Genomic DNA, 72,089 nt, shown 5'->3' with positions numbered 1-72,089 from the left:
CATCTTGTACACCTCTATCAAGTCACCCCTAAACCTTCTTTTCTCGAATGAAAACAACCCCAGGTGCCTCAGCCTTTCCTCATACGATCTTCCTACCACACCAGGCAACATCCTGGTAAACCTCCTCTGCACCCGTTCCAGTGCCTCCACATCCTTCCTATAGTATGGCGACCAAAACTGCACACAATACTCCAGGTGCGGCCGCACCAGAGTCTTATACAACTGCAACATGATCTCAGGACTCCGGAACTCAATTCCTCTACCAATAAAAGCCAGTACGCCATATGCCTTCTTCACCGCACTATTTACCTGGGTGGCAACTTTCAAAGATCTGTGTACATGGACACCAAGATCCCTCTGCTCATCCACACTACCAAGTATCCGACCATTAGCCCAGTACCCCATCTTTTTGTTACTCTTACCAAAGTGAATCACCTCACACTTAGCTACACTGAACTTCATTTGCCACCATTCTGCCCAGTTCTGCAGCTTATCTATATCCCGCTGTAACCTGCCACATCCTTCCTCACTGTCAACAACTCCTCCAACTTTCGCATCATCCGCACACTTGCTCACCCAACCTTCTAGCCCCTCCTCCAGGTTATTTATAAAAATGACAAACAGCAATGGTCCCAAAACAGATCCTTGCGGAACACCGCTAGTAACGGCACTCCAAGATGAACCTTTACCATCAACTACTACCCTCTGTCTTCTTCCAGCCAGCCAATTCCTAATCCAAACCTCCAACTCACCCTCAATGCCATACCTCTGTATTTTTTGAAGTAGCCTACTATGGGGAACTTTATCAAACGCCTTACTAAAATCCATATACACCACATCTACCACTTTCCCCTCGTCCACCTCCTTAGTCACCTTCTCAAAGAATTCAGTAAGGTTTGTGAGGCACGACCTGCCCTTCACAAAACCATGCTGACTATCCTTGATCACATTATTCCTATCCAGATGTTCATAAATCCTATCCCTTACAATTCTCTCTAAGACTTTGCCCACAACAGAAGTGAGACTCACCGGCATATAGTTACTAGGGTTATCCCTACTCCCCTTCTTGAACAAGGGAACCACATTTGCTAGCCTCCAGTCTTCTGGCATTAGGTGGATTGGCCATGCTAAATTGCCCATAGTGTCCGGGGATGTGCAGTCTCGGTGGATTAGCCATGGGAAATGCGGAGTTGTGAGGGTGGGTCTGGGTGGGATGCTCTCTGGAGGGTCGGTGTGGACCCAGTGGGCTTTGGCTCTATGAAATTAACTGAGGCCATGAAATAATTCTAAGCATTATTGCCACTGGGGTTCCTGCAGTAACTGCTGAATGTGTGGCACAACTTAGCATATATTGGAAGTCAGTCTTTCTGCATTCAATACCATATAAACCCAATAGGTCAAGCAGCATCTGTGGAGAGAAACAGATGTATCCACTCAATACCCTTTCCTCAGAACTGAAAAAAAGAAATAAAGAGATTTTAGACTAATGGAAGTGGGGAGGCACCTGGAACAACAAAAGAGGTGACCTGCGACAGAATGGAAATTGGGGGATTAAATAGCAAAACATTTTTAATGATGCAACATCTAAACAGAGTGAAATGAAAACTGCGAGTGCTGGAGAAACAGCACTCTCTAGTTTTAATTCTGGTCTCCAACAATTTTATTTAAAATATAACACATTAAACCAGGCTATAAATATATAGAAACAAAAGAGAAAATGCTGGAAAATCTCAGCAGGTCTGGCAGCATCTGTAAGGAGAGAAAAGAGCTGACGTTTTGAGTGTAACTGACCCTTTGTCAAAACTGCCAGCTTTGACAAAGGGTCAGTTACACTCAAAACGTCAGCTCTTTTCTCTCCTTACAGATGCTGCTAGACCTGCTGAGATTTTCCAGCATTTTCTGTTTTGGTTTCAGATTCCAGCATCCGCAGTAATTTTCTTTTATCCATAAATATATAGCATTGTTTGAAAGATATTAAAATACATGCAAAACAAAATCTAAACCCCACAACATCCTGTTACAGTTAAACAAAATTCAGAGAAATGTTCCTTCTCTGTCCGACCTAGAGACTTGACTTAACTGCTTCTTTTCAGTTCCTGTCCTGCAAGATATGAAGTCTTTTCCCTGGGCTATACGCACAACTGAGAGCTTAAACTTTCTCAGCTTTGAATAATCAATGCAAGTTTCCAACCGAACACTCCTGATCTGGAAGCTTTCACAAACTGAAAGTTTTACATTGAAGTGATTTATTGTCTTAAGTGTTCTGAACAATCACCTTTTCTAGAGAGACTATACTTGCACCTGACTTCAGTCAAGTCTTCCTTGAACTGAATCTAAAAGCTATTAAACTACATTTAAAAGAAATTTGCCATCTTAGATTTTTCTATAATTAATGGCTTAATCTTTTCTCTCACTTGTTGTAAACATCATGATATAAAATAATTTCCATTAAACTCCACGGGTCCTTGCAATCAACTGCTGTCTAACACATACAGGTTTTAAAATCGTGATTCCTGAAAGACAGTTGAATTAATTTTTAAATCTCTTCACAAAAATGGACTGACAGCTTACACTAATAGCTTGAAATACAGACTCTTAAAAAATGATATTAATATGTATAAATCGCACACCTTTCAGTACAATTGGATGATTGTAATTGTATTCTTTCAAATATGCCATTCTTGAAAATTAAGTTCAGAACTTTTCCATCCTCAGTGTCAACAATATAATGAAATATTCCATTTGCTATTGAATATTCCTTGTTGACTCGTAGGTCTCAAGCTCCTGAATTCTCTTCCTATACTTCTCTGCCTGTCTACTTCGATCACCTCCTTTAAGATGCTCATCAAAACCTGCCTCTTTAATCAAGCTTTTGGTCACCATCTTTTGTGCTCAGTGTCACATTTTATAATGCTCCTCTGTAGCACCTTGGGATATTATATGACGTTAAACAGGCTATATAAATCTAATGTGCTAATGTTGTTCTTCTCCCTCCTGCCTGCGCTTAGCCCATATCCCTCTAAACATTTCTTATTCATGAACTTATCCAAATGTCCTTTACATGTTGTAACTGTACCCACATTACACCACTTCCTCTGGAAGCTCCTTCCACTCTGTTCTCTGTGTAAAGAAGTTACCGCTCATGTTTTTTTTAATCTTTCCCCTCTCACCTTAAAAAAAAACCCGTAGTGTTGAAATCCCTGGGTGTAGGGAAAGGGCACCTGCCATCACCTTATCCATGCCCCTCATGATTTTATAAACCTCTGTAAGGTCACCCCTCAACTTCCTACCCTCCAGTGAAAAACTGTTCCAGCCTATCCAACCTCTCCTTATAAGTATAACTTATTAGTGATTATTTTGTCTCTATGAGCTTATTTCATAGATTCTCTCCTGTTTCAAGTATAGTTTTCTGCTTTTGTCAGCCAACAAAATCAATAATTCCCCACAATTGTATCATACAGAGCGATTATATTTAATCGTGTGTGCAGTGATGAATATGTATCCATTTCATGTTTTTGGATTTTTTTTTGCTGAGTCAGTGATTCTCAAATCTATCTGGTCTGAAAGACCCCTTTTCAAATTGATTAGTAATCATGAACCTCCATCTCCTAACATAAAATTAATACCACACAATACTCGTAAAATGAAAATGCTCCATTTATAAAATATTTAATAATGCTTTTAAGCAAGGAGATCTTTACTTGCAGATATTAAATATGTAGATATACCCCCAGTATTGCTTTTGTGTTACTGATTGTCATGGAATCATCATTACTCAAGAAAGCGGTAAACAGCATAAATATTTATTGTCAGATAATGCAAACGATTTGATAGGCCCAGTAACTGCTACATTTAATAATTTTATCATGCACACTGACACTTTAAACAGCTTCAGGGAATTCTGTTCCAGGCTTCAGTGGAATGCAGATGACAGTTAGACTGTTGCCTACATCGTGAATTAGACAATGCTGCTCTCAGCTCTCCTCCAGGGGCATTCCTCCCAGATACGGTGCTCACACTCCATTCCCTGATCACACTGAGCTCGCCCAGGCTGCCATTCTGTCGTGTAACCTGGACCACTCCCTATTTTCATTCATTGGAAGTCAAAAGCAGATAAGATGATTTCCTTGGTGCACCCCAGTTATTATTGAAAAGCCCTGTCCACCCGTAAATCTCCAAACATTCGGCTTCAAGGCACATCATGGATCTGCTGCAAAGTCTCTTAGAACCCAGAGGGTCCTTGGACGGCTGACACAGGAGAGAAAAAATGGCAAGCAGTATATCCCTGCTCTGTTGACTTTTCTAGCTAAGACTGCCTGCAGCCTCTTCACAGACTTTCAAGCCTCTTGCCATGTTTGTATGGCTACATTTTTAATTAAATGGTGAAGATCCAAAAGCTACAAATAGATCTGTTTCTGTGTTAACACAGTGCAATGTTGCTTGTGTGGATCGCAGTTGGACTCATCTCTCTGACCGCCCAGTGTGTCTTTTACGGAATTAAAAAATCATCAGATAATTTATGTGTCAATATTTTTCATCAGCCTGTTCAGATGTGTTATGAAATACGTTTAAAGTGCTCCTCTGAAGCACCTTGGGACATTTATATGACGTTAAACAGGCTATATAAATGTAATGTGCTAATGTTGTTCTTGTCCCTCCTGCCTGCGCTTAGCCCATATCCCTCTAAACGTTTCTTGTTCATAAACTTATCCAAATGTCTTTTACAAGTTGTAACTGTACCCACATCCACCATTTCCTCCAGAAGCTCATTCCACACACAAACTGTTCTCTGTGTAGTTACCCCTCATGTTATTTTAAGATTTTTCTCCTCTTACCTTAAAAATAAAAATTCCTGAAGAAGGGCTTATGCCCGAAACGTCGATTCTCCTGTTCCTTGGATGCTGCCTGACCTGCTGTGCTTTTCCAGCAACACATTTTCAGCTCTGATCTCCAGCATCTGCAGCCCTCACTTTCTCCCCTTAAAAATACGCCCCCTAGTCTTGAAATCCCTTAGCATAGGTAAGTCTTGAATCCAGATCTCCTGGCTCAGAAGTAGGGAAACTGAGGCACAGCACCTAAGCTTTCCAGTTGAAGTAAGCCTGTTCTGAAAGGTAGCTGGATACAAGCTGCCAACAGCCAGTTAATTCTCATTTTCCTGTTTGTCTTAGGTCATGCTTTACACCTTACGAATGCTGCATTCAGAAAGTAATGTTTACCACCATTGTATGGTTTAAACAGGCTCTCTGAGATCATTAAAACCGAAAGAACTGCAGATGCTGTATATCAGAAACAAAGACCGAAGTTGCTGGAAAGGCTCAGCAGGACAGGCAGCATCTGTGAAGAGAAATCAGCGTTAACATCAGGGGTCTCGAGACCCTCCCTCAGGATCCTGCTGAAGAAGGGTCACGGGACCTGAAAGTTAACTCTGATTTCTCTTCACAAATGCTGCCAGATCTGCTGAGCTTTTCCAGCAATTTCTGTGTTTGTCTCCTAGATAATTAAACCATTATCTCTTATTGTCATGTCTGAGCTAACAAACTAATTTGACTCTCATAAGAGCTGAAGTGCTAATTGCCTGAGCCCACATAATTTCATTAAATCAAATGAACAGTGGGATTCAAGCTCCTCAGTCCCAGATCTTCGTATCAGATTGACGTACATTTTCAACCTCTCCTAGTAACAGATTGAATAAGGAATTCACGACAAGGTAGACATTCAACTGCAATGGCTGCACAAGAACATTCTGGAATTGGCTCCCATTGTTACTAAATAGGTTCACTGAGGAAAGTCAAGCTATTGTAATTTTCATGGAATCCCCACAGTGTGGAAGCAGATCATTCGGCCTATCGAGTCCACACAGCCTCTCCGAACAGCATCCCACCCAGATCCAACCTCCCCCGACCCTGTTGCTGTAATCCTGCATTTCCTACAGTTAATCCACCCAGCCTGCACTTCCCTGGACACCACGGGCAATTTAGCATGGCCAATCCACCTAAACTGCACATCTTTGGAATGTGGGAGGAAACCGGAGCACCCAGAGGAAAGCCACGCAGGCACAGGGAGAACGTGCAAACTCCACACAAATAGTAGCCCAAGCGTAGGATCGAACCTGTGTCCTGTGGCACTTTGAGACAGCAGTGCCAACCACTGAGCCACCATGCCACCATCTTGTGCCAATTATCTATCTGTACACTGTGGTGGTCTTAATGCTTGACTTTGAAACTCAGAGGAACATTGTAAATAAATTATTGAGCTTTCCATTATGATATAATGGAAGTCAGAATTTTAAAAGTTCCCTTGTATGCCAAAGTTGTGGTTTTCCACCTTCCCCATCACTTTTTTGCTGAAGTTCTTGTCATATTGATTCTTCTCAAATTAGCCTCAAACCTCGAATGCACCCATTTTTACATTGATTCAGATAAATTATATACACAGGAGCCTGTGACTAGGCATTAGTGGTGCATTGGTTGAGCAAAGTCCCTGCAGCACAAGACTGAAAATATTATTTGTTTGCACTTCCTCAGCATATAAGTATAGATATCATGGATTCTCACCACACAGTTCACTTTGTAAAAGTCACTGCTTAGGTATTTATGGTGCTCTGAACTTATAAATTTAGTTTAAAATGGCCATGCTCCAATCATACCATAACAATGTTAAATTGAAAATGTTAACCAAGCATTTAAAATCATTCTGAACCAAAGTTACTGCATTTCGACCCAATCGAGGGTCACTAAGCCTGACTGGAGTCTTCTGAAAGACAGAGACTAAATTGCCAATCATTGATTTTTGTACGCAGCAGTGATAAATTCCTGCTGCTTCATTACATAAACAAAAAAGATCAGCAATTTTCGCTCTTGATTAAATTACAGAACTAATTTCAGAATTCCTTCGACATGCATGTTTTTATTTTGGGAAGTTTAGTTACACTATGGCAACATGAATACTTGATGTGTTTGTATGATATTCCTTTTTAAAATAGAAAGACTGGGTCTTTTGTATGCAGTATCTTCCATGACCCCCAACCATAGTTCTCAGCCGATTGATCATGCTGTTGGTAATTAGGGTTTTGAAGATGTCTCGCAGAGTCAGAGAATAAGTCAGTTCTGTGGGGTAGGCCCAGATGAATCAAATGTCCTTCAGGCACATGAGTGGTCACCTTTGGGCCTTGCCTGCCACTGGAAGTCACACCAGTGAAAGTCATGCCTGCTGCTCACAGCTCACCAACTCATGATCCCAGCCCCAGCTGAATGGTGTCTGCTGGTGGCATGTCATCCCCCAGAGGCTGAGGATGGTCATGGGAACCCGGAGGGTGAGAGAGGGACGGAATGGGAGACCCAGGGTGGAGGTGTTGGTGGGAAGGGTTTGCCAAGACAGGAGAAGGCAGCGGGGCATCAAGAGCAAAGATGGAGTGGGCTTCCAGAGGCTCTGCCTCCTACAAGTCAGGTCCCTTGATTAGGCTCTAAGTGCACAATGACGAGGGACAAGGACCAAATGGCCTTTCTCCGCACTGTAGGGATTCTCTGACTCAATGACCCACTTCCACCCAACTCCTAAGCAGATGTGAACAAACAAATAGGAAGGATATTATTAAACTGGAGAGGGTTCAATTAAGTTTTACCAAGATGTTGCCTAGTGTGGAGGGTTTGAGTTATAAGGAGTGGCTGGATAGGCTGGGATTTTTTTTCACTGGAGTGTAGAAGGTTGAGGGGTGACCTTATAGAGGTTTATAACGTCACGAGGGCCATGCATAATGTGAATGACAAGGGTCTTTTCCCAAGGGTGGGGGAATTCAAAACTAGAGGGCATATTTTGAAGGAGAGCGGAGAAAGATTTATAAAGGACTTGAGGGGCAACTTTTTTACAAGGAGAATGCTTTGTGTGTGGAATGAACTGCCAGAGAAAGTGGTAGATGCAGGTACAGTCACAACCTTTAAAAGACATTTGGATAAATAGGAAAGGTTTGGTGGGATATGGGCCAAGTGCAGGCAGGTCGGCCTAGTTTAGTTTGGGAACGTGGCCTGTGTAGACTGGTTGGACCGAAGGATCTGTTTCTGTGCCGTATGACTCTGTGACAACTGGGGTTGCTGGACAGGCTTGTGGAGGAATAGGAAAGCTATCTGGCCCCCAGTAAACCTTTGTGGGCTCAGTGATTGTGTGTCTCCATTATTTCATTCCTCACACTGCCAGCAGAGATTCAAACTCCCACATCAGCTCCTTCCAGCCTCTGAGCTAATCTGGGGAGGTTTTGCCTCTCCACGCTGGGAAAACCGACACTGAGATTCCTCCTGCGCCTGGTCACCATGGTTCCCACATGAATGGGCTGCATTTCATTCAGGTAAAAACAGCTACATCACAGAGGGAGTCCATTCTGCCTGTTGTCTCTGCACTAGCCATTTGCAAACGTAAATCACCTCTGTCAAGTACTTCTTGCCTTTATCCTGGAGACCTGCAAAATGTTCTGATTTGAATAATGATCCAATCCTTTTGTTGACTGAATCTGCCCACTCCTCAGACTCAGGCAGACAAACCCAGGCACCCACTGCACTGAAAAACAAAGATTTTCCTAGTGACTCCATTGCTTTTTTTTTGCCTGTCCCCTTCCTCTGGTTTCTGTTCCTTCCACCAACAGGAACACATTCAGGCAGAAGACCCCTCTTGATCTGGGATAGTTAACTACTTTTTGACATGAGAATGGAATTGTAATGTCGATGATGTGGCATCCAGTTAGCACACGGGAGACCCTGTAGAGTAATAGTTTAAAGGTTATGGTAATGAGATAGTCATGTGTCTCATGGTCTAACAAGGACATCAGCAAGTCAAGTTCAGATTTGAAAAAGTGAGATGGAAGACTCTGTGAGAGTGAGAGAGAAATGCACATCCACCGAAAACTGTAGGATGCCCCCATAAAAAAAAACAATTATTAAAGTATAGAGTGCAGAAAAGATTTACAAGGATGCTACCCAGACTGGAAGGTATGAGTTATAAGGAGAAGTTGGAAAGGCTGGGACTTTCTCCCATGGAGCATAGGAGACTGAGAGATAACCTTATAGAGGTCTACAAGATCATGAGGTGCATAGATACGGGAGACAGCCAACAGCATTTCTCATGGTAGGGAGTCTAAAACTAGAGGGCATAGGTTTGAGAAAAGAGGGGAGGGATACAAAAGGGACATTTTTTTCATATAGAGAGTAGCGAGTGTCCAGAGCAGGCCTCCAGAGGTGGTGAAGGAAGCAAGTACAATTTCAGCATTTAAGAAACATTTAGACAGGTACGTGGTTGGGATAGGTAGGAGGGATGTGAACCAAACATAGACAAATAGGACTAGTTTAAATTGTAAAACCAGGCAACATGGGGCAAGTTGGGCTAATGAGCCTGTAACCATGCTGCAGACTGCTATGATTCCATGCTGATGGGCCTGTACCCATACTGTAAACCACTATGATTCTATGCTAATAAGCCTGTAACCATGCTGTAGACGTCTGTGATTCTATGCTGATCCGCCTGTAGCCAGGCTGCCAACCACCATGATTCTATGCTGATGGGTCTGTAACCTTGTTGTAGACCTCTACGATTCAATGCTGATTGGCCTGTAACCATACAGTCGATCTCCATGATTTAATGCTGATTGGCCTGTAACCATGCTACATACCTTTATAATCCTATGCTGTTGGGCCTGTAACTACACTGTAGACCTCTATGAGTCCATGCTAATGGGCATGTACCTATGCTGTAGACCGCGATGATTCTAAACTGATGTGTCTGTAACCATGCTGTACACTTCTGTGATTCTATGCTAATGGGCCTGCAACCATGCTGTAGACCTCTATGATTCTATGCTGATCGGTCTGTAACGATGATGTAGATGTCTATGATTCTATGCTGACCGGCCTGTAACCATGCTGTAGACGTCTATGATTCTATGCTGATGGGTCTGTACCCGTGCTGTAGACCTCTGTGATTCTATGCTGATGGGCCTGTAACCATGCTGTAGACCACTATGATTCTATGCTGATGGGCCTGTAACCATGCTGTAGACCTCGATGATTCCATGCTGATCGGCCTGTAACTATGCTGTAGACCACTGTGATTCTATGCGGCTAGGTCTGTAATCATGCTATAGACCTCTATGATTCTATGCTGATGGGTCTGTAACCATGCTGTAGACCTCTGCAATTCTATGCTGTTCGGCCTGTAACCATACTATAGACCTCTATGATTCTATGCTGACGGGTCTGTAACAATGCTGTAGACCTCGATGATTCTATGCTGACGGGTCTGTAACCATGCTGTAGACCTCGATGATTCTATGCTGATGGGCCTGTAACAATACTGTAGTCCCCTATGATTTTATGCTGAATAGTCTGTAAACATGCTGTAGATCTCTATGATTCTGTGCTGATCAGCCTGTAGCCATGCTGTAGACCTCTTGGACCTTATGCTAATGTGTCTGTAACTATGCTGTTGGTCTCTCTGATTCTATGCTGATCAGTCTGTAACCATGCTGTGGACCTCTATGATACAATGCTGATCGGCCTGTAATCATGCTGTAGACCTCTTGGACTTTCTGCTAATGGGTCTGTAACTATGCTGTTGATCTCTATGATTCTATGCTGATGGGTCTGTAACCATGCTGTAGACCTCTATGATTCTATGCTGATGGGTCTGTAACCACCTTGTAGACCTCTATGATTCTATGCTGATGGTCTGTAACCATGCTGTAGACCTCTATGATTCTATGCTGATGGGTCTGTAACCACATTGTAGACCTCTATGATTCTATGCTGATGGGTCTGTAACCACATTGTAGACCTCTATGATTCTATGCTGATGGGTCTGTAACCACATTTAGATCTCTATGATTCTATGCTGATGGGTCTGTAACCATGCTGTAGACCTCGATGATTCCATGCTGATCGGCCTGTAACTATGCTGTAGACCTCTTTGATTCTATGCTGATGGGTCTGTCACCATGCTGTAGACCTCTATGATTCTACGCTGATCGGTCTGTAACCATGCTTTAGACCTCTATGATTCTCTGCTAATGGATCTGTAGTCATGCTGTCGTCCTCTATGATTCTATGCTGATGGGCCTGTAATCATGCTGTAGGCCTCTATGATTCTATGCTGATGGGCCTGTAACCATGCTGTAGATGTCTATGATTCTATGCTGATGGGCCTGTAACCATGCTTTAGACCTCTATGATCCTATGCTGATCAGTCTGTAACCATGATGTAGACCACTGCGATTCTGTGCTGATCGGCATGTAACCATGTTGTAGACGTCTATGATTCTATGCCAATGGGTCTGTACCCATGCTGTAGACCTCTGTGATTCTATGCTGATGGGCCTGTAACCATGCTGTAGACCTCGATGATTCTGTGCTGATGAGCCTGTAACCATGCTGTAGACCTCGATGATTCCATGCTGATCGGCCTGTAACCATGCTGTAGACCTCTGTGATCCTGTGCTGATCAGCCTGTAACCATGCTGTAGACCACTATGATTCTTTGCTGATGGGTCTGTCACCATGCTGTAGACCTCTGTGATTCTATGCTGATGGGTCTGTAATCATGCTGTAGACCACTGTGATTCTATGCTGATGGGCCTATAAACATGCTGTAGACCTCTTCGGTTTTATGCTAATGGGCCTGTAACCATGCTGTAGACTTCTATGATTCTATGCTGATGGGCCTGTAACCATGCTGTAGACCTCTACGATTCTATGCTGATGGGCCTGTAACCATGCTGTAGACCGCTATGATTCTATGCTGATGGGTCTGTCACCATGCTGTAGACCACTATGATTCTATGCTGATGGGCCTGTAACCATGCTGTAGACATCTGTGATTCTATGCTGATGGGCCTGTAACCATGCTGTAGACCACTATGATTCTATGCTGATGGGCCTGTAACCATGCTGTAGACCTCTGTGATTCTATGCTGATGGGCCTGTAACCATGCTGTAGACCACTATGATTCTATGCTGATGGGCCTGTAACCATGCTGTAGACCTCTGTGATTCTATGCTGATGGGCCTGTAACCATGCTGTAGATCTCTATGATTCTATGCTGATGGGCCTGTAACCATGCTGTAGACCTCTGTGATTCTATGCTGATGGGCCTGTCACCATGCTGTAGACCTCGTTGATTCTATGCTGATGGGCCTGTAACCATGCTGTAGACCTCTATGATTCTATGCTGATTGGCCTGTAACCATGCTGTAGACCACTGTGATTCTATGCGGCTCGGTCTGTAATCATGCTGTAGACCTCTATGATTCTATGCTGATGGGTCTGTAACCATGCTGTAGACCTCTGCGATTCTATGCTGTTTGGCCTGTCACCATACTATAGACCTCTATGATTCTATGCTGATGGGTCTGTAACCATACTATAGACCTCGATGATTCTATGCTGATGGGCCTGTAACAATGCTGTAGTCCCCTATGAGTTTATGCTGAATAGTCTGTAAACATGCTGTAGACCTCGATGATTCTATGCTGACGGGTCTGTAACCATGCTGTAGACCTCGATGATTCTATGCTGATGAGCCTGTAACAATGCTGTAGTCCCCTATGATTTTATGCTGAATAGTCTGTAAACATGCTGTAGATCTCTATGATTCTGTGCTGATCAGCCTGTAGCCATGCTGTAGACCTCTTGGACCTTATGCTAATGTGTCTGTAACCATGCTGTTGGTCTCTATGATTCTATGCTGATCAGTCTGTAACCATGCTGTGGACCTCTATAATACAATGCTGATAGGCCTGTAATCATGCTGTAGACCTCTTGGACTTTCTGCTAATGGGTCTGTAACTATGCTGTTGATCTCTATGATTCTATGTTGAAACTTTATTGCTGGAACAGCACAGCAGGTCAGGCAGCATCCAGGGAACAGGAGATTCGATGTTTCGGGCACAGGCCCTTCTTCAGGCACAGGCCCTTCTTCATTCCTGAAGAAGGGCCTGTGCCCGAAACGTCGAATCTCCTGTTCCCTGGATGCTGCCTGACCTGCTGTGCTGTTCCAGCAATAAAGTTTCAACTTTGATCTCCAGCATCTGCAGACCTCACTTCTCCTCTATGATTCTATGCCGATGGGTCTGTAACCATGCTGTAGACCTCTATGATTCTATGCTGATGGGTCTGTAACCACCTTGTAGACCTCTATGATTCTATGCTGATGGGTCTGTAACCACATTGTAGACCTCTATGATTCTATGCTGATGGGTCTGTAACCACATTGTAGACCTCTATGATTCTATGCTGATGGGTCTGTAACCACATTTAGACCTCTATGATTCTATGCTGACGGGTCTGTAACCACATTGTAGACCTCTATGATTCTATGCTGATGGGTCTGTAACCATGCTGTAGACCTCTATGATTCTATGCTGATGGGTCTGTCACCATGCTGTAGACCTCTATGATTCTATGCTGATGGGCCTGTAACCATGCTGTAGACCACTATGATTCTATGCTGATGGGTCTGTAACTATGCTGTAGACCTCTATGATTCTATGCTGATTGGCCTGTAACCATGCTGTAGACCTCTATGATTCTATGCTGATTGGCCTGTAACCATGCTGTAGACCACTGTGATTCTATGCGGCTAGGTCTGTAATCATGCTGTAGACCTCTATGATTCTATGCTAACGGGTCTGTAACCATGCTGTAGACCTCGATGATTCTATGCTGATGGGCCTGTAACAATGCTGTGGTCCCCTATGATTTTATGCTGAATAGTCTGTAAACATGCTGTAGACCTCTGTGATTCTATGCTGATGGGCCTGTCACCATGCTGTAGATCTCGTTGATTCTATGCTGATGGGCCTGTAACCATGCTGTAGACCTCTATGATTCTATGCTGATTGGCCTGTAACCATGCTGTAGACCAGTGTGATTCTATGTAGCTAGGTCTGTAACCATGCTGTAGACCTCTATGATTCTATGCTGATGGGTCTGTAACCATGCTGTAGACCTCTGCGATTCTATGCTGTTCGGCCTGTAACCATACTATAGACCTCTATGATTCTATGCTGACGGGTCTGTAACCGTACTATAGACCTCTATGATTCTATGCTGACGGGTCTGTATCATGCTGTAGACCTCGATGATTCTATGCTGACGGGTCTGTAGCCATGCTGTAGACCTCGATGATTCTATGCTGATGGGCCTGTAACAATGCTGTAGTCCCCTATGATTTTATGCTGAATAGTCTGTAAACATGCTGTAGATCTCTATGATTCTGTGCTGATCAGCCTGTAGCCATGCTGTGGACCTCTTGGACTTTATGCTCATGTGTCTGTAACCATGCTGTTGGTCTCTATGATTCTATGCTGATCAGTCTGTAACCATGCTGTAGACCTCTATGATTCTATGCTGATGGGCCTGTAACCATGCTGTAGACCTCTATGATTCTATGCTGATCAGCCTGTAACTATGCTGTAGATCGCTTGGATTTTCCGCTAATGTGTCTGTAATCATGCTGTTGAACTCTATGATTCTATGCTGATGGGTCTGTAACCATGCTCTAGACCTCTATGATTCAATGCTGATGGGCCTGTACCCATGCTGTAGACCTGTATGATTCTTTGCTGATGGGTCTGTAACCATGCTGTATACCTCTTGGACTTTCTGCTAATGGTTCTGTGATGGGTTGATCTCTATGATTCTATGCTGATGGGTCTGTAACCACATTCCTGAAGAAGGGCTTATGCCCGAAACGTTGATTCTCCTGTTCCCTGGATGCTGCCTGACCTGCTGCGCTTTTCCAGCAACACATTTCCAGCTCTGATCTCCAGCATCTGCAGACCTCACTTTCTCCTGTAACCACATTGTAGACCTCTATGATTCTATGCCGATGGGTCTGTAACCATGCTGTAGACCTCTATGATTCTATGCTGATGGGTCTGTAACCACATTGTAGACCTCTATGATTCTATGCTGATGGGTCTGTAACCATGCTGTAGACCTCTATGATTCTATGCTGATGGGTCTGTAACCATGCTGTAGACCTCTATGATTCTATGCTGATGGGTCTGTAACCATGCTGTAGACCTCTATGATTCTATGCTGATGGGCCAGTTACCATGCTGTAGACCTCTTGGATTTTATGCTAATGGGTCTGTAACCATGCTGTTGACCTTTTGGACTTTACGCTAATGGGTCTGTAATCATGCTGTAGGCCTCTATTATTCTATGCTGATGGGCCTGTAACCATGCTGTAGACCTCTTCGGTTTTATGCTAATGGGCCTGTAACCATGCTGTAGACCTCTATGATTCTATTCTGATGGGTCTGTAACCACATTGTAGACCTCTATGATTCTATGCTGATGGGTCTGTAACCATGCTGTAGACCTCTATGATTCTCTGCTAATGGGCCTGTAGCCATGCTGTCGTCCTCTATGATTCAATGCGGATGGGCCTGTAATCATGCTGTAGGCCTCTATGATTCTATGCTGATGGGCCTGTAACCATGCTGTAGACCTCTTCGGTTTTATGCTAATGGGCCTGTAGCCATGCTGTCGTCCTGTATGATTCAATGCTGATGGGCCTGTAACCATGCTGTAGACCTCTTCGGTTTTTTGCTAATGGGCCTGTAACCATGCTGTCGTCCTCTATGATTCAATGCTGATGGGTCTGTAACCATGCTGTAGACCTCTGCGATTCTATGCTGTTCGGCCTGTAACCATACTATAGACCTCTATGATTCTATGTTGACGGGTCTGTATCATGCTGTAGACCTCGATGATTCTATGCTGATGGGTCTGTAGCCATTCTGTAGACCTCGATGATTCTATGCTGATGGGCCTGTAACAATGCTGTAGTCCCCTATGATTTTATGCTGAATAGTCTGTAAACATGCTGTAGATCTCTATGATTCTGTGCTGATCAGCCTGTAGCCATGCTGTGGACCTCTTGGACTTTATGCTCATGTGTCTGTAACCATGCTGTTGGTCTCTATGATTCTATGCTGATCAGTCTGTAACCATGCTGTAGACCTCTATGATTCTATGCTGATGGGCCTGTAACCATGCTATAGACCTCTATGATTCTATGCTGATGGGCCTGTAACTATGCTGTGGACCTCTTGGATTTTATGCTAATGGGTCTGTAACCATGCTGTTGATCTCTACGATTTTATGCTGATGGGCCTGTAACCATGCTGTAAACCTCTATGATTCTATGCTGATGGGCCTGTAACCATGCTGTAGACCTCTATGATTCTATGCTGATGGGCCTGTAACCATGCTGTGGACCTCTTGGATTTTATGCTAATGGGTCTGTAACCATGCTGTTGATCTCTATGATTTTATGCTGATGGGCCTGTAACCATGCTGTAGACCTCTATGATTCTATGCTGATGGGTCTGTAGCCATGCTGTCATCCTTTATGATTCTATGCTGATGGATCTGTTACCATGCTGTAGACCTCTTGGATTTTATGCTAATGGGTCTGTAACCATGCTGTTGACCTCTTGGACTTTATGCTAATGGGTCTGTAATCATGCTGTTGATCTCTATGATTCTATGCTGATGGGTCTGTAGCCACATTGTAAACCTCTATGATTCTATTCTGATGGGTCTGTCACCATGCTGTAGACCTCTATGATTCTATTCTGATGGGTCTGTAACCATGCTGTAGACCTCTATGATTCTATGCTGATGGGTCTGTAACCATGCTGTAGACCTCTATGATTCTCTGCTAATGGGCCTGTAGCCATGCTGTCGTCCTCTATGATTCAATGCGGATGGGCCTGTAATCATGCTGTAGGCCTCTATGATTCTATGCTGATGGGCCTGTAACCATGCTGTAGACCTCTTCGGTTTTATGCTAATGGGCCTGTAGCCATGCTGTCGTCCTGTATGATTCAATGCTGATGGGCCTGTAACCATGCTGTAGACCTCTTCGGTTTTTTGCTAATGGGCCTGTAACCCTGCTGTCGTCCTCTATGATTCAATGCTGATGGGTCTGTAACCATGCTGTAGACCTCTGCGATTCTATGCTGTTCGGCCTGTAACCATACTATAAACCTCTATTATTCTATGCTGACGGGTCTGTAACCGTACTATAGACCTCTATGATTCTATGCTGACGGGTCTGTATCATGCTGTAGACCTCGATGATTCTATGCTGACGGGTCTGTAGCCATGCTGTAGACCTCGATGATTCTATGCTGATGGGCCTGTAACAATGCTGTAGTCCCCTATGATTTTATGCTGAATAGTCTGTAAACATGCTGTAGATCTCTATGATTCTGTGCTGATCAGCCTGTAGCCATGCTGTGGACCTCTTGGACGTTATGCTCATGTGTCTGTAACCATGCTGTTGGTCTCTATGATTCTATGCTGATCAGTCTGTAACCATGCTGTAGACCTCTATGATTCTATGCTGATGGGCCTGTAACCATGCTATAGACCTCTATGATTCTATGCTGATGGGCCTGTAACTATGCTGTGGACCTCTTGGATTTTATGCTAATGGGTCTGTAACCATGCTGTTGATCTCTATGATTTTATGCTGATGGGCCTGTAACCATGCTGTAAACCTCTATGATTCTATGCTGATGGGCCTGTAACCATGCTGTAGACCTCTATGATTCTATGCTGATGGGCCTGTAACCATGCTGTAGACCTCTATGATTCTATGCTGATGGGCCTGTAACCATGCTGTGGACCTCTTGGATTTTATGCTAATGGGTCTGTAACCATGCTGTTGACCTCTTGGACTTTATGCTAATGGGTCTGTAACTATGCTGTTGATCTCTATGATTCTATGCTGATGGGTCTGTAGCCACATTGTAAACCTCTATGATTCTATTCTGATGGGTCTGTAACCATGCTGTAGACCTCTATGATTCTATGCTGATGGGTCTGTAGCCACATTGTAAACCTCTATGATTCTATGCTGATGGGCCTGTAACCATGCTGTAGGCCTCTATGATTCTAGGCTGATGGACCTGTAACCATGCTGTAGATGTCTATGAGTCTATGCTGATGGGCCTGTAACCATGCTGTAGACCACTATGATTCTATGCTGATGGGCCTGTAACCATGCTGTAGACCTCTATGATTCTATGCTGATGGGTCTGTAACCATGCTGTAGGCCTCTATGATTCTATGCTGATGGGCCTGTAACCATGCTGTAGACCTCTATGATTCTATGCTGATGGGCCTGTAACCATGCTATAGACCTCTATGATTCTATGCTGATGGGCCTGTAACTATGCTGTGGACCTCTTGGATTTTATGCTAATGGGTCTGTAACCATACTGTTGATCTCTATGATTTTATACTGATGGGCCTTTAACCATGCTGTTGATCTCTATGATTCTATGCTGATGGGTCTATAGCCATGCTGCAGACCTCTATGATTCAATGCTAATGGGCCTGTAAACATGCTGTAGACCTCTATGATTCTATGCGGCTAGGTCTGTAACCATGCTATAGACCTCTATGATTCTATGCTGATGGGTCTGTAACTATGCTGTAGACCTCTATGATTTTATGCTGATGGGTCTGTAACCATGCTGTAGACCTCTATGATTCTATGCTGATGAGTCTGTAACCATGCTGTAGACCTCTATGATTTTATGCTGATGGTCTGTAACCATGCTATAGACCTCTATGATTCTATGCTGATGGGTCTGTAACCATGCTGTAGGCCTCTATGATTCTATGCTGATGGGCCAGTTACCATGCTGTAGACCTCTTGGATTGTATGCTAATGGGTCTGTAACTATGCTGTTGACCTTTTGGACTTTATGCTAATGGATCTGTAACTATGCTGTTGATCTCTATGATTCTGTGCTGATGGGCCTGTAACCATGCTGTAGACCTCTATGATTCTATGCTGATGGGTCTGTAACCGTGCTGTAGATCTCTATGATTCTTTACTGATCGTTCTGTAACTATGCTGTAGACCTCTTTGATTTTGATCCAAGTCTCTCACGTGTGGCGAGCAATCTGCTCAATCTGGATCGGGCCACAAGTTACCCAAAGAGAGGTGCCAAGTGCAACCAAACACAAACTAGGTCCTAAAGGCAGAAGTGAGATACCAATTTGTTAAACAGTTTCATCGATAAGTGTTAAGGGACAAATAATAAACCTCCTGATCTTCTTAGTTCCACAAGAACTTTATTGTCTGCCAGTGAGAATAGATGGAGTCTCAGTTTAGCTTATTTCCTGAAACATAGCTCCTCTGACAGTGCAACACTCCCTCAGTACTACGCTGAAATGTCAGCCAAGATCAAGTCACCGGGATAGGATTTGAACCCACAGCATTCCAACTTAGAAGCACGTGTGCTAATAATACTGCTGAAATGTCTCATAAAGGAATTGCATATAAACCTTTCAAAGTATTTAACGTTTTTAAGCAAAATTCCATGTTGTAGTTGCAAGGCCTTCGAATTTACCAATCATTCCATGAAGCAGGAGCCTGGATGCTGAAGAAACAGACTCTAAATATGGTGCAACATTAGGTTGAGTATTATACAATCATTTTCAAAGTGACAGCATCAAAGACATGCAGAGTCATGTGCTGTCGTTTCTAATTGATTTCACATTTCATGTTGAAGTTATATTCACAACACTAATGAAGCAGAGAGCAGTATTCGTCTGGAACTGATTATAAACCAATGATTTCACTGAAAGGTTCAAGTGACAATATAAATCCCAGATGTGAACTTGAACATTGTATGATCATTAAACTCTCTCAGTAATATTCTCGTTTTGTGGTCTGAACTTTATCTTGGGAAGTATATTCCTGTTTTTTTTTCTTTTTGTATCCTTTGATTATTTAATCCATCTGGCATGGTTCTGTGTTGCTTAGAATGTCGACGTAAAGAAGGTTCATGAGAGGTAATTAGTATTAATCGGGTAATTAGTCATGTTCTAGTTTCTTTTTGAGAAAAGTAATACAATTTCTCCAAGCTAAACCCTGACATTGACACATTAAGCACAACAAACAATCCAATATTTAATTGCATAAACTACTTAAACATGAAAGCATGCACATTTCTTTTAAAAGAAATAAAACTGCTGATGCTGGAGATCAGAAACAAGCAAGGACAGAAATTGCTAGAGGAACTCAACAGGTCGGGCAGCATCTGCAGGCAGAAAACAGAGTTAATGTTTCAAGTCTAGTGACCCTTCTTCAGAGGCTCAAGTTAACTCCAAGCACTAATGCAGGTTTCTTTCAGGATGCTGCCAGATCTGCTGAATTCCTTCAATAATTTCTGTATTTGCTTGTTGCCCTCTGATATTAATCTCTTGCCTCCTCCGAAGTCTCGACAATCTTCCTACTTTGTGGAACTCAGCTGAGGCTATCATTAAGATTTCACATGGACTCTCCAGAAGCACTTGCTTTTTATATTCCATGCTCCTTTTGAGGAAACCTAGAGTTCCATTAGCTGTTGTTTATTGGTTGAGCAACCTGAAGTGTTGTCTTTAATGTGCTGTGAACCTGCATCCCCATGTTTCTTTGCTTTACCACACACCAAACCTATTTCCATTTATAACTACTGCTGGTTCTTATATGGAATACTTCACATATGTTGAGTTTTATCTGCCACTTTTAACATGGCTCATCTTTTCAAAATTCCGTTGCAGGTTCCTTTGGTCTGCTATAAGATTAACTTTTTCTCCTTTTTTATATCTTTTACACACATTATGTGGAGGTTTATATCTAAGCTATTGATGCTCACAATGAGCAACAGTGACTATAGAATTGGACTCTGAGTAAAAGCCACACTCACTTCCAACCGCACAGTGCACCCAAATACTATTCTCTGCTTTTCTCTTATTTTTACATTTGTTTGCTGTCTTCCTCACTAATTCCATAGCCTTTAGTCATCCTTAGTAATTTCTCATGTAATACCTTGTCAAATACTTTCAAAAGGTCCATGAATTCCACATCAAAGCTCTAACACTGAAGGTCTGAGTTCCAGAACTAGCTGGGTCCCAACCAAGTTGTTCCAGTTTAGCTACAACTCTGGCAGTCACATGACAATGTAGAAAATTGCCCAGATATTTCCCGTTCGCATTTAAAGCAGCACATACCCAATCAAAACAATGTTCCCCATTAGTCTATGCTTAATCATCAGCAAGGTAATGGAAGGTGTCGTTGACAGTGCTGTCATTTGGCACTTACACAGCAATAACTTGTTCATCAATGCTCAGTTTGGGTGCTGCCAGGGCACAACTCTGCTTCTCCTGACAGCCTTGCTCCAAACTTGGTCAGAAAAGCTAAATTCTAGAGGTGATTCGAGAGTGACTGCTCTTGTGGTCAAAGCCACGTTTATCAAGTGGACAAAATTATATTATGGCAGGGATTCCAGGCCAGGCGGGCCTCTACCGTGAACATGTTACATGACGATGTGTGACGGTCCAGTCTGGAAACATTATCTCGCCTTCAGTCACTCTCCCTGTACAATGAACTCTGTCGTCAGTCAGCACCACGTGTAACAGTAACGTCTGTGAACACAGACCCCAAACTGTGTGAGCAAGTTTGTGATATTGTGGCCTTGAAAATAGTTCTTGCTGTTAATACATTTGAAGATATCTATCTCACAAAAACTTGACACTTTTAAGTAAATGTTGCACGAACTAACATCCAGAAACCTCAAATGGCAGTTCGTTAGTGTCAGTAAATGGATGCACTGACTGAAAATGTGATAGCAGTGTGACTGTTGTGAAAAACGTTTTTTTCCTAACAGCCATCCATCAATCTGTCTGTGCTCAGAGCTGTTGTTAACAAAACCAACCAAGATCAGCAGACGTTCTTTTTCAATGCCTACAATCGTAAGTAACTGAATATCAGGCTTCTCCAATCTCTCTGGTGTGTTTTTCTGCAATGCTTCCCCTCGCCAGTATATTCACAGTTGGATTCCTCCCTAGACTGTCAGGACCCCTATATCGAAGCAAAGTGACATCTCTTCGTCAACATTCACAGTTGCAGAAAACAATTCTCTTTTAGTTGCAGATATCCTCTTCTGTCCCAAAAATTTGATCCAGCCACACTGGAGGAAGGGTGATGTATTTCCAAGTCAGAATGGTGTGTGATTTCGATGGGATGTTGACGGTGGTTGTGTTCCCTGCTGCATTTGTCCTTCAAGATCATACAGGGGTTTGAAGTTGAATGAGACTTGATGAATTGATGCTGTCAATGTTACACTCTAGTGTTGGTAGTGAAGGAGGGTGAGTGTTGAAGATGGTGGATTGTGGGCAACTCAAGTGGGCTGCTTTATCCTGGAAGGTGTCAAGCTTCTTGAGTGTTGTTGGATCTTTATCTATCCAGCCAAATGTTGAGTATTTCATCACACATCTGTCTTTGCCTTTTAGGCATTTGGAAAACAGGGCATGGTTTACTTGACAGAGTTCCTTGCCTCTTGTATCCAAAGTATGTATATATTTTGTCCAGTTTAGTTTGAATCATAGAATCCCTATAGTGCGGAAACAGGCCTTTAGCTCAAGTCCACACTGACCCTCTGAAGAGTAACCCACCCAGACCCATTCTCCCTACCCTATATTTGCCTCTGACTAATGCACTTGTGCACCCTGAACATTATGGGCAATGGCCAACTCATCTAACCTGCACATCAATGGACTGTTGAAGGGAACTGGAACACCTGGAGGAAACCTACGCAGACACGGGGAGAATGTGCAAACTCCACACAGACAGTCACCCGAGGTTGGAATTGAACGCAGGTCCCTGGCACTGTGAGGCAGGGGTGCCAATCACTGAGTCATCATGCCTCCCCACCATTTGTGGCAATGGTAACCCCCAGGATGTTAACAACGTGGGATTCACCAATGGTAACCCCATTATTCATCAAGGGGCATTGGTTAGGTTCTCCCTAGTTGGAGATTGACATTGCCTGGTGAGAAAAAGTGTGAAAAATCCAAAAACAAGAGCAAAACATTGTAAAAAGGAAGATGTGACTTCACAGAGATCTCTAATTTGGCACCAAAAACTGTAAAAATGCTCCAGCTAGCTGGTTTTAAAGAGCAACAACAGGGAACAATAAAAGGAAATGAGGGAAAATGAAAAAAAGGAGAGAAGCAAAACCATTAGAAAAAAAAACAAATACTCCACTTCTGGAAAACAAAATAAAGATCTGCAAAGAGAAATGGAAAACAAACGCTTAAGGATAGATTGGCATTCCATTCACATTCTGTCCAAATTTCAGTTCTTTAAAGAAAGAACCAGTCTTTACCTTATGGATCGGCAGATAACTGATACAATAGGCAATCAAATTTCTCGCTCTGGGCACTGAAGTGTTAAGAAAAATTAAATCCTCTGGTATGTCTGACTATGAGTGCAAAGTTTCTGATAATGCTTTTCAGGTTTTGGAAGGTCAACTTAAAGCTTGAATCATAGAGTCATAGGGATCTACAACATAGAAAGAGGCCCATTGGCCCTTCAAATCTGTCCTGGTCAAAACAACAAACTAACTATTTTAATTCAATTTTCCATCACTTGGCTCATAGCCTTGTATGCCTTGACATCACACCTGCATATCTAAATTCTTCTTAAATGTTATCAGGGTTTCTGTCTTTGCCACTCTCAGTTCCAGATTCACATCGTTCTTAGGGTGTAAAAGATTTTTTTCTCACACCTCTTCTATACCTTCTGCTTCTTATCTTAAATCTATGTTCCACTGGCCATTGATCCTTCCATCAAGGGGAACACTTCATCCTATCCATGTCCTCCATACATATCAATCAATCCCTCTCAACCTTATCTACTCTAAGAAAATAACCCCAGTCTGTCCAATATCTCTTCAAAGCCGAAACTCTCCAGCCCAGGCAACATGCTGGTAAATCCCTTCTGTACCCTCTCTGGTGCTATCACATCCCTCCTATAATGTGGGTCCCAGAACTGTGCACAATACTTTAGCTGTGGCCTAACCAGTCATCACTTCCATGCTCTTAAACTCTATGCCTCAGCTAATATAGGCATGTGTCCCATTTGCCTTCTTAGTTACTTTGTCTACCTATCCTGATACCTAAAGTTAGTGGTGTACATGTACACCAAGATCCTGCTGATCCTTGATGCTTCCCATCATGTATTTACTTGTGTCTACTTCAGGATACACAGGCTTGAGCTCATGTCATACAGAAAAGAGTCAGGTGAAGCAATTGCCTCATTGGTTCAGAATCTAACTTCACTGGAACGAGCTTCATTGAAAGGCTTGTGGAACTTGTCATTGCCTCCACACCCATCAAAGGACATGGAGCTGATTTCCTCACACATTGAATTGTTAAGTGTTCACCAGTCTTTTCTTTTATACAATGCTGCCTTTCTGGAGTGAGGTGAGGGTGGGAGGAATTGATGAAGGGCTAGCGTTGCATTCATTGGAATAAGGTCCTCGTGTCAAAGGTCAACATAGAGGCATCCCATGGTCCTCCTTGTCAGAGTCGCCCACATCCTACTGTCTGGACGACTATGTTAAACTGTCAAGAGCTAGCTATCCTTACAAGGATAGTTCCTGGGAGACAAGGGCTACTGTCTGCAGTCAAATTGATCACTCTGTTACAAACGTTCCTGACTGAGGCTGAGTGTAGGTACAATAATGCCTATTCTTCCACCAGAGCTATCGTGGAGCAGGGAATAAGGCTGATGAAGTTGAGATTCTGATGACTGGATTGGTCTGTGGTACTGAGTGTGCACAACTTGAGAAGTCATTGGGAGGATGTGCTGGATGCTGATGAGCTGGGAGAGTGGGAGCAGTCCTCCAACCAGGAAGGTGAGGAGATTGAGCAGAAAGACATCCCTTCCTGCCACCATTTAATAGGACACTACAGCATCAAGTACAACAAGTAAGAGAGGACTCAATTGGTAGCCAGTTTAGGTAGATGAGAGTTGGGTGCAGTGATCACTCATTGACTGTAACATTATTAGTCAAATAGAGGCAAATATGGCTTCTATCTGTTTGTTTATTGTTCCTTTGGCTGATGCTGAATAAAACATGATGTTTTCAACCATTTGAAGACTTTCCAGTATGTGATGGTCCCACACTGAGCACTGAGAGGATGTACGGCTACGTTGAACATTGGGGAAAGAGTAGCACTCCCTTAGACAGGCTTCTAAAGTGGAATGAGGCAAAGGATAAGTAACCTGTGTAATTGCATTCTTTGCTGGCAATAGAGGCACAAATATGCACCTGGATTTGCAATGGATGTGTCGGTGTGCCTCTCATGTACCTACCTTTTTGGTTACCTTCCCATCTCATTCATAGAAAAGAGCAAGTGCTGGTTGGCAGTACCTGACTGGAGGCAAGTCAGAGTAATTGTGTAAGGACCAGAACTGATTGTGACTTATTTCCATCAAGGATCTATTTGAACATGTTATTTCCTTGTGCCTGTTGATCACAAAGGGATTGTCATTCTTTAAAAGGAAAGGAGGTGATGTTTTATAATGACATAGATACCAGGACAGACAGAGCTTTCACTTTAAGATATATACATTATATCAAGACCTGTGATGTTCCAGTATAAAGGAGCTCGCTTCACCCTCTGTAACTCTCTCACTGTAAATGCAGTCAGTGTAGTTAGTCAGCTGTGTGCTGTATAAAGTTAAGTAACATCCATAAGCACTGAAGCCAGACCATGTGTGTAAGTCTGTGAATTGTAACCTTGTAAATAGTCTTTTTTTGTAAATAAACGTTAGATTCTTGATCAATTGGGGAAATCAAAGGAAAAATGCAGGGGAGTGGATGTGAGGAATGTTGGATCCTATTGAAGGGCCGAGCAAACTAAAGGGGCCAAATGGCTTACTCCTGTTCCTATTCTTAAAGGTCTTATGAATATGTTGCATGAACCTGAATCTTCATGGTATTATGTCACGTTGGCTAACATGCAGAAATAAACAAACAGCATTATGGATTGCGGAACTCTAGCAAGCTGGAGTTGATAGATATCAAACTCACCATTAATCAAAATCATGTCTAGCATTAAGGAAGATGGTTGTGGTTATTGGCAGGTAAACCAAAGGACCTTCATCCAAGCCCCAGGACATCAGAATTCTAGTTGCAACCTTCTTCAGCTGCTTCATCAATGACCTTCCCTCCACTATCAGGTCAGAAATGGAATCAAATAACTGATGATTACATTTAGATTTTATCATCATGTGCACTCAAGTACAGAAATACAGGAGTACAGTGAAAGGTCACCACACACGGCACTGTATTAGGTACAAAGGTACAAAAAACTTCAGTATATAGTAAAAGAAACAAAGTTTAAAAAGTTAAGCAAAATTGGAGTTAATGGTTTTGGGTTAAGTGACCCTTCCTCTGATTTCTCTCCACAGATGCTGCCTGACTTGCTGAGCTTTGCCACCAATTTCTGACTTACAGCACTTGCAATTTTTTTCGGTTTTTAAAAAACATTAAGCGTTATCTTCATAGGATAAGTAGAAAAATAAAGAAATAAGTTAATAGTTAACGTTAAAGTCCTCCTCTTTAATACAAACCAGAAAAATAAAGGAATATAGTTAAAAGTTCAACAGTCTTTGATGAGTCCTCTGCTTAGCACCCTCTCTGGGAGACTTCAGCTGCCTGCTCTCACCACCGCAGATTCAGGGGAGTTCCCTCACCGCTCACTCATCCCGCATTGAGCCACGATGCCATCAATGCGGCTGCTGAAGTTGCCGCCTACCTCATCCCCTCCTGCTGCCTCTGGAACATCCCCCAAGGTTGGAACGACTGACATGCTGAGATACCCCGCCACACTGAGCCAAGAGACTGATCCAAGACACTGCCACCATGCCGGGCCGAGATACCGCCACCATTCCAGGCTGAGATACTGCCACGCTGAGCCAAGAGATCGACCCAAGACACCGCTGCCATCCAGGGCTGAGATACCGCCATGCTGGGCAGAGATATGGGGCCAAAATACCACCACACCGGGCCAAGGAACTGTCACTGGCTGGGTCAACCTGAGAGGAAACCTCGCTGGGTCCATGCTGAGGTCAGGAGTGAAGAGAAGAAGAGAAGAAATGCCAAGAGAGAGAAAAAGAGAAAGAAATGGATGGACGGATGAGCTCCTGCTGAAGCCTCCTCGTCCACCGCCACGATTACAGTGTTCAGTACCTCATCCATGTATCTGTACCCACACAGAGCAAGACCTGGACAATGTTCAGACTTTGGCTATTAAATGGAAATTAACATTCATGCTGCACACAAGTCAGGCAGTGTCCATTTCCAACAAAAGAGAATCTAACCATCTCACCTTGACATTCACTGGTATTACCATCATGAATGTCCCACTATCAATATCCTGGGGGTCACCATTGGCCAGAAAGTGTACTGGACTAACTAAATAAATACTGTGACGGCAAGAGCAGATGAGATCCTGGGAGTTTTGCAACAGGTAACTTATTTCCTGACTCCTGAAATTCTGACCAGCAACTCCAAGGCACAGTCAGGAGTGTGACGGAATACTCCATTTGCCTCAATGAGTACAGCTCCATCAAACTCAAGAAGTTCAATACCATCCAGGACAAAGCAGCTTATTTGATTTACACCCCAACTATCACCCACAACACTGACTCCCTTCAACACCAATGTAGAATGGAAGCAGTGTGTACCATTTACAAGATGCATTGCTGTCACTCACTCGAGCTCCTTCAACCTGCCATCTTTATCACCTCCAAGCACAAAGGCATCAAATGCAAGGGAATACTGCTGTCTGCAAGTGCTCCTCTAACCCTCCAAGTCTGACACCATCTGACTTGGAACAATATCACTGTTGCTTCACTGTCACTACATCAAAATGTCCCACGTGAACAATACTTTGGGCTGAAGAGGAGATAGCAGATTACAAAAACAGACATGACAGCAGAGGAGAGAGCAAAGCTGTGATCAGAGGAGATAGGAAGAAAGTGGAGTTGATAGCAGAGAAAACTAAAGAGGAAATATTGGAGCAAAAACCTAGAGGAACAGGTGAGGGAGTAAAATGGAAAGATGCACAAGGTCTGGGATGTGACAAACATTCAACAAGGGGGAAAGAGGTCAAGCAGGAAATCTATTGGGCAGTTAGGCCAAATTCTAGGGTCCATGATAAGGAAAGAAATGTCTGCACACAGAGAAGGTTGGCTGGTTTGGAGGAGATTATACTGGGTGAACATCACTGAACTCTTTGAGAAAATCTAATGCATGTATATGGTATAATAAAAGTTGTAGATATGAATTTTTAGAAGGTGCCTGATGAAATGCCAAGTTAAAAAGATGTAATAAAAAGAAATATATCTGACAGAAGAAGAATGTGCTTGGATAAGCAGAGAGATGGCTTGGGCTGAAAAAAGCCAATGAACTTTTTTCATATTGATAGGAAGTGGGTGGTATGGTCCTGGAAACAGTGCTATCCTGTTTTCTATTCATTTAAACGATATGGATACAGACACAAGGGACACTGTAATCAAAGCTTACTAAAGTAAAATAAAGGCATATGATAATCACAAACAAAATATCAGAGGATTACAGGGGTGATGATCTCAATCAAGCAGTAAAGTTTTAATGATTTCTTTTTTGAAATACGATAATCCAACTGTTTATTAAAATAATGAAGCCACAGTGATTACTGTTAAAACCCAAAGAATTTTAACTGCTCAGAGAACATGAGCATTAACAGCCAGATTCTACTTTAACTAGCTCCATTGAAGATAGTCAAAACGAAGTGAAGACAATTACTTCTACTCTAATTCAAACTTCTTAATTCATATTTCCTTTCGCATCTATTTGACTTGTATCCCAAACGTGACTCTGTCAGATCCCTAAATAAATTGGGAGGTTAACCACTTAGTTGAATATTGTTCCAAAGATTTGGATAAGGCTTGATATTTCTTGGGCCTTCAGCTTACTTGCAGTGAGATTGTCCCTTCAAGTCAACCATTCCATGGTTATGGATTCACCATTTAAATCGGTGTTGCTAACATATTAAGCATAGCCAGCTGCGTCAGAACTCAGCTGTGAAGAAGGGTGACTGGACCTGAAACCTTAACTCTGTTTCTCTCTCCACCGATGCTGTTAGACCAGCTGAATTTCTCTGTTTTTGTTTGGGTCAGTTCTAATGGTCTTTAACTCTAGAGTGTCGCCAAGGAGTATTCTCAGCCTCTCCCTTTCTTCTCAGCTTTACTGTCCCAGAAATTTAACTCATTGTTACTGGAATCCTTTATTTTTCAAGGGTTTTAAACCTGTTTAGCTAGCGCAAAGTATCTCTGTTAAATTCTGCTGAATTCCTCGAGTCAACTTAAAAGTGATGTTCCATGCAGTAAACTTCTTGTCTACCCCTTGATTTTCTGTTATTAATGACCCAGGCAGCTTCATCACATGAGAAATTCTTGGAGCAAGTTGCTTTTCATAAGAAACCATCTTCCAAAGAAATCTAGTCTTCCCGTTAATATGAAAAACTTCCTCTTCTTTTACGTTGACTGAAATACAAAAGGATAACAGGCTTGGCATCTAATAGACAGTCAATCTCTCATTGTAGGTTGTTTTACATCTGGTAGTAAATGTGTAAATTCATCAGGTTGCCTGTGGTTCTAACCATCCAAGTATAGAAGGATAATTGAGTCAATCAGCAATGGTTGAATAAATTCCAAGGAACAAGAGGTCACAGTTATGAAGCAGAGTTCAGAAAAATTGTTTTCTTTTCTCAGTAATTAACAGAGTTTTGAGAGAGTAATTATAAAGGTACAGTGACTTGAAATAATTCTTCCTCGTTAGATAGGACAATAAGTAAGCCAAGGTATCACATGCCAAGCAGTCAATGTGATCACACAGCTCTGGTTAAACATAAATAGGTAGAGCAGCACACACTGTATCAAGTATGATAATCAGACAAATGTGGTGCTTTGGAATGTTGTTCGAATTACGGTTGAAGTCCATGAACTCTGAGAATTTTATAATAGCACATTAGAGACCTATTTGTAAAGTAAAAGGCCAAAGTGCAGACTGCTTAAAGATTAGCTGCTCCAGAATCTGAATAGAAAGTCATTTCATTTTCACTTGGAGTAAGTTCTAACTATCAATGAAGAAGCCTTTTTTTAATTAGGAGGTAAATTGAACATTTTTTTTGCCTGTTTGTTTGTATGTTTGTCGAAAGTCAATTTCTAGTCAACTGAGGAGACACCCTTGTGCCTGGTTATTGTGTGATTTAGAATGAGACATTTTCTTCTGGGTTTCCTTAAGCTGCTACTCAGTAATATCATAAAGAAATCTTCCTGGTGAAACATCAAATTAATACAGCACAGAAGGCAACCATTTGTCCCTGTCTTATCAGTGCTGGCTTTCAGGTAGAGCTATTCAATTGGCTGCAACACTCTGCTCTCTCCCCATGGCTTTGTAAACATACTCCCCTTAAGTATTAATTCAATTTCCTTTTGAATATTATTATTGACTGTTTCTACTATGCTTTTGGGCAATTACAGATCATTGTGTAAAATAATGTTTCCTCATTTTGGTTTTAGTATCTCAGTATTTTACCATGTTAGAGATGTTGTGTAAGTGAATGTTGTTGTTGCTGTTAGTTGGGTAAACAGTGGATAAACTTGGATTACTGCCTGTGGCTTTTCACATGGGAAGTCCCAGTCACTACCTCCAAGCAGCCTATTAATTCAGACAAGAGGAAGGAACTCTTCCATCTGCCTCTCTTGGCAGAAACATGAAATGAGCTTGTCCATCTGCTCCCTCGACAGAGACCAGGAACAAAGTTGCCCGTCTGCTCTCTGTTGTGAGGAGATCCAAAGATGAGGGAACAAAATTATTTTTAAATTGGGCAAAACTGAATCTTTATTGCCACCTCCTGGGTCAATGTTAACATTAGCGATAGACAAGGCTGCTGACCTCCCTTCTACATGGAACCGAGCATAGACATCATTGGGAAAACTGGGCGATCATCAGAAACAAATTTATAATTTTGGCGGTAGTTCACAGGTCTGAGTTGTAAATGTCAGCATTGAGCAAACTTCCGACTCCTCAAGGTTTGAACTGGTTCATCTGTTATAAATATCACATTGCAGAATGGTGTAAAATATCCCTTCAGATAGGCACAAGACTGTTTTCTTAACACCTCAACAATCTGTCTGTAGGGGTGAGTGACTGTGAGAAGTTAGAATTTCATCAGTTCTGCAGATAGTTTGAGACCTAGGTGTGAGGCACCAGAAAATGTAAGAGTACATTCCCTTGATAGAAAATTGATGGTTATGCGACACTTCAAATTATTACATTTCTTCTTTAAATGATGTTTACTCTATGGCTAAAGCTATGCTCAAAAGTAACGAGACAATACAATGATGGCTAGCGTTAGAATGAGTATTACAGTATAAAGTTACATTATCATTAGCAGAGGAATAATTGTTTTAGTACTACTGATTTTACTTGTTTAAAGTTGCCTGATTGTGTGATCTGTGTGTGATCTACATTCTTTGTGAAAATTGATGTGGGTAACTTAACTCAGAACAGCTGCCAAAAATGTACAGGTGGGAATCTACTTTTGGTTAGTATGTTGGTGCACTTTCCCAGTCACAAAGCAGGACAGTATGAGATGAAGATTAACTAAGACTGAATCTGGCTTGCATTGTTTTACCCATTTGTGGATTGGCTGGTCTTGGGTAGCACTCTGTTAGAATATGGGAAGCAAATCGTAATTTTTTTGTCTTATAACATACTGTTGGATGTGGGGGAAGTCAGTATGAGAAAGAAAGGCTTGCTGAAGTACGTAGTATCACAAAGAAATCTTTCTTGTGAAACATCAAAATAATACAGTACAGAAGGCAACCATTTGGCCTCATTATACCTAGGTAGGCGTTCAGTAGGGCTATCCAATTGATCCCAACACTGCTGTTTCCCCATAACCTTGTAAATATGTCCCCCATATGTATTTATCCAATTCCCTTTTGAATGTTGCTATCAACTCTCTGTTTCTATTACACTTTTGGACAGTGCATTGAGCATCATTGTAACACACTGCATAAAATAATGTTTCCTCATTTTGTCTTTAGTTCTTTGGTATCTCAAATAAAGTCATAGAGTCACACAGCACGGAAGCAGCCTCTTTGGTGCAACTCATCCATGCTGACCAGATATCCGAAATTAATCTAGTTCCATTTGCCAGCCATTGGCCCATGCTCCTCTAAACCCTTCCTATTCATATACTCATCCTGATGCCTTTTAAATGCTGTTATTGTACCTGCCTCCACCATCATCCTCAACATGAAAACTTTGACCCTGAGGTGCCTTTTGGACTTGCCCAGCCTGGGAAGAAGACCTTAGCTATTCACTCTATCCATGCCCCTCATGATTTTATAAACCTTAATAAGATCACCCCTCAGCTGTGAAAATAGCCCCAGCCTATTCAGTCTGTCCCTCTAGCTCAAACCCTCCAATCCCAGCAACATCCTTGTAAATCATTTCTGCACCCTTTCAAGTTTTGCAACATCCTTCCTATAGCAGGAAGATGAGAATTGATCGCATTATTTCCAGAACCAATGTCTTGTGCAGCGGCAACATGACCTCCTAAATCCAATAATCAATGCACTGGCTGACTTTCACAAACTGCAGGATATCTAAAAGCTGTTTAGAAACAATAAAGTACTTTTGAAGTTTAGTCATTGCTACATCACAGAAACACAGCGGGGAGTTAGTTCAAAGGAAGATTTCACCAACAGCAATGTTATAATGACCAGATGTGATAGTGGATTAGTGGTGCTGGAAGAGCACAGCAGTTCAGGCAGCATCCGAGGAGCAGTAAAATCGACGTTTCAGGCAAAAGCCCTTCATCAGGATGTGATAGTGGTTGAGGGATAAATATTTTCTGGAACCAAAAAGAATGTTTTCTGAAACAGTGTCATGAAATCTCATGTCCACCGCTGTGGGCTTCACTTTAACATTAGATCTGACAGAAAGACTGGGTGTCAGCTCATAGAGAGATGCTCACATTTGGAGTGGGACTTGAACACACAACCTTTGGAGTCAAGGACAAAAATGTTGCTAATTCGAAAGAGTTGTGGTAAAAAAAACTCAATAAATGTAACTCATGGGATGCTATCAAATGTTACCTCAAAACACCAGCAATTGTGAAATTGCACAGGTCAGTCAACACCCCTTGTCCTCACCAAATAACATTAACTCAAAATGGGATTGATTTTCAACTTACCACCAGATGAAAGTCCATCATTGTGGATCAGGCACCCACTACAGAAACCGAGTGAAGGAGATTGAAATTTAAATGAGGAGGGTATTAATGAAGGCAGATGATCCACTCACTGATTCCAGGAGGGGAGGTTTATGACAGAAACGTGGTATCACAGAAAGAGTTACAGCACAGAAGGAGGCCATTCAGCCCATCATGTCTGTGAGAGTTTGAAAAAAAGCTAGCTGGTCTAATCCCATATTGATCTTGGTCTGTAGCTCTGTACGTTGGATGCATATTAACTGCTTTTTAAAATTGTGATGAGGGCTTTTGCCTCTGTAACCCTGTCAGGAAATGGGTTCCAGACCTCCACCAACCTCTGTGTCAAAAAAATACTCAGGTTCTCTCTAATTCTTCCACTGTTTACTTCACGTCTTTATCCACCTCTCTGCTGAGGGAACTATCTCAGGCCCTGATAACATTCTTAGGTACCGTCCCTTTGTATAATGCACAGACCAGAACCAGACATTGCATTAGTTGTATTCAAACTGGTGTTTTAATAACATTAGAGCATAAGCTTCCTCATATTTTCGACTTTGGCCGGTAAAGTAACATTATCTGTAGATTGTTATGATCATGGAACACCTTGCATTTAGCCAAATTAAACTCCGTCTGCCACTCCTTAGCCCATTAGCCCAATTGATCAAAATTCCTTTGTAGTCTTCAACAACCTTCTCCACTGTCCACTATGCCACTAATTTTGATGTCATCTGCAAACTTACTAACAATACTTCCTAAATTCTCATCAAAATCTTTTATATGAATAACAAACGAAAGTGGACCCAGCACCCATTGTTGCAGAACACCACTGCCCAGAGGCCTCCAGTCCGGAAAGAAACCCTATTGCCCAAGGCTAAGACAAATGCTGAGTTTATTTTGTCTTCACTGTCTGGGTCTCCGACTCCTGCTGTTGCCCTTTGAAGGGCCCCACCCAGCTATAATGTGGATGCCTCTCCCTCACAGATGGCAGCATTTACCCACCCACTCTGGGTGTGGTTGCATGCATTATCATTTCCATTGTGCACTTGTGATTTAGTGGATGTTGGAAGGCACTAGCAGCCGTTCCTCAGACAATGCATTCAGGCTCTGTCTCATCATTTTGGTGAACCCTTGAAACATTAGCCCACCCCGTCAACTCCACAGGCTTCATACATCCTCACGTTCCCAGCCAAGTCTGAAGTTGTCCATCTTTACCCCCTCAGCCTGAGGCATATGTCAACTCTAGCAGTCCTCCAGCACCATGCCTGTAGTCAGACAGCATTAGAAATTGATGGTCAGAGATTCCACCATTTTTCCCCTTGTTCTGCCTCAACAGGCTGGAATATATTTCATCCTACTTTGAGGATGCATCCATTCTCAAGGATGCTTCACTCTTTGATATCCTCTCTTTTTGGATTTATCCCAGTCAAATATTTCAAATATTTTGCCTGCTTAATTACAACGTCTGCTTCATCTGTCTTTAGGTAAACAGTATTTAGTAAAAAACCATGCCCACAATTTCCACCTTTTAACTTTTTGATGTTGAATAAATCCTACCCTTTCCTCAGTGTTCTTTATGTGTTTCAAACATGTCTTTGGGTTTGCCTTGGTTTTACTTGCCAAGACTTTTCACGCCTTCTCTGACTTTCCGAACTTGCTTTGTAATATCATCTCTACATTTGCTACTCTCCTCCAGCCTTTTTTTTTGCACTATTGAGCTTTTGATATTTGACATAATCTTCCTCTTATTTTTGGCTTCTCCTAATATGCATGTTCTGCATCATCCAGGAAGACCTAGCTCTGTGAGTCCCAACCTTCTCCTTTGTGGGAATTCACTTTTGCTTTTGCCGTTGCTCTGACATTCATTACCTTGAGTAGTTTTTCTTTCAACATTCCCCTTTTGTCCAAATCAAATCTCCCCATTCAGTAAATCTAACATTTCCCAAATATAAAACGTTTACTCTTAGTCTGTGTCTATCATTTTCCACATAAGTGCTAAATCTAGTTGAATTATGATCACTGTTCTCTACTGCTACCCCTTCCAACTGCTCATATTCTATAAAACCAAGAAATCCTTACACGAGTATAAAGGAAGTAGGAGTATATCTAAGAGGGAAATCAGGAGGGCAAAAAGGGGACATGAGATAGCTTTGGCAAAGAGAGTTAAGGAGAATCAAAGGGTTTTTATAAATACATTAAGGACAAAAGGGTAACTAGGAGAAAATAGGGCCCCTCAAAGATCAGCAAGGCGGCCTTTGTGTGGAATGGCAGGAGATGGGGGAAATACAAAACAAGTATTTTGCATCAGTATTTACTGTGGAAAAGGACATGAAGATATAGAACGTAGGGAAGTAGATGTTCATATTACAGAGGAGGAAGTGCTGGATGCCTTGAAACGCATAAAAGTGGATAAATCCCCAGGACCAATCAGGTGTACCCTAGAATTCTGTGGGAAGCTAGAGAAGTGATTGATGGGCCTCTTACTGAGATATTTGTATGATCAATAGTCACAGGTGAGGTGCCGGAAGACTGGAGGTTGGCTAATGTGATGTTTAAGAAGGGTGGTAAGGACAAGCCAGGGAACTATAGACCAGTGAGCCTGATGTTGCGGGTGGGCAAGTTGTTGGAGGGAATCCTGAGGGACAGGTTGTACATGTATTTGGAAAGGCAAGAACTGATTAGGGATGGTCATCATGGCTTTGTGTGTGGGAAATTATATCTCACAAACTTGATTGAGTTTTTTGAAGAAGTAACAAAGAGAATTGATGAGGGCAGAGTGGTGGACGTGATCTATATGGACTTCAGTAAGGCATTTGACAAGGTTTGCCATGGGAGACTGGTTAGCAAGGTTAGATCTCATGGAATACAGGGAGAACTAGCCACTTGGATACAGAACTAGCTTGGAGGCCTGTGACCAGTGGAATGCCACAAGGATCAGTGCTGAGTCCACTACTTTTCGTCATTTATATAAATGATTTGGATGTGAGCATAAGAGGTATAGTTAGTAAGTTTGCAGATGACACCAAAATTGGCGGTATAGTTTACACAGAAGAAGGCTACCTCAGATTACAATGGGATCTTGATCAGATGGGCCAATGGGCTGAGAAGTGGCAGATGGAGTTTAATTCAGATAAATATGTGGTGCTGCATTTTGGGAAAGTAAATCTTAGCAGGACTTATACAGTTAATAGTAAGGTCCTAGGGAGTGTTGCTGAACAAAAAGACCTTGGAGTGCAGGTTCATAGCTCCTTGAAAGCGGAGTCGCAGGTAGATAGGATAGTGAAGAAGGTGCTTGGTATGCTTTCGTTTATTGGTCAGAGTATTGAGTACAGGTGTTGGGAGGTCATGTTGCGGCTGTACAGGACATTGTTAGACTACTTTTGAAATTTTGTGCGCAATGCTGATCTCCTTCATATTGGAAGGATGTTGTGAACCCTGAAAGGGTTCAGAAAAGATATACAAGGATTTTGCCAGGGTTGGAGGATTTGTGCTATAGGGAGAGGTTGAATAGGCTAGGGCTGTTTTCCCTGGAGTGTCGGAGATTGATAGATGATCTTATCGAGGTTTATAAAATCATGAGGGCCGTGGATATGATAAATAGACAAAATCTGTTCCCTCGGGTGGGGGAGTCCAGAGCCAGAGAGCATAAGTTTGGGATGAGAGGGGAATGATATAAAAGGGACCTATGAGGCAACATTTTCACACAGAGGGTGGTCCTTGTATGGAATGAGCTGTCAGAGGAAGTGATGGAGGTGAGTACGATTGCAACATTTTAAAGGCAGCTGGATGGGAATAGGAATAGGAAGGGTTTGGAGGGATATGGGTTAGGTGCTGGCAGGTGGGACTAGATTGGGTTGAGATATCTGGTCAGCATGGACGAGTTGGACTGAAGGGTCTGTTTCTGTGCTGTATATCTCTGTGACTCTATGACTCTAAGTCCTGAACTGCCCCTTCTGGTGCTTATTACTTCTTAGCTAAGTGTGCTCTGTGTTGAATTTTATTCCTTCTCAGCCACTTATACTTTATAAAATGAATATATTACAGTGAATCATCAATCTACTGTTATTGTTGCTTTTTCCCTATATTTCTCAGGCCTTCTCAAAATGAGTCATCAATAGTGACACTTTCAGTAAATAATTTCACTTCCCTCTCAGAGATATGGTGCTCCTTATGAACGTTGTTAATCTGACAGCCCTTTGGAATATATAACATGCTGTTAATCCCTCCCAGTGTTTCTCCATTATAGCCTCAAGTTCAAACATGTTGTTTTCTTCTAATGAATCCGTGCAGTTGGACAGTGTTCAAATGTATAAAAAGTAAGTACACCACTCCTTTCTTCCCATCCCTTGAAACCGCCTCAGTTGCAGGGGTTTTCACATACTTTGCAAGGCACACCACACTTCCTGAAGAAATGGAATGATGCATGGTAGAAACATGATTACGTGACTCATTACTGGACATTTCAAGCTCAGCAGTAGAGAGATGACAACCAGAGTTCATTACTCTCAGCAGACAGAGTGTAAACTCACTGTGGAAGCAAGAATACGGAGCTCAATCTAAAAGGCTGACGAAAAACTAACCCATCATATTTTTTGCAGGTGAGATAAATTTCCCTCTTGCTTTAGTTTTGAATGTTTGGAGTGATGATTGGTATCAGTGGTCCCACCAGGAGTGTTATCATGATGGGGCTACATGTTATTTTAGAAGGTGATGATTTTTATTTCAAATGCATGAGACAGACCCCCACTTTGGATCTGAATAATACAATGTAGCTTCTGAAGCCAGTTCTCACTGCAAGTAAATGCAGGAAGATTGCAGTTTCAAACAAATGCGTCATAGACAGATCTAGTTTGCATTTGAAACTGTAGCCGACTAATGGTTGCATGATATTTGCACTTAGCACAGAATTATTCTATCTCTCATTTCATTGAAATGAGCAGCTAAGAGACCTGGAAAATAGTGCATACAGCATATTGATATTAATACCATGCAGCAGCATATCAAGATAGCTCTTGTAGCATACTGGTAATGTCCTACCTTTCGGCTAGGAGCCCAGATGCAAGTTCCACATGCTCCAGACAATATCCCATCGCATGTTGGAACAAGTTTATTAAAATTATCCACAGGTCACACCAACACAAAATACCATGAAAGAGTACACATTACAGCAATAAAGTTAAACCTGTAGACTAATCTCACTGCTATATTGTATGTAACACAATCAAACTGCATATACATCAAAGAAAAATGAAATGTCATGCAACGTTGTAGAGTCACACTGCCTTAAAATACCATAAACAACAAACACATGTTAATTTTACAAAATATCATAAAACACCGTGCAATAATATAAACAAAGCAGCCTGTAAATCACACTGATATAAAATGCCATAAAGCACTATATACATCACATTGGTATAAAAGCTGCATAAAATTGACATAAAATACCAGAAAAACAATGAATATTTCAAAGAGATATAACATTCCATTAAACGATTATATATCGCACTGATGTGAAAAAAAATCATATGGCAATATATAAATCACACAGGTATAGAATTTCATGAAACCATGTCTATATCACACTGATACAGAAGGGGATGGGATGGTATAGTGGTATTATTGCCACACAAGAAATAAAGAGTCCCATGGTTGGTTCCATGGATCTGGGTTTAAATACAACCATGGCAGATAATGGAATTTGAATTCAATAATTTTTAAAATTCCAGAATTAAATCCACCAGGATTAGCAGGAACAATCTATCTGGTTCACCAATTCCTTTTACAAAAGAAAATCTGTCATCTTTACCCATATCTGGCCTATATATGTGACTTTGGACCCACAGCAATGTGGTGGACTCTTAGCTGCCCTCTGAAATGTCCTAGCCATGCTAGGAATTCTAAAAAAAAGAAATGAAATTGGATTGACCACCTGAACTGGAAATAAAATAATGCAGCCCTGCTGACCCTACAAAGTTCCCCTTACTATTATCTGGTATCAAAATCAGGAGAGGTGACTCACAGCATAGTCAGACAACAACCTAACATAGCCATGCTTATGAAATCATTCCTTTATTTCATGTCTTACGTTCAGTGAAGAGAGATGCATGGTGGATTGTTTAACCTGTGGGTCACTACACATCAGGTGAAGGGGTAAGATAGAGAACGCAGGAACCTTCATTGTAACCTCAGTCAGTGTGGGAATTGAATACACTGCGATGGTGCCACTCTGTATTACAAAACAGCTGTCCAACCAACCAACTCCCCCATGTATATATCAGTGTAATTAGAATACCATGGAACCATTTCCATCATGCCATCAAAGTAGTCAAAATACCACCTAGTGGTGTATGCATTACAACGGCATAGAATATTGTAGAACTTTGTACAGATCTCACTGATACAAAAATGTCATAAAAGCGTATTTGTCGCATTAATATAAAATACTGTCACATACACACTGGTAGAAAGAGTAGAGCAGATACATGAAGTAAAATTAAGGGAGCATCTAGTTAATTATGACCATAACAAGTACACTTGAAGATGATAGAGAAGGACATAAGCATAATGATAAAAAAGCCCAATTTGAGGGGCAGAGACTTATATTGAGAAAATAAAATGGGGAACTGTATTTGTAAACAGCAATGTAAAGCTATGTCAAATCACATTTCACACAGTTATTAGCAGAGTGAGGGAAAATATACTGCACTGAAAGATAAGACAAATTTCGGGGGAAAAAGCATAAGCAGACCATGTGATACAAGAGCCAGATTAGGCTGTTCAGTCCATTGAGTCTGCTCCACCATTTGATCAGTCTATATGTTTCTCAACCCAATATGAGAGAAATAAAATAAGATTAGGAGAGAAGTCAAAAATTAATTATGAAGGTCAAGACGAACTATGAAATTAAACCATGCAGAAACTTAAAACAAAAGAATCAAATATATTACGGGTACAGCAACAAAAAATGTGAAAATGTGGACTCGAATTAAAAGATAGACAGGATAAAACTTCAGATGACAATAGTATAATGGCAGAAATATTAACTAATTAGTTTACTTCTGTATTTGCTGGAACATGTAGGCATGACATTGGATCACCAGATGAGTTTTGAGATAGATGCATTGAGGATAATGACAAGAAGTATGCCAAATAAACCAAATTCAAATAGAGATTTGAGTTAAGAAGTTATTTTCAGGATTGCAACCTGCAACTACTAGAATTACTAGAGGATTAGTGCGGAGGCAACAATTATTAATGTCTTGGATGGGGAAAGTGAATGTGCTATATCGAAGTTTGCAGATAACACTATAAACTATGTTGAAAGGCAAGTCATGAAGATGGCATAAATACTCTACAAAGGGATATAGGGTAAATGAAAGTCACCATACTCTTACTGGGCTGCTCTGTCATTAGACAGAGATAACTGATAGTGGTTTAACTTGAGGGTCACACACCTCAGTCAAGGGAGGGGGTTGAGAAAGAGAATCTAAAATCTTATCAATGAGTGAGATAAGGCTGATCATCCTATAATTTCCTATCTTCTTCCTCCCTCACTTCTTAAACAGAAGGGGGTTACATTAACCATTTGCAGTCCTCTGGAACTCTTCCTGACTCCAGTGATTTTGGAAAGATCACCCACCAGTGTTTCCACAATCTCTTCAGATAGCTCCTTCAGAACACCTGGGGTGTAGTCCATCAAGTCCAAGTGATTAATCTACTTTCAGACTTTTCAGCTTCCCCACACCTTCTCCTTTGTGATGTCCACTACATTCTCCTCCGTCCCCTGACTCTCCTGACTCTGGTATGCTACTGGGAAAACTGATGCAAAATACCTATTCAACTCCTATGCCATGTCTTTGTTCCCTGTTCCTGCTTCTCTCACCTCATTTTCCAGTGATCCAGTGTCCACCCTTGCCTCTCTCTTACCTTTAATGTATCTAAAAAAAACTCTTGCTATCTTCTTTTACATTACTAGCTATTACTAACTGTCCTCATATTTTCCTTTCTCGCCTTATGTATTTTTTCCATTGTCCACTCCTGGTTTTTAAAGGTTTCCCAATCCTTTGTCTTCCCACTAATCTCCACTACATTGTAATTGTTTTTCTTTTGCTTTTGTGCTGTCCCTGACTTCCATTGTCAGTCCCTGACTTCCATTGTCAGTCCTAGTTGCCTCACCCTCCCCTCCGTATGCTGCTTCTTCCTTGGGAAGAATTTCTGCTATGCCCCCTGACTTATCCCCAGAAACTCCTGCCATTGCTATTCCGCGGTCTTCCCCGCTCGGCTCCCCTTCCAATCAACTCTGGCCAGCTCCTCCCTCATACCTTTGTAGTCACGTTTACTCAGTTATGGTTACATCAGATTCCAGCTTCTTCCCACCAAACTGCAGGATGAATTCTACCATATTATGGTCACTGCCGCCTAGGGGTTCCATTACCTTCAGCTCCCTATTCAAGCTTGCCTCATTACACATCACCAAATCCAGAATTGCCTGTTCTTTCATGAGCTCTACCTTATGTACAGGCCTCCTAGCACAACACAATGCGATCTAAGAAAACCATCTCGGAATCATTCCACAAATTCCTTTTCTTGGAATCTGCTACCCAACCTGATTTTCCCAGCCCACTCGCATATTAGAGTTCTCCATAATTATTGTTATATTGCCTTTCTTACATGCCTTTTCTATCTCCTGATTTATTTTCTTCCCCACATCCTGGTACTGCGAGGAGGCCTGCACATAACTCGCATCAGGTCTTTAATATTTCCCACCTCTACACACTCAGATTCTATACTTTATGACTCTATACTGCTTCTCGCTATTGATTTAATTTCATTTCTTACTAATGAAGTAACTCACCCCTCTGCCCATCTGCCTGTCCTTTCAATAGGATGTGTATCCTTGGATATCTCATTCCTAGCCCTGATCCCCTTGCAGCCACATCTCTCTGTGATACTCACAACATTGTACCTGCCAATTTCAGTCTGTGCTACAAAGCTCATTGTCCTTGTTTCATATACTGCATGTATTTAAGTACAACACCCTTCTCATAGATACCCCCATCTGCTGTGCCCAAAGTTCGATTCCTGACCCTTTCCATACTCTTATGTCCTATTACTTGTACTGGAAACTTTAATAACTCTCCCGAGCCCTTCCCCTCCCCACCCCTTTGAAGCCCTTGTGACCACTATGTAACCTTTCCACTGGGATCCTGGTCCCAGATTGGTTCAGGTGGAGTCTGCTGTCTTCTGTCCCAATACTGATGCCAATTCCCCACAAAATGGAACCCCTCTTTCCAACATCACTCCTTTAGCCATGGGTTTACTTTCCTGATCTTCTCTCTTTGCCAATTTGCAAGTGGCTCTGGTAATACTTTATGTTATTGAATAGTGGAGTGGACTCACAGGGTCGAATGGTCTACTTCTACTCCTTTATCTTATGGTGTTAAGAACAAAGGTTCTGTTCCAGATGGGAATTTTGAAAAGGATAGAAGTTCTGCTGAATCTGTGTGGAGCTTAAAAATGTGTTGCTGGAAAAGCGCAGCAGGTCAGGCAGCATCAAAGGAACAGGAGAATCGACATTTCGGGCATATGCCCTTCTTCTAGAATCCTGAAGAATTTATGCTGCCTGACCTGCTGCGCTTTTCCAGCAACACATTTTTAAGCTCTGATCTCCAGCATCTGCAGTCCTCACTTTCTCCTAGTTGAATCTGGGTGGAGCCAGGGTTAGACAACACTTGCAGTTCTAGTCACCATAATGTAATTTAGATACAGAGGCACGAGACAGGATGCAGAGTTAATTTACAAAGGTAATGGCAGCAATATCTGGGTATACAGATCAGGAACGGATCGCTAGCTTTTGTTACCTTTCTCTTGAAAAAAATGAAAGCTTTGGGACAACCTAATAGGGATCTTTAAAATGAAGAAAGGTTTTTGAGAGTGGATACAGAGAGAATGTTCCCTCTTGTGGTGAACAGGATAACTAGAGGCTGTCAACATATGATCATCGCCCAGACATCTGACGGTGTAAGCAGGAGAAACTTCTTTACCTGCAGAGTGCTGTCGATGTGAATGTGACTGAGAAAAGTACAGATGTATCAAAAGCTGGACAAGCATTTGAGAGAAAAGACAATCAATAGTATGATGGTAAATGTAGGTGGTGCATAAAACTGATACAGACTGGATCAGCTGAATTATCTGTTTTTATGCCATGTTAATTGCATTGATACAAGATATTACAAAATTGTATGGATGATACTGACATGTACATGCTATAAAATAGCTTATAAATCACACTGAAATAAATAGCTGCAAAACTACTGAATGATATGGAATACCACAAAACATCACAGACATAAAATGCCTAAACAGTGTTTACATCACACTAATATATAACAGACCTCAAAGCAGTGTGTATCATACTGACATCAAACAGTGTGAAACATAAACTACTTGGCACCAATCAAATCATAAACCTGTTTATTAATCATATCGCTATAAAAGACTGCAAACCATTGTTGACATCACAGGGACATAAAACTGTCAGACCTGTATGTTGTGCTGTACAGCAGCGTAAAGACACTGATAAAGGACAGCACAAATCATAGAATGCACACAATGACATAATTAGCATAAAACAGTAAAAACATCAAAGTAATAAAATGAAAATAATGCAGAAAATACATCAGAGCAATAAAAAAGAACAGCATAATATATCACACAGATGTAAAAACAATGTAAGAGCAGTACATCATGCTGAAAAAAACATAAATCAATGCATACTTCATGCTGTTCAGAAAAGATTTACAAGGATGTTGCCAGGGTTGGAGGGTTTGAGCTAGAGGGAGAGGCTGAACAGGCTGGGGCTGTTTTCCCTGGAGCGTCGGAGGCTGAGGGGTGACCTTATAGAGGTTTATAAAATCATGAGGGGCATGGATAAGGTGAATAGACAAGGTCTTTTCCCTAGGGTGGGGGAGTCCAAAACTAGAGGGCATAGGTTTAGGGTGAGAGGAGAAAGATTTAAAAAGGGACCTAAGGGGCAACATTTTCACACAGAGGGTGGTGCATGAAATGAGCTACCAGAGGAAGGGGTGGAGGCTGCGACAATTACAATATCTAAAAGGCACCTGGATGGGTACATGAATAGGAAGAATTTAGAGGGATATGAGCCAAGTGCTGGCAAATGGGACTAGATTAGTTTAGAATACCTGGTCGACATGGATGGGTTGGACCGAAGGGTCTGTTTCTGTGCTGTACATCTCTATGACTCTATGACTCTATGTGGAGATGCTGGTGTTGGATTGGGGGGGTGGACAAAGCCAGAAGTCACACATCACCAGGTTATAGTCCAAAACGTTTGTTTGAAGTCACAAGCTTTCGAAGACTGCTCCTTAATCAGGTGAGGAAGCCTGATGAAGGATCAGCTCTCTGAAAGCTTATGATTTCAAATCAACCTTTAGACTATAACCTGGTGTCATCTGACTTCTGAATATATACTTCACACTGATATGAAATTCCCTAAACCAGTGTATATACCACTCCTGCATCAAATATCCTAAAGCTATGTTTACAATAGAACAATAAGCCTGTGTCTACATCTCACCAAATGTGTGAAAATGCAAATACATCACTCTGATATAAAATACCATAAAACTGTGCATAACTGACACTTACAAAATACCACAAAACAATATCTAAATCAAGTTAATGTGAAAGACATGAACATTAGATCAATTTCAACAACGTTAAAAATTTGTACATTATACCACCATAGAATATCATAAAACACATTGAATACATCACACTGATACAGATAACTGCAAAATATTGCATGTATCACAATGATCAAATCGTGTAAAACCATAAATACACTGCACTGACAGCAAACTGGAGTAATATACCTGTTTCCTCCAGGAAAGTCCTACCTTGAGGCTAAGATTTCAGTTTGTGGTCAGAATCTGTCAGCAAATATGATTTATATTGATAGCACACTACTTCGGCTGTCAAGATTGATGATGAGAGGGGATGCAAGAGTTAGCAAATTAAGAGTAGCCTTCGGGTAACTTTGATTTCAGTACAGAGCAAAGAGAAAGAAGTCTAGCTAGCTAACTGAAAGCTTACAAAATAAAAAATCACACAAAACACCAGTACATAGTCCAACAGGTTTAGTTGGAAGCTCTCAAATAAACCTGTTGGACTGTAACCTGGTGTTTTGTGTGATTTTAAATTTTGTCTACCCCAGTCCAACACCAGCACCTCCAAGTCATGAAAATCTACAAGTCCTCTCTGCTGGACTCACCGACAACCTGCACTGTTTACCTGCATCATGCCACTTCCATTTGAGCTACCCATGGATCAGGTGGCAGGACTAAATACCAGGCACTCTGCTGTTCACCTGAGGTGGTATGTCTGGTATTCAAACCGTCACGACTGAGTTGGGCTGGTCATGGAGCCAGAATATTTGAAACACATGTGCCGAAGTGAATCCCCCTGCAGAGAGCCTGGGTGTGGAGGTGTACTCTCAAGGAACTTTGAGGAAGCATTGCAAGAAGACTTTGAAAGCTTCGCTGAGGTGTTTCGTTTAAAGCTCAAGTCACTCAGAATCATACTGGGACCTCCTTCGGAAGCAGCGGCAGAGGAAAAGCACGAGGTTGATGAAACCTTGAGGCAGCAACTTATCTGAATCTCAGTCACCTTGGATATCCAGTCATATTTGCCTCAGGCACAGATTGGCCTGGGTACTTACCCACCAGTACCTCAAACAAGCCCAGTAATGGACATGGACATCTTCACCTTGAAGGACAAACAAGATCAAATATAACAACTTACATCAGACGAAGAGAAACTACTGGGGAAACATTTATACAACATACTGATAGGAAATTCTATAAAATGTAAATATATCACACCAATATAAATGAGTAGAAAAAGTGTATACATCACATTGACATAGATCACCATCTATATTTTACACACAACAAAAATACAGTGAAACAGCATATACATCACACCAGTTTGAAATGGTATGAAACAATGAATACGTCAGGAGAAACTGAGGACTGCAGTTGCTGGAGAAAATGAGGACTGCAGATTCTGATGAAGGGCTTATGCCCAAAACATCGATTTTCCTGCTTCTCGATGCTGTCTGACCTGCTGTGCTTTTCCAGCACCACACTCTCGACAATGAATAAATCACACAGATTGAAAAATGCTGAAAAACAGCACCTAAATCACACTGATATAAAATAGCAGTATATGTCAGACTGAAATGTCATCGAATATTACATTCATCATGTTGGTATCAAATACCACAGAACTATGCATACATCACACTGTTCATGTACATTGCCAGTATAAGGTATGGAGATTAGTTGGCTGGTTAGAGTGTGGTTCTGAAGGACACACACAGTGAGTGTTCAATCCCTGGAGGCATGTCCTGTTACGTTTCTCCATGCTTGATGCTGATTAGCACTCCATAAGCTACATAACTAGTTCCTAACAAAGGGAATCTGTATGGTCACTTGTGGACTATAGCTAATTATTGTCAATGTAAAACGGTGTACACAGCCCATCCATACAGAATGCTTCAAAACATTCATAAAATACATGAAACAGAGCAAGCACCATCATTTGTAAAACAGTTTAGAAATTACACTGACATAAGATACCATAAAACCAAATGTATGCACTGTACGAATTATAATCAGAACATTACACTGATATAAAGTAGATCTGTAAATAATCTTGATGAAAGAGCAAACTCCTCCCTAATGTTAAATTGCTTCATACAGTTTGAAGTTAGATTCACCCGCAATAAATTTAAGGCTGCAATCAGCTTTTGGGGCTTTAATAATATGTCAAGTGAATTTTATCTTTTGCAGTTTTCATCGTCGTCTGAACCCCTTGGTGAGATGTTAACGGCAAGCAGCTCCCAACCATTCATTATTCTATATATAAAAACATCTGAGCTCCTCAACTGGGTCACCGCCTTTAAGAACTCCCAAATATTCATTACTGTACATTGAATGCAGGAGTTAAGTTTAACTAATGAAGAGTGAAATGCAGCAGCAGGCAAAATTATAGAAAGTCTTGACTCTTGAAGGCTTTTTTTTCGAGTGTACTGGAAGAGCTTCAGGCAATTTAAGAAACTGCACCACTTTCTCTATGCCTTTGGGTTACCTGAGAGTGACAAGATGAGGCTGAATAAAAAGAAAGTGCTTTTATTTTTTAGCCTTCTTGGATCTGTGTACCTTCTGCTATATACAAGACAAACCCTGGATGTTCATTCAGCAGCAATGGACAGCAAATCCTATATTCAGGGAACTGAGCAGCTTTATACAAGAACAAGAGAGAACAAGGAAAGTGCTGTCCATCCCAACGTTTTGCAAAGGCAGAGAAAACACAAACGGAAGGATTTTTTTCTTCTGGACTCTGTTCAGATTATGGAGTCAAACCTTGATCAAAAGGCCGCCAAAGCCAGGCCGGTCAGAAAGTCAAAAAGCAAAGATGGTACAAAGTGGTTAGGAGAGGACAATGAAATAGTGGGTGCTCCACGAGATGATGTGGAGACGGACACCACTCAGAAATCAGCCAAAAAGAATAATGTGACTTCCCCAAAGAAACAAGAGGCGAAGAAGGTGAAAGAAGCAAAGAAACCAGCCAAAACATACTTGGAATGTCCTCAGCTTGGCGGGTTGCACCCAAAGAATTTCCTCAGGTGGCCAGCCTTGAAGAAACCCATCACGTGGTTCAGTCAGAGGGACAAGAGACTGGTAAAGCTCCTGGCACAGGGCTTTGTTCAGAAGGTTGACCACTTCACCAGAGGGGAAGAGATGGCCCGTGTTGTTCTGAGCATTGACAGCTCTCATCCTCTGGAGGGCAGCAGAGACCACTGTAGAGCAGGAGTTTGCGGTATTGTGAAGGAGATGACTGACCTGAGGGAAGTCGCTGCTTTTCACCTGGACAGGATTCTGGGCTTCGGCATCAGTCAGCCAGTGGTCACACGACGCCTGCAGTGCCCCCTGCTGCCAGCGAAATACACCGACGGATCTGCCAAGCCAGTCGTGTGGTGGGACCCACAAATCTCTCTACCCCCAGGCACTAGCTTGCACCTGGACACTTACCTTTTCAACGTGGCGCAGTTTCCAAGCATTTTCAGACAGTGCGGCGTACGGCAAGATGAAATATGTTTCAGAGACAACAGCCCAGAACTCAAGAAGCTGAAATTGTTGGACTATTTCTTCCAGGTAATTCAGGGTCAAAGGTACTTTTAGCTTTCCACGACAATGTGCTGATCCAAAACAGGAAGGTTTGAACTGGGGGGCGGGGGGTGCAGAGCATATTTTCCAAATTTTTTCCAGCCAGGTTTTAGAAGTCAGCTTCTTCCAAAAGGCAATTAGGGATAGGCACTAAATGATGGCCCTATCATCCCTGAACACATTTTATAAAGTAATTCAGTCAGAACACAGTTCTCTTGAGCATAGAGGGTCATAAGGTAATCCAGTCTAGGTGTTTAAAATGTTAAAAAGGATTTTATTAGATTGTTAGGGATAAATTATGTCGTCTAATAGGGGAATTAAAAACAAAGAGACATAATCAAACTTGGGCACAACCTACAAGGGAAACAGAAGTTGAGAATCCACTCCTTCATAAATCGATGGACTCTGATATAATTGGAAGTTTAAAGACTGACATTTTTTTATTTTAATTCTTTCATGGAGCCATGGGTGTCACTGGCTGGCCAGCATTTATTGCCCGTCCCTAATTGCCCTTGAGAAGGTGGTGGTGATCTGCTATCTTGAACTGCTGCAGTCCACCTGCTGTGGGAAGGGAATTCTGGGATTTTGATCTAGAAACAGTGAAGGAACATCAATATATTTCCAAGTCAGGATAGTGAGTGGGTTGGCAGGGAACACAGTGAGGGTGATGTTGATTGACTGTTACTAGGTTTCAGGTATATTTAGCAAAAGTAGAAAGTGGAACTGAACTGCAAGATGATGGGGGAGATTTGAAGGGCTGAATGGCCTACTCCAATTCTCTACAATTGTTTTGCTTTCTTTCCGTGTCATTTCCTCTTTGGGTTTCCTGAGAATAGAAAACGGGAAGGGGCTCGGGTCTCCTGATCTCACATTCTTCCAAAACCACATTGTGATCCAATGTGAAAGGATCACATTGCACTCACTACAGGGCAGAGTGAGGGCTTCTTGTTATCTCTTCTCCTCATCCTCAACTTCCTGCTGCTCCTCCTCCCATTAGGAGATGTACCACACCCCTTCAAAAGCAGGGAAGGAGATTTCAGGTTCAGGACCTGGATTGGCCCGGGGTTATGTCAGGGATGGTATCCTAATGCTTACCAGTGCTGTCCAGCGTCAAAAGTTCACATCTCAGATCCCAGTCTGGCAGTAATAAGAAGAAGCAGCTACACGGAACTGTGCCTCCTTGTGATGGTCAAATGGCTTCTTAGCACTTACAGTCCAGGCTGAGTTGGAAGTGTTGCTGGTCCTGACAAGATGGTCACCAACATGAGCCATCATTTTCCAGGAGAGGGGGGTGATGGAGAAATCATTGAGATGGTGCTGGAAGAAATATCTCCAAGAGACACTGGCTTCACCTTTGAAAGTTGTTGAGAAATGATTACTAACACGCACAATGTGATCAATTAAAATGTTTTTCACTTTTCTGCTTTACTCTCATTTGCTTTCATCCTTCCCTCCCCACCATTCTTTCTTCATCACTCCTCTCCCTTCCTTTTCCTAACCCCTTTCACCATTCTCTCATTCTCTTCCTCTCGCTCTCTCTCTATCAGACTCACCTTCCTCTTTCTCTCTGTCCCCATCTCTTACTTTTCTCTCTTTCCTCATTCTCCCCTCTGCCATTTCTTTTGTAGCACTTCTTCATCTCCTTCACTATCTCTGTTTCCTCCTGTTGAGGGTTTACACTGTGAGACTACTTTGGAAGTTAAGGGCCATTACGTATTGTTAGTGAGAACCTGTACTTGCTAATCATGGAAAATGTTACTTCCAAAATAGTTTTTCCAGTTTTTCCTTCAGTTTGACTGTTGTTATGTGGCTCCCAGAATTTGTAACATATTGATCAGCCCAGGATTTATCAATAAGACTTTGCAATCAGCAAGATTTCAGGGATTAATGACAGCACAAATATTTCCAGAGGGTTTTCAAAGATTTCAGATACTTAATCCTGCTAATTTTAGTCATTTTAAGGATTAAATACAACTTCAAGCTGAATGAGGTACAATGGCATATTCCAGATATTTGCCAGCCAAATTAAAAATTTTGGACAAATTCTGGGATTTTATCTCCACGGTATCTTCACAAAATGCCCGACAGAACAAGATACCGTGATTATTTTAATGTATTTGACTAACTGGATTTGATTTAATTTGGAAAGGCAAGGGATAGTCAACATAACCTTGTGCATGGGAAACATGTCTCATTAAATTGATTGAGTTTTTTAAATAGGTGACAAAGATGATTGATGAAGGCAGAGCAGTGACGTGGTCTACGTGGACTTCAGCAAAGCGTTTGACAAGGTTCTACATGGTAGACTGGTTAGTAAGGTTAGATCATATGGGATCTCAGGGCAGCTAGCCAATTAGATACAAAATTAACTTGAAGGTAGGAGGCAGAAAGTGATAGGAGAAGGTTGCTTTTTGGACTGGAATCCTGTGACTAGCGGTGTGCCTCAGGGATCAGTGCTGGGTCCACCGCTTTTTGTCATTTATATACATGACTTGGATGTGAATAAAGAAGGTATGGTTAGTAAATTTGCAGTTGACACCAAAATAGGTGGTGTGGTGGACAGTGAAGAAGGTTATCTCAGAGTAAACAGAATCTTGGTCAGGTGGGCCAAAGGACTGAGAAATGGCACTTGGAGGTTAATTTAAGTAAATGTGAGGTAAAGCAAACCAGAGCAGAATTTACATATTTAACGGCTGGGCCCTGGGGCTTGTACATAAATACCTAGGGGTGCAGGTGCATAGTTCCTTTAAAATGGAGCCCCAGGTACATAGGATAGGGAAGAAACCGTTTGGTATGCTCGCCTTTATTGGTCAGAACATTGAGTATAGGAGTTGGGAGATCATGTTGCAGTTGTACCGGACATCGGTGAGGCCACTTTTAGAATATTGATTACAATTCTGGTTTCCCTTCTACAGGAACAATGTTGTGAACGTTGAAAGGGTGCAGAGAAATTTATAAGGATATTGCCTAGGTTGGAGAGTCTGAGCTATAGGGAGAGGCTGAATAGGCTGGGGCTGTTTTTCCCTGGAGCGTTAGAGGCTGAGGGGTGACCTTATAGAGGTTTATAAAATCTTGAGGGGCATAGATGGGGTGAATAGCTAAGGTCGTTTTCCTAGGGTGGGGAAATCCAAAGCTAAATAGTTTTACGTTGTGGGGGAAAGATTTAAAAAAGGACCTGAGGGGTAATTTTTTCACACAGAGGGTGGTGCGTGTGTGGAACGAGTTGTCAGAGGAAGTGGTGAAGGCTGGTACAATTACAGCTGTTAAAAGGCATCTAGATGGGTACATGATTAGGAAGGGTTTGGAGGGATATGGATCAAGTGCTGGCAAATGGGACTACGTCAGATAGGAATATCTGGTCATTATGGATGAGTTGGGCCGAAGGGCCTGTTTCTGTGTGATGTAACACTATGACTCCATGCTCGGTGCAAGATTTGGGGTCTGCTAAAATCCACTGGATTACGCACCCTAAGGCCTGATGATGTTGATTGCTGGGAGTGATTGAGAATAGTCTAGCTGCCCCTGCCGTCTGGATCGTGGACACTCAGCCTTCTTTGCTGTAAGGAGGACAATCACAAGCTGACTGGTCTCACTGTATAGGTTAAAGTCCTTAATTCCCAGTATCCCCCTGGTCGATCTCATTTGCACCTTTCCAAATCCCCCACATCATTCATAAAATGTGAAGCGCAGAATTGAATACATGGCTTCAGTTGAGGCTGAGCCTATGGTTTGTAAATTCTAGTTCTCAAAATCAAAATTTAATGACCAAACCTGACCATTTTCAATAAATACTTTAACAAATAGGAATTAAGTGTTTTGGCTTCCAAGTTCTTGCGTAACATTGTCAATAGACTAACCTACAGGTGGAATTGACTATTCCTGGGTGATACTGAACAGGAGGTGAAGCTGTTTTGAAGCTTTGAAATCCTGTCTAGTTTGTCTCGTGTTCCTCCCTGCTCAGAATTCTTTATGTATTGCTCTCACCTACTGCCTGCACATCTTTCGAAGCTGCAGCATCAATCATTCATGTTCTATTCATGTGACTCCCCTCACCCCTGATCCCACCCCCCCCCCTCCCCAGGTGTCACCAGAAATAGTAGATATTGTGGAAGGAGTATCTTGACTTCAGGAGAGCATTGAGTAAATACATCACACACATCACTTTCAGGCAGGCATAATTCTTTATCTGAGGCGACCAATAAATTGTGGTTGTCAGAACTTGCCTGTTATGTTGGAGAAATATTACTTATTGCAGGCAATTTTCCCACAGATTTACAAGTGAAGTCGCTGGTTTGAAATCATGTTGGTTTACAAGTTGTATTTATGATGGCAAAATCCCCAATATTTTAGTTGATAGGACTTGTTAGCATGGTATTTTTGCTGCTGCTTTTCAAGTCTTCTATTTCTTCAATTTATTCTACTCCTTGCCTCTGCACTACCCAATATTTATCATGTGCTATCTGTCCACAGACCTCCCGAACGTCCATGTACTCTCCATCCCTCGCATTGCCTTTGATGGTTTCTGTTACCTCTTTGAAAAGGCTGATGAGTTTGATTAAATTGGAATTTTCTGGAAGTGAAGGCTATCTTTTTTAATGCTGCTCCCTGGCCACCTCATTTGTTGTGGTGTTTCATGTTGTCAGCAGGAGGCGCTGTTAGTGGCTGTATGCTTGAGCATGGGGCATCAAGTAGTCAGGACCTCAGCATAGAGCTGAGCTGAGCTACTCAGAGTGAGCCTGGTGTCTCTTGAAAGGCGGGGAGGTGGAGATGTCAATTTTGGGCTGAACCTGGTGTTGGAAGTGGTTAGACTGGAGTGTCTGACCTTCAGAAAAAATTGAAACAGGGTAAGAGGGGGAGGCCTGACAGTTCTCCAGCTTAGCACTGGAGGCCTTGACGCAGGAAACAGTGGGGATAGTGCAATGACAGTGGAGCAGATAGCCATCACCATCAATACCAGCAGCACTGCAAGAGGTTCAGTGATAAGTACTGGAGGTGATTGGGAACATGTTCAAATATCATATCCTACACCACAATCACTAGCTTCGCACACTGTTCAGTTCTGCACTGCCCTTTATATCACTCACTGACATTCAGGATGTCACCTCACTCTCATACACTTGGTGCAGTTGCAAGTCTCAAACCCACACTCACAGCTCGGTCCACATGCACTGCCAGCTATTCAGCAACAGCAGCCTCATCGGCCAAACGCATGGCTGTGCCCTCAATGACACTCTCTTGCACGGAAAACGGGAGGCAGCAGCAGCAAATCCAGTGGGTGACAGGCATGTCGTGTAGGAGATGTTGCTGACCAGTACTGGCAACTGTTGTGACTGAGGCTATCATTCAGGCCAAAGGTGACGTTATGTTCCTAACTAATATTCGAGCTTCTCATATCCTACTTGGTCTGTGCCCACTGTCTCTGCTGATTTATAATCTCTCCGTGCTGTCAGCTTCACTCTTAGATTTCCTCTCACCGCTCCCTTATCCTTGTACCTTTATCCTGTCAGATATCCACAAACTGCAGCCCAACGGCTATAATCAAACAGAACAAGATGGAAGAGGAGGGAAACGGTGCTAGAGAAGGGCCACTGTCACTCATTCTCACAGCAACAGCCATCAATCTTAGAATCACACATAGGTTACAGAATAGAAGAAGCCTAGTCAGCTCATTATTTCTATGCAGCTCACTCTGTCTTCCTCCCCCATTGTTTCCCCAGAACCCTGCAGTTTATTTTCTCCTCAGATAATTATCCATTTCTCTTTGGAAAGCCATGATTAGATCTGCCTTCACGGCACTCTCTGGCACCAGTGCATTCTCGATCCTAATGACTTGCTGCACAAAATTCACTGCATTTGCCAATCACCATGAAATGTTTGCTCAGCTCAGACACTGACATCCTATTTTAAAGGCTGTATCTTACAGGCGGATTCTGTCTACAGTGAGAGTGGTCTACAGGCAGGGCACAGTCAAGGAAGGAATAGATGCCAGCTCACTGGAGGGTGAGGTTGCAATCACGTGTGTCCAGAAGAGGAAGTCTATGAGATGGCCTAAGATCAAGGCTGACGTTATGTGCATTCTTGGCCTGCTCAACAGCCTGCAGTTCATTGTCAACATCAGCCTGAGAGCAGAGCCAAGAGCTTATTCTGCCCAGAGTGGAACTGATGAACAATACCATTCCCACATAATGCAGCGTCTGGTGGCTGATGCTTCAGAATCCATTGTAGCTCAAGCAGAAGGTACTCAATGTCTGAGTACTACAGGAGAAGCTCAGGTTGGCTGCGCTGGTTCAGCTGGTTGCTCTGAATACTCAGACTGCTAACATACATACTGTGGATAGCAGTGTTCAATAGGATTTGTAAAGGTTTCACAGTATTCCATTTGGAGGGATATGGGCCAGGAGCAGGCAAGTGGGCTAGTTTAGTTCGGCACGGACTGGTTGGACCAGTGGCTCTATTTCCATGCTCTATGACTATGGAATATGTTGTTGATCTGGAGTCCTCCTAAAGTGGTTGGTGATCTCCTTAAGTAGATCTAGTGGGATCCTCCTGCATTTGACGGCCTGTATAGTGTGGAAACTTGAGGGAGAGCCTGGTGACCTACATGGCGGAAGAAGTAACAGCCTTTGCATTTGGCTTGACAATGCATTGGCTCTAATGTGGAATCGCATTAGACAATCTGATTGAAACATTGATATTAGATTTAAATGTCGTGACCACAGGTACAAAATGTTGGTGACTTTAAATGAATCCAAGTCCTGGAACTAATTACAGCTTGTAATGCACAATTGCAAATGTTTATAGAAACAAAATGTTTATGGTTAAAAAAGGAATCAGGCATTTAAACAATGTGAAATTGGCTCCTCTCCAACAGCCTTTGATGCTAGACAATCGTCTCTCCATGCTCTAATATGGTAGAACAGTAGGGGCCAAGTATTCCCAGAAGGATGGTTTTGTTATTCCTGCTTTAGTGCTTTATTTTCTCCCATGCTTCACATAATCTGGCCGCACAGACGTCTGCTCCAAAATGACAATGTGTGTGACGAAGATTAGTCACCATTTTCTTACAATAGTTTTCCAAATGGCCAGAAAGGTCAGAGTGCATGGGATCCAAGGTAAATGGCACATTGGACGCAAATTAGAGTCATTGAGTCATTGAGCTGTACAGCACAGAAACAGACCCTTTGGTCCAACTCGTCCATGCCAACCAGATATCCTAAATTAATCTAGTCCCATTTACCAGCACCTGGCCCATATCCCTCCAAACCCTTCCTATTCATATACCCATCCAGATGCCTTTTAAATATTATAATTGTACCAGCCTCCACCACTTCCTCTGGCAGCTCATTACATACATGTACACCCTCTGTGTGAAAAGTTGTCCCTTTTAAATCTTTCCCCTCTCACGTTAAACCTATCCTCTCTAGTTCTGGACTCACCCACCCCAGGGAAAAGACCTTAGCTATTCACCCTATCCATGTCCCCGCATGATTTTATAAACCTCTATAAAGTCACCCCTCAGCCTCCGACGCTCCAAGGAAAACAGCCCCAGCCTATTCAGCCTCTCGCTGTAGCTCAAACCATCCAATCCTGGCAAATCCTTGCAATTCTTTTCTGAACCCTTTCAAGATTCATAACATCCTTCTGATAGCTTTTGTGTAGTTCATTCATGGGATGTGTGTGTCTCTGGCTGAGGCCAACGTTTATTCCCCTTGACCTGGATGGTTTGCTCAGCCATTTCAGGGAGTACTCAACCACGTTGCTGTATGTCTGGAGGTCAGAAAAGGTATTTATGACAGCCAAGAATAATCATCAATAGATTAACTATTTATTCCAGATTTTATTTTCAATTCAAATTCTTCGAACTGCTATGAAGTCATTTGAACCCATGTCTCTGGAACATTGGTCAGGGTTTCTGGATTATGAGTCAGGTGATATTATCATTATGCCCTTGAGACCAAGAGATGGGAAGCAGACTGTGATGGTACAGGGATGTTTCAATGACTTGGACGCCTGTTTCCAATCGGGGCACGGTGCTGGGGACTCTTGCTGTTTGTGGTGTACATTAATGAATTGGACTGAAAGGTAAAGGGTCAGACAGGAAGATTAGGTCAGACTCGAAAATTTGTAGGATGGTAAATAGTGATGAGGATAACTGTCATCTGCAAAAGAACATCAATTAACTGGTCAGGTGGCAAATAGAATTCATTGGAAACATATGAGGTAATACACTTAGGGAGGATGAACAAAGCAAGGGATTGCACTTTGAATGGTAGGACCTTACAAAGTCCTGAAGACCATAGGGACCTTGGTATATATATCTGTAGTTCCCTGAAGGTAGCAGGGCAGGTAGTTAAGGTGGTTAAGTAGACATAAAGGAATACTTGCTTTATTAGTCAAGGCATGGAATACAGAGTAAAGGAGGTCATGCTGCAACTTTATAAAAATGCTGGTTAAGCCACAACTGGGGTATCATGTACAGTTCTGGTCACCACATTGTAGGAATGATGTGTTACTACTCGAGGGGATTTACCAGGACATTGCCTGGGCTGCAGGATCTATGCTACGAGGAGAGATTGGATAAGCCGGATTGTTTGCTTTGGAGCAGCAAAGGTTGAGAGAGGAGGCGATGGAGATTATGAGGGACATAGACAGGGTGGATGGGAAGGCACTTTCTCCATTAGTAAAATGGGACAATAACAATGGGCTTGCATGTAAGGTAAGCGGTAGAGGCTGGGAGAAGAGCTGAGAAGACATTTTTTTCACTCAGAGGGTGGTGGAAATCTGGAACACATTGCCTGTTAGGGTAGTTGAGCCAGAAGCTCTCATAACATCGAGGCAGTATTTAGATATTCACCTGCATTGCCATAGGCTCCCAGAGCCAAGAGCTGGAAAGTGGGATTAGTGTAGCTGGATGTTTGTTAATCCATGTGTTAATGATGGGCCAAGTGATCCTCCTTAATTTACAACTCACCACTGCCTAGTGAGTAATTCGCCTTGCTGCTCGACAAAAGAATAAAAAATGGAGCCAGGATTTTCTGACATCAAGATGGGCCTGGCAAGTCTTTTTCATAGAATCAATGAATCCTTTTTTTGTCCAATTCTACCACAAATCTCACTGTAGATTCCATTGCTCAGACTCCTTAAGGATTCTGCCCATAATCTTTATCCTAAATTACTTAGTTACTCAGATCTCCACCTTTAATTATTGATGTTACAGTGACTTCACACTAGTGAGATAATTATCTCTGCCTTGTACTAAAACAAAAGTCAACAGGAAGACTTTGCTGCAGCCACTCTAATATACTCTTGGCTTCCTGATCCATGGTCACAACACCATCTTGGATCAACCAGATTCCGCAAAAATCCAAGCCATATTTCTCAGTCAAGTCTATGGTATGAGCAAGTTGCGCCAACATCCTGCATTCCAGGCCAACTTCAATGGGAAGGACCAAGGATTGATTTATGAACCTTGAGTTCATAGTACGTAATGACTCCCAAAACTCATGCAAATAAAGTCCATATCCATAAAATTAATGCAGATGGGGAATCAAACAGCGGGAAGCTTACACCATTACTCCAGAGCTGTCTTTATTAATCATAAGTAGTGAAATAGTCAATGATGTAAACATCATTTGATTTGTGAGGAGGAAAAAGATCTCCGGTTTTAGTCCAACAGATTGTATGGTGAACCACTGCATTGTTCAGACTGGTGCAGACATTAATCACAATGTTCTCACAATGCAATCTTGAGTTGTCAGTCTATGCCCGCCTGATCCTGTCAACTGATAAGAGGCAGCATTGATGATGCACTCGAAGAAGGCCCACAGCCCTCAATACCCAGCTGCAGGTAGGCCATCTAGAGGTCATGAGAGATGATATTGAGACTGTGAGATACTTTTTTGAGATAAACACATTTTCGTATTCGACAATGTCAGAGCATTCACATAAAGGAACCACACACGGTATATTTTATGCATTGTAGCATTTTTACCCGCTTCTCAGTGTGAGCTTCCATGCTTGCCAACAGTGCCTGCAACAATTCCAGTTTCTTTTTTAAAACAAGTAACAATTTGATGACTTCACAGAATTTAAAACAAAAGTGTTGAACACAAAAGTAATGGCCTTACTCCCAATGGTTGGCATTAAGCTGCTTTCAGCTCCCTGCTGGGTCATTACTTTAGCTGTAATGTCCTAAAAGCTAGTTTGAATACTTATGAGGACTGTATCTCATTACAATTGCATTACTTAAACTGGTCTGCTCTTGGCAAAGTGGTATTGAGCCAAATCGCGAGCAGCGAACCCCACAGAACAATTTAACAAAAAACACGGCTCTAATACACCATCTTTTACACAGAATAGCAAATCTACAACATTGTTTCTATCTGAGTTTGACAGCAGCAAGCTCACAGATAGTCTCCTTCAGTTTTGTGGCTCCATTTCTACAACAGGATGTGGCATCTCTTAATGAAACATTGAAAGATATGTTACACAAAGGAAGATTGAATAACAGTGTACCAAAGGCCCCATGTATACGAGTTATCAGGCTGAAGTGTTAACTCTTTCCCTCTGCACATGCTAAGTGCCTCAGTATGTAATTAGGGATTTGAACTCATACCTGTTCAGTCACAGTTTCGTGGTATTTTTGTAATAAAGGCAAAATGCTGTGGATGCAGATAGTATTCTGAAACAAGCTCACAGAACACTGGGAAACTTCAACAGATCTAAGGGAGAGAAACAGAGTTAACATTTTGAGTCAGAACTGGTAATTTTCTGTGGTTTTAGCAGTGATATATATTTATTGAATTCATTTGAAACTTTTATTCCTTTTTTCCCCAGGACATGGAGATGATTTTGACCAGCTTTGGCAAGGGCGGGGACAGACGTACAATTAATTTTAATGATTTAGATTGGTAAGTGCACAGAACATTAGATTAGATTACATTAGATTACATTACAGTGTGGAAACAGGCCCTTCGGCCCAACAAGTCCACACCGACCCGCCGAAGCGCAACCCACCCATACCCCTACATTTACCCCTTACCCAACACTACAGGCAATTTAGCATGGCCAATTCACCTGACCTGCACATCTTTGGACTGTGGGAGGAAACCGGAGCACCCGGAGGAAACCCACGCAGACACGGGGAGAATGTGCAAACTCCACACAGTCAGTCGCCTGAGGCGGGAATTGAACCCGGGTCTCTGGCGCTGCGAGGCAGCAGTGCTAACCACTGTGCCACCATGCCGATTCTGTCCATTATTGCTGCAGAGGGATTGGTAAATCCGTGCCCATCAGTTTCTGGTTTCTAAACATTACAGCTCACAAGGAACTCTGGGCTGGCCCCTCACCACTGCAAAAGCTAGTCATAGAGTTGTAGAGATGTACAGCACAGAACAGACCCTTTGGTCCAACTCGTCCATGCCAACAAGATATCATAAATTAATCATGGAAACAGGCCCTTCAGCCCAACACATCCACACTAACCCTTCGAAGAGTATATCACCCAAACCCATTACTCTACATTTACCCCTAACTAATGCACCTAACCTAGGTATCCTTGAACACTATGGGCAATTTAGCATGGTCAATTCACCTAATCTGCACATCTTTGGATTGTGGGAGGAAACCGGAGCAGCCGGAGGAAACCCCCACAGATACGGGGAGAATGTGCAAACTCCACACAGACAGTTGCCCAAGGCTGGAACCGAACCCGGTCCCTGTGAGGCAACAATACTAACCACTGAGCCACCGTGTCAGCTAATCTAATCATAGTTGCCAGCATTTGGCCCACATCACTCTAAATCCTTCCTATTCATATACCCATCAAGGTGCCATTTAAATGTTATAATTGTACCAGCTTCCACCACTTCCTCTGGCAGCTCATTCCATACACGCACCACCCTCTGTGTGAAAAGGTTGCTCCTTATGTCCTTTTTAAATCTTTCCCCTCTCACCCTAAACCTATGCCCTCTAGATTTAGACTCCCCACCCCAGGGAAAAGACCATGTCTATTCACCTTATCCATGCCCCTCATGATTTTATAAACCTCAATAAAATCACCCCTCAGCCTCAGACGTTCCAGGGAAAACAGCCCCAGCCTATTCTGCCTCTCCCAAAAGCTCAAACCCTCCAATCCTGGGAAAACCCTTGCAAATCTTTTCAGAACCCTTTACACTTTGTTTAAAAGTGTAAAGGTTTGATAGTGAATCAGCAATCCCGGTTTTTATTTCTAGTCAAATCAATGGGGAGGGATGTAAAACAGACTGCTGACTCACTATCACCTGTTCTATACTGTCACAAATATCTTACTCCCTTGGGTCCGCCTGAAAAATAGCACTTTCCTCGGAATCTCAAGAATACTGCATTTGCGATCTCTATCCGGGTATGCTTGAGGATGAATTGTTCTTGAGGTGGTCAAGAAATAATTAAATAAATAAACATATGATACAATTCATTAACATGTAGCTAGTTTCTCACCCTGCTCTTTTAATCTAGCTGTGTTGGAGAAGGGCTGGTGGGTGGAGGAAAAAGTGGAGATTTTGGAAATCCGAAAGGAAGTCTGAAACTGCTGGAAACAGGAAGTCGGCCGAATACTGAGGGACTAAAAAGGCAGCTCTACTGTTTCAGTCTAATAGCCTTCCACTCGAATTCTGATTAACATTGCCTTCCTCCCTCTTACAAATGCTGCCAGAGCTGATAGGTTCTGGCAGTTTCTCTTCTTGCAGCAGGCTAAAAGTGAAGGAATCCTCTAGCCCATAGAGCTTTGGAAGTTCAGTCATTGAGTAAGGTCAAGACAGAGATTGTCAAATTTCTGGTTACCAGTGACAGCAAGGGGAATGGGGAATATGCTGTTGAGGTTAATTATCAGCCATGACCTAGAATGGCAAAGCAGGTTCGAAGGGCTGAATGGTCTGTGTCCTATGTCCTGTGTTCCTAACTCAACTAAAGTGACACTGAAATAAAAATTGCTGGAGAAACTCAGCAGGTCTGGCAGCATCTGTCCAGAGAAAGCAGAGTCAATGTTGACTCCAAAAAAGGTCTGAAGGAGGATCACTGGACCTGAAGCAGCCACTGTGCTTTCTCTAAAGAGATGATGCCAGACCTGCTGAGTTTCTCCAGTAATATCATCCATTGCTCTTAAAAGTGGAGCTGGAAAAGACAGTGGAGCTTTTACCAACCGGAAAAGAATGGGAAATCGTATAATCTGTGCTCTCAGCGTGTATTTTACTTTGCTGTGCTACAATGGGGAGGGCTGGATTTGAAAGCTCAGAATTCTCGGAGAAACATAGCAAAACAGAAAGTAGGTTGAGTGGAAATGAAGTTATCCTCCTCTCTCTATTATGTAAATCCAGGTTATTATAACATTGAATAATTAAAATCTCTCTGATAGTTTTCCCTGACTAAAATAGAAAATGAATTCCCTGCATCTGAGAGAACAAGCATGGGCTGTTTATGGTGGGAACTTAAAGCTATAATATTCACATAGTGAAATCTCACCGTACTGTTCACAAGCTATAATTGGCTGATGGTGTTAAATGCTTTTTGGAAAGATCAGAAAGCTATGGGAAGGAACTTGTGGATTCCTCAGGGATGGGCAGTGCTGTAGATGACTATCTGTGCTGCCTGCATTGCTTCCGTCAGTCTTAATCTGTACAGTGCTGCTTCGGCCATGCTAGCAGCAGAGCAGACTGATACCTGTCCTGTAGAATTCAGGTACGTGATTGACTTTCACCTCCTCTATGGGTAAACCTGGTTTTCAAAAGTCTTAGAATCCCTACAGTGTGAAAACAGGCCCTGGAGCCCAACAAGTCCACACTGACTCTCCAAAGAGTATCCCACCTAAACCCATTCCCCATTACTCTACTTTCACCCCTGACTAATGCACCTAACCTACACCTCCCTGAACACTATGGGCAATTTAGCTTGGTCAGTTCACACAACCTGCACATCTTCAGACTGTGGGAAGAAACCGGAGCACCCGGAGGAAATCCACACAGACACAAGGAGAATGTGCAAACTCCACACAGAGAGTCGTCAGAGGCTGGAATCAAACCCTAGTCCCTGGTATTGCCAGGCAGCAGTGCTAACCACTGAACCACCGTGCCTAAAGTGAACAACATTTGTTTCCATTAATAGTTTTAACCGTTGTGTTCAAATTTCTCCAAGCCTGCCTATCTTTGTAGTCAAGTCTACAATACCCTAAGACCTTTGCATGCCTCCAACTCTAGCCTCTTGTAAATGCTTCATTTTCCTCGTCCCTTCAGACAGCCAGGTAGCGCTCTGTGCAAATATTTTCCAAATTTCTCTCTCTCTTTCCCCTTGTGTCTGCTCCTTTACAATTCTGCTATAAACTTACCTGACAGAGTCATATCATGATTATGGTGCAGCAAGCGGCCCATTGGGCCTGCATCATAGTTTTTCATTTCTCTTTTGACTTCTTTTTTGACCAAGCTCAGTTCTTTGACTCAGCAACAGCCTTTTGTCTGGGGCCTGTCTGAGAAACGCCGGTTGCGGGTGGGGGAAGGGTGAGCGTATTTAACTATGTCAAAGGTACTATACTAATATAAGTTGTGATTGTAGTGGCTCTTGTGCCTCAGTTGGCATATTTTTTAAAAAAACATGCAATGTACTTTCGTTGGCTTTAGGTTACCTCCGAACACCCTGAAGATAATTGCCTCACAGTGTCTGCCTGAGATGCTCTTACGTTCATTGCATAAAGACCAAGAATACTGGCAAAGTCAAGAACCAAGCTCCCTATTGAAACTGGCGGACAAAGTTCATAAAAGAGCGCAGGCTTTGTTAAAGTACATCCAAGAACACCAGGCAAGACTTAAAAAGAGACTGATCTGAAGTTCAACTAAAAGATACATGCCTGAGCCCTTGGTTAAATAATAGATGCAGTAAAGTAGCAATCTCACTGGTAAATAGGATTCATTTTATCTTCATGGGAAAAATCCAGCAAATGCCACCAGCATGAAAAAGTTTCAATCAATTCTCAGCAAATTGAATAAAGTGTTCCTGGGAGAGATACTGGTTGACAGGCACAGAGTCAGAGCACGAAGCCTAAAGGTGGCTTTTGTCATTATTCTGGAGAGGCAGACATGGCTGAGATACTGTTCGACCTAATCATTCCCTTGAGTGGATGAATAGGAAGATGCTCTAGTGTGAAGGAGAGATTGGAATGAGAAGATTTTCACCAATGGAATAACCTCCTCATTCACATGAACCAGGGTAACATGCAGGTCCTCTGACATCACTGGGCTGGTTACCAGCTGAAGAAAAAATACCTTGTAACTCCAAATCTCTTATCAAAACGGAAAATATTGTTGACTGATAACAGTTGTTATCACTTATTTGTGAGTAAAGATGATGTGAAATCTACCACAATAAAGATATGCTGCTCAATCTCCTTCCTCACAGAATTCCAGCTCCCACAATATTCAAATATAATTGTTTCTATTAGTTTAATGGTAGTTTAAAATCCCAGTGAGGCAAATCCCAGGGAAACTACCACAAAATTAAAGGAGATAGGAAGCATATTTCTGCTGATGGGTGAGTTCAGAACCAGAGGACACAGTTTAAAAATAAGGGGTAGGCCATTTAGAACAGAGTTGAGGAGAAACTTCTTCACCCAGAGAGTGATGGATATATGGAATGCTCTGACCTAGAAGGCAGTGGAGGCTAAATCTCTGATACTTTCAAGAAAGAGATGGATAGAGCTCTTAAAGATAGTGGAAGAGTTATGGGGATAAGGCAGGAACAGGATACTGATTGTGGATGATCAGCCATGATCATAATGAATGGTAGTGCTGGCTCGAAGGGCTGAATGGCCTACTCCTGTACCAATTGTCTATTGTCTATTATCTATTGTCTAAAATTGTCCAATTGAGATAACTAATGCTACCCCATGTGACCCGGTTTGCCTCCAAGTATGATCTATGTCAAAAAAAAGTCAAACAGTAAATATGTCCAGTTCGGAGGAAGGGTCACTCGACCCAACATGTTAACTCTGATTTCTCTCCACAGATACTGCCAGGCCTGCTGAGCTTTTCCAGCAACTTCTGTTTTTGTTTCTGATTTACAGCACCCGCAGTTCTTTCAGTTTTCATTTAATAAATATGTCCACATTATTCAAATTGTTCAGGACTTAGCTCCAGAAATAAACCTCACAAGAGACACTTACACACATTCAACTAAGCTAGAGTTTCCAGTGAAGAATTTTGACTTATCTGAAATGTGATTCAATGGGATTTGCAATTTTGCCTTGGGAATGGCTGACAATGTCAATACAATCAGAATATTGTAACATTTGCATTTGACTCCATAATTTACCTCTATGCATCGTTTTCCTTACGAAACATTTGCTTTCTTATTTTATTTGATCTCAATGGAAAGGGGTGTGCATCTCCGCCATAAACTCCCAAAGATTAGCTTTGAATAATTGCAGCCTGGTTACTTAACAATCAGACTTTGTGCCCTTTAATGCTTATATAAAAAAACCATCAAGTCAGTCAGACCTGTAAGTGACCTTGATTACTAACTTCTAGAATGCAAACGATTACATCTTAAAGCAACTCACAAACAGTTTTGTGGCAGAATAATGTATCGCCTGTGACTGGGTATAATAATGTAAGCCAAAATGTAAAACTGGCTGCTATTACACAATAGTCAGTTTTGTGAAAATGCTGCTGATTGATGTCTACTTTAGCATTCCTTTGCTTATATAACAGCTGAGTGTCTGACTTATCGCAGACAGTACCATACCGTGATAGAGTTTCACACCAAGGCTTGATAAACATGAAGACTGACACTTGTGTAGTACAGAGAGGGCGTTACACTGACAGAGGTACCATCTTTCAGATGTTATAGAGGCCCCACGTGGACAGAAAAGATCCCATGACACTACATCAAAGAGAAGCACAGGTGTTCTCCCCAGTGCTAGGTCAATACTTATCCCTTGATCAGCAACTAAAAATAAAGATTAACTGGTCATGACGACATTGCCATTTGTGGGGACTTGCTGTGCCTAAGTTGGTTGCTATGTTTCTTATTTTACAGCAGTGACTGCTCTTCAAAAGTACTTCATTATCTGTGAAGTGTTTTGGCCTGTCCTGTAGTCGTGAAACATGCTGTATAAATGCAGATGCTATCTGAAAGTTGGTACCAGTCTGGAATATTCGTTCTGTGTTTGAAGTGATAGATTCTGGGGTGCCTGCACATTCTACTGCTCACTCTGCTCAGCATAATGACACCAGTTTCACCCCGTTCACTGTAATCCACACACCAGACTATCATCCTGTCTGGCCTGGTGAGTAGCACTGATACATGGAGCTGAAACTTACTAGAAATTGGCTGAGCATAAATTTCATGGAGCGTTCCAGGCCTAATGGGTTTATTTTGTGCAATCAACCTAAGACAGTCTCTTGAATGACTTACCTGCTCCACTGGTGCCCCAATCATCCTACGCTCCTCCCTACGCCCAATTCGCCCTCTTGGAGGTACTCGTCACTGCTGGGGTATCCTGAATTTCTGGCACCAGCCCTGTATTGTTCCCCCAGTCAACAGCTGGTAGTCTGAAGTTGCCTTACACCATTTGTGACTTTTACCCCAAACGTAGAAGGGGAATGTTAGTGCCCTGCTTTGCAGACAAAGTGTCCTCTTCCCTCAGGACTAGCTGAGAAGGCCACACCAGTCCCTGCCAGTCTGATCTGAGGTTGTCATCTGAAGGAGCACCCAGCGATTTAACAAGAACACCAGTGAATGTTTCTCTGCCGCCAGGGTAAGTGCTGTCATCCTCAGTGCAATACCTCACACCCAATCAATGTCTGCTACTGTATCCAACTCATACCAAGGCCCATGCCCTACCACTCTCACTGTTGCATGCAATGACTTCCCTCATTCGAGCTCACCTATACAACCCCTCCACACTACTAGCTCTGCATGGTCACCATGCCACTTCCTCACTTACCTGGGATCTGGCAAACTGTCCTCACAGCATCATTCCATTGAAAGGTGTCAGGGCACTCCAAATGTTGCATGAAGGTGCAGAATTGCATGGTAAATGAATCAGGGAGGTGCTATGATGATGCAGTGAGGTTTGTAAGTGTCTGATGTCAATGCCTGTGGATGGGATCATGTGTGATTGACCATGGAGTATGCCCTGAGGTCTGATGCCAGGTGTCCAAGATGGAGGTCTGGAGGACACCTGGAATCACCAGGACTCACTGTGTCTTTCACATTAGGTTGTCCAATTTCAGTCAGTGAGTGGATGAATGGGATAACACGTACTAATGAGTTTAGTTTAAGTAATAATGAGCGTGATAATGAATCATAAAGCAATAGGCCTCTCAATGCCTCACTAGTCAGAATTTTGTCTCCCTGTTTAACAATTGGTTGGAAAATGGCTTTTAGCATTGAGAAAGTTCTCACTGGACACCTCACCCAATTTTCCCAATGTTCTCACCATGCACCCACATCATCGAGAGGCTGGGGAGGTTCTGCCTATAGTGTCTGTACAGCCCAAGTCTATAAGACTTCAACTTAATGTTTCATGCAGTCTGAAGGTTCTGGATTCAAACCTCAATTCGGAGGTGTTTAGCAAATAATCTACTCCTGTTCTGTCAGAGTTGACAGATGGTGATGTCACTGGCCTAGTAAGCCAGAGGCCGAAGCGAATGTTAAGACCATGAAGAGCAAAAGTAGGCCATTCAGCCCATTATGTCCACTCTGCCATTCAATGATATCACCGCTGATCTCATAATCCTCAACTCCACTTTCCTTCCTTTGGTTCTGGGTGCAAATCCCACAGATGGTGGAATTTAAGCTCAGTGAATTAACGAATCCAGAATTGAAAGCTGTCATAACTAACCATTGTAAAAGTCCATCCAGGTCACCATGTCATTTAGGGAGGGAAGCCTGCCATCAGTAGCCTGTCTGACCTACTTGTGACACAGCAATCTGATTGACCCTTAACTGCTCCTTGAAACAGTCCAACAAACTGTTCAGTTTTACCAAAATGCTACGTAATTTCAAAAGGGAAATCAATCTAGCCAAGTGATTCAATAAGACAGCTCACCATCACCTTCTTAGCAGCAACATGGAATGGGCAATAAATGCTGGCCCAGAGAGTGATGCCCTATCCCATGAACAAATGAAAAAAGGAAGCATTGATCTAGGCACCAGACTTGGTTGGCAAACACAGGCATGTCGATCCTGCAAAGTCTTCTTTCCTAACATCTAGGGACTACTGCCAAAATTGGGAAAGCAAAACAAAACAGAGGAAGTAGCTGTTGTTAGACAGAGCTAATCAATCCTACGCCCAACAGATGAGGTCTAGGTTCTGCAGGCCTGCCAGCTACAGTCGTTTATTTGCTGGCCAGATAAGCAACTCAATGGAGCAGAGCAGTCTCCAGAAATATCCCCATCCTCAAATATGGGGGAGATGAGCACATCAATGCAAAAGACAAGGCTGAAGAATTCTCATCAATCTTCACTAAGAAGAGCTGAGTGGATGAGATCTCAGTGGTCAGCATCAATATTTCAGTAAAGGATAGGTTTTACAGAATGATCATAATGATAATGCAAGAAGTCATTGAGCTCAACTTGACTGTACTGGTGTTGATGAACTTTCCCTGTGACCCTATTCCCTTCCAATTTGTTTTATATCCCTTGTTTTTTGAACTCCTTTCAAAATAAGGAGTTTTCTACACCCTATTAACCTTTTGTGGAGAAGCATCCCATTACCTAGAAGCCCTCAGTTCAAGGCTTTCCTTTCCCCTTCCTCATTAGTTCCTTTAGTGCGAATCCTGAAAATCTACCCCTTTTTTTCCATTTGAGTATCAGTGGAAACTGTCATTCACTGTTCACTCACAGTAAAGTCTCCAGGTTTTGCTTACCCTGTTACTAAGTGCTCCTCTTTCGGCACCACACATATTCACCACCTTACTATGGCTCCAAGCTTCACAGGAAATATTGTCCCTGCATCTACTTCATTACCCAGTCTTCTTCTCTCCTCTGTGATCCTCTCTACCTAAATTCCCTCTCTTCCCCTCAACTACCCAGTATTGCGTTCTCCTCCATGATGCTTGCTAGCTAGTCTTCTCTGTCTCAGACTCTTAGTCTCCCTCTCTCTGCCCATCTTTTCCAGTTTGGCTCTTGTCTTGAACTCTTCCAGCCCTCATTCCCTAGTCTTCCCTCCTCTGAATAAGCCAAACTTTATCTCAAGAAGTTTGGAATATAAAAGCAGCAACATGCTTCTGAGACTTTGTAAAGGTCTAGTTAGGCCCCATTTAGAATACAGTGTCCAAATTTGGACACCACACCTCAGGAAGGACATAGTGGCGCTGGAGCGTGTCCAGAGGAGATTGTATTCGTTAGAGTTTAGAAGGTTGAGGGGAGATCTAATAGAAACTTACAAGATAATGCATGACTTATAAAGGGCGGACACTGGGAAGTTATTTCTGTTAGGCAGGAGACTAGAACCTGTGGACACAGCCATAGAAATAGAGGGGGTCAATTTAGAATGGAAATGAGGAGACATTTCTTCAGCAAGAGAATGATGGGCCTGTGGAATTCAGTGGAGGCCGGGACGTTGGGTGTCTTCAAGGCAGAGATTGATAAATTCTTGATCTCGCAAGGAATTTAGGACTTCGGGGACAGCGTGGGTAAGTGGAATTGAAATGCCCATCAGCCATGATTAAATGGTGGAGTGGACTCGATGAGCTGAATGGCCTTGCTTCCACTCCTATGTCTTACAGTCTTATGGTCTTAAAGAGACTCCTCTTTGTCATCTCCCTCTTTCTCCAACTCCCCATTCCCCTTCAGTAGACTCCATTTCCTAGTCTCCCTCTCCACAATTCCCATTCCTCCTGCATTGCTGTCTGTACCTGATCCCGGTTCCTCAGTGGGATCCCATTTTGTACTCTCCTCTGCGCTCTTCCCCCTGGCTTTGTCACAACTGCTGTTGGAAGTATTTGTTAGTAAAATCTAGAATTGAAAACGAAGCTCAGCAATGGTGACCATGAAAGCATTGTCAATTCTTACTTAAAAACAAAAGTTATCATGTTGGCTAATGTCATCTGAGGAAGGAAATCTGCTATACTCACCTTGCCTGGTTTAGATGTGACTCCAGACCCACAGCAATATACTTAACTCTGAACTGCCCTCTAGGCAATGGTCTAGCAAACCATTCGGTCCGAAGGCAAGGAGTGGGTAAAAAAATGCTTTCCTCATCAGCAACATACATATTCCAAAATAATGCAAATAAATTCTGTGGAGGCTTGCTATGCACATATTGGATTCTGTATTTGCGATATCATCATAATAACTATACTGCAATAAATGCTTCATTGTCAGTAATGAACTGAAGCTGTGGCAGATGCTATATAAGAACAAGTTATTTCTGTGTGTCAGCATATGTATATTTTATATATATATATATATATATATACATATACATTAGACATATAAAAACCTATCTTTGTCACTCTATCCTTACATTGTGTAGCATTTTGAACTGTCATGTATTTGCTGAGGTTTCTTTCCTTTATCTGACAGGTAAAGGAATTTCTGCTCAATGCTGCATTTATTCAAGGTGACTCAGCTGAAGCCGATCTCTTTTCTGAACATATTTGTTTGATTTGATTGTTCTGGAGCTGGCTTTATTTAAAGCATGGATTGGAATTTTAACTGATTCTTGATGCTGATTGCTTGAGCTCTGCTGTTGCAGTGGAAAATGTAAATGATTGCTTGTCAGTTTTGTGTTTGCGGTTATCGTCTATCAACCAGTTCCATAAGAAGAACACATTCACAGCAGCACAGAACAGTATAACACAGAGGCTGATCATTACTTTCATTCATTGTGCCAGCTCTTTCAAAGGGCAATTCAATCATTCCCATTGCCCCCTCTTCCTGCCAACATCCTTGCAATTTCTTTGCTCTTTGATGGAAATATTGGATTAGTTTGTACAAGCTTACTAGCCAATGCATTCCCAACTATCTGCTGGTCAGTGTGCAAAAATAAAACTTCCTCATTTCATCTTTGTTTCTTTTGCCAATCCTCTTTATTCTGTGCTCTTCAGCAATTGGAAGAAGTTTCTGTCTACTTACTCCATTTAAGCCCTTCGGGATTTTAAATATTTCTGTCAAACCTTCTTTTAGACCCATCTGCTTTGCTTCATCCCTATGTATATTCATATAAAGCTCTTCTTCATTCTCTACACTCTTCTTATTTGTGATGCCAAGAATCACAAATGTACCAAAATGAGCTGAAGTAGGTCATTTAGCCTCTCAAGTCTACTCTGCCACTTCATAAGGTCATGTCTGGTCTGATTGTAAACTCACCTTCCACCTCCCTTTCACCTCCTTGCTTATTAAGAATATATCCACCTCACCTTCTAAGTATTCAGTGACTGGTTCCACCACCTCTTCGTGGAGACAGTTTCAAATTCCCGTGACTCTCTGCAAGAAAGAAAAAGAAAATCAGCTTCCCTTTGTTTTAGATTTTTAAACAGTGTCAACTTATTCTAGATTTACCCAGAGGAAGAATCATTCTCTCCACATCTACCCTGGCAAGGGCCCTCAGGATAATATGTTCTTATCAATTAGACCAATTCTTAAGTTGGGGAACATAAACACTTTGAAAATAAGTGCAGGAGTAGGCCATTCAGCCCTTCAATATGATCATGGCTGACCATGCAATCTCAGTATCCCATTCCTACCCTCTCCCCATACCCCTTCAGCCGTTTAGCCACAAGGGCCACATCCAGTTCCCTCTTGAATATATTTAATGAACTGGCCCCGGCAGAGAATTCCACAGGTTTACAACTCCTGAGTGAAGAAATTCCTTCTCAGCTCAGTCCTGAATGGCTTCCCCCTTATTCTTAAACCGTGACCCCTTGTTCTGCACTTTCCCAACATCGGGAACATTCTTCCGCACCTAGTCTATCCAGTGCCATCCAGGATTTTATATGTATCTGTGAGATCCCCCTCATTCCTTTAAATTCCAGTGAGTATAAGTCCGGTCGATCCAGTCAGTCCTGCCATCCCAGGAATCTACTCCCTCAACAATAAGAATGCCCTCCCTCAGACAAGGAGACCAAAACTGCCCACAATACTCAAGGTGTGGCCACACCAAAGCCCTGCATAAGTTGGGACTGGTCTAGTATTTTATGTAGCTTTGATATAATCCTTAGTTTTTATTTAGTATACTTGCATCTGAAAACTCAGGATTCCTTTTACTTTATTAACTGCTTTATTAGCCATTCCTGCACATTCAGAGATTTCTGTACCAGCACTCTAGGTCTCTAGGTCTCTCTGTTCTTGCAGCTCCTTTGAAATTGTACCATCTTCCTTCTATGACATTTTCTCAGTCTTTGTAGCAAAACCTATCAGCTCACATTGTTGTGTTGCATGTTATTTCCAACCATTCCACCAGCTGGTTTGACATCCTCTTGAAGTTTCCTTGTAAGATTTATATTGTCTATGAGCTGATCTCCTTACAAGTACATAGTCTTGAGTATGATTGTGGAATTCAGAAACAAGGATTGATCTGTATAACCTATTCCAAGGCTTTAAGATCATTGCTCAGATATTCTACTGGGGAAGTGGACTATGTAGACATACAATATTTGACATTAACTAGGGATCAGTTGTCCAAGCTAG

At 42.2% G+C, this 72,089-nt stretch overlaps 1 protein-coding gene across 2 annotated transcripts; it reads left to right on the top strand.

The window, feature by feature from the left end:
- The first annotated feature begins 37,430 nt into the window (after positions 1-37,430).
- On the top strand, positions 37,431-64,734 carry LOC122558510 (Golgi-associated kinase 1A-like). 2 transcript variants are annotated; one of them, XM_043707178.2, is made up of 4 exons: positions 37,444-37,772; positions 47,052-48,416; positions 59,265-59,338; positions 63,074-64,734. In XM_043707178.2, the coding sequence occupies exons 2-4, from the start codon at positions 47,364-47,366 to the stop codon at positions 63,276-63,278; spliced, it is 1,332 nt and encodes a 443-aa protein (XP_043563113.2). In that variant the 5' UTR covers positions 37,444-37,772; positions 47,052-47,363; the 3' UTR covers positions 63,279-64,734. The 2 variants fall into 2 exon arrangements, with proteins under 2 accessions (XP_087852100.1, XP_043563113.2); XM_087995974.1 differs by lacking the exon at positions 59,265-59,338 and having other exon boundaries at positions 37,431-37,772; positions 63,074-63,255.
- Positions 64,735-72,089: the final 7,355 nt, after the last annotated feature.

This window comes from Chiloscyllium plagiosum, unplaced genomic scaffold, assembly GCF_037043375.1.
Source record: "Chiloscyllium plagiosum isolate Xiang-an unplaced genomic scaffold, Cpla_swu_hap1 HiC_scaffold_17, whole genome shotgun sequence".
NCBI lineage: Eukaryota > Metazoa > Chordata > Chondrichthyes > Orectolobiformes > Hemiscylliidae > Chiloscyllium > Chiloscyllium plagiosum.
The sequence above is the reverse complement of the archived record's forward strand: the minus strand, read 5'-3'. Positions and strand labels throughout refer to the sequence as shown.

Coding starts and splice junctions, on each gene's coding strand:
- LOC122558510 (XM_043707178.2), top strand. CDS start 47,364: ATGAGGCTGAATAAAAAGAAAGTGCTTTTATTTTTTAGCCTTCTTGGA. Junction 48,417..59,264: donor TGTTGGACTATTTCTTCCAG/GTAATTCAGGGT, acceptor TTTTTTCCCCAG/GACATGGAGATGATTTTGAC. Junction 59,339..63,073: donor AATTTTAATGATTTAGATTG/GTAAGTGCACAG, acceptor CGTTGGCTTTAG/GTTACCTCCGAACACCCTGA.